The sequence below is a fragment of the Carex rostrata genome, chromosome 27 (assembly GCF_964058835.1).
Source record: "Carex rostrata chromosome 27, lpCarRost1.2, whole genome shotgun sequence".
In the NCBI taxonomy this organism is placed as follows: Eukaryota; Viridiplantae; Streptophyta; class Magnoliopsida; order Poales; family Cyperaceae; genus Carex; species Carex rostrata.
In genome coordinates this window covers 2,541,853-2,607,459 of record NC_135944.1, presented here as the reverse complement: position 1 = coordinate 2,607,459, position 65,607 = coordinate 2,541,853, and the positions used below count along the sequence as shown (strand labels likewise).

Genomic DNA, 65,607 nt, shown 5'->3' with positions numbered 1-65,607 from the left:
GTTTCTCAATTTTCATACATTTTTATATAAAATTTCTCTTTACATTTTTCCTATTTGTTAGAAATTCAAAGTTTATTCAACATAATCAGATTTGACCTCTTCTTATGTTGCATGAAACTATTAATAACTTACTGTGATCCTCAATTTAAAAAGGATGGCCCAAAATTGCGTAGAAACATCAAATTTTTTTAGTATAATTAGTGGTATATAAGTAATCCATAGCATCACACAAAATTTATTAGACATGTATGGCCCTGTGGACTATGAATTTCATTTTAAATTTAAATATAACGGTGAATAGGCAAGAGACCTCCAATATTAAAATCACTTGAAAAACAGTGAAGTAATATTTTTATGAATAAATGATAAATAATAATTACTTTTTAATTTACCAAAAGATGCAAAGTGGATTTAGGGGGGGGGGGGGGGGGGGGGGGGGGGGTGCGCAAGGATGGCTAAGCACAATTATAGTTTAAGAAGTTTTAAATTTGATGTAAATATTTTATTTTTTAGTAAAATTATATAATTTGCTAACCTAATGATGAAATATTTGTTTAATGAAAACTTCATATATATATATATATAGAGTGGGGTTAAAATGCACCCTTCTTTTTGTGCTCCTAACGTGCACCCTCCCCTCGTTTCTTCATTTTAAAGTTCAAATAGTTGATTTGAATCTACCAACGTGTTCTACATATTAAAATGTGCTTGGAGACCAAATTTTACATTTTTTGGAAATTTTTTACTATTTTTTCAGAATTTTTTATTAAACTAAACAATAATAAAAAATTCAGCACAGTGATGATTTTAAAAATGTAAAATTTGGTCTCCAAGCACATTTTAATATGTAGAACACGTTGGTAGATTCAAATCAACTATTTGAACTTTAAAAATGAAGAAACGAGGGGAGGGTGCACGTTAGGAGCACAAAAAAGAGGGTGCATTTTAACCCCACTCATATATATATATATATATGTATCACTCTAAAATATATATTGTTGAATATTTTTTTGTTAAATTCAGTACTCGAATATCTGATATATTTCCCTTTGAAGAAACATATCTCCAAGAATATGGGATAGCAGATTATTATTCATGAACTCATGATGTGGCATTTGGAATACTATACTTCCACCAACATGCCTTTGCTTTTATATATACCCCCAAATTAAAGGCCAAATGGCAAATGGAATTATGGTCCTTGATTAGATTCATCTTTTTTGGAGACGTCAGTTGGCAGTATGGCACAAGCATCACACTCCACTAGTTGACCTACTAGGTCTAACTAAATATATATATATATATATATATGGGGTCTTCATATCCTCTCAGTTCCTGCCAGAATGGAGATGTCCTTTTAAAAAAAATACTTTACCTTCAACTTGTGTTGAATTAATCTAGATTTCAAAGCAACAAGAATATGATACAGCTAGCTAGCTACTCACTGTCAAATAACATTATTATTTTTAAGACATGCTTTAGAACGGCTTCATGATAGGGAGGTGATAAGGAGAGGGAAGGAGAGCGAGGATGTGACCGGAGCTGACCGAAGAAAGTTACTTGTTTCAAAACTGAAAAGTTCGAGGGGGGAAGAGGGGAAGGAAGAGAGAGGAGGTCACATTGTATATAAATTTAACAATTTTTGTTACCACAAAAAATCGGTGGTGCAGAGGAGGTGATCTTTTATGGTGTCTCCTCCCTTTTCATTACAAGGTTTTGAAGCACAATCTACTCATAAAACTGCAACAAAGTATTACAGTTAATTCAAATTACATCTAAATATATATTTTTTTAATCTTATCTCACTCAATATATAAGAAGAACCAATACTATTATATTATATGATAACTGATTTAACCAGACTTTAGTTTTCCTCTACAAGTTGGCCTATACCCAATTACCCATTTAACAATTTACCATTTTCCACCTAAAATAAAATAAAAAATATATATATATATATTTTTTTAGCTTTATAGATAACATCAAGAAAATGGAAAAAATCCATTTAGGGAACATATATAACTGGAGAAGAGATTAAGCCTAGAAAGGTGCTTTGTGAAAATTATTACAAGTTTTGGATAAATGGGGCTAGTGGTCTCATGGAAATCTATTCATTGCGTATTAATTAATAGATCTTATATCTTAGTATTATTCACTTTTTAGGTTGAGGAGGATAGCAGTAATAAAATGGGTCACTTCTCAGTGCTTAATTTGAAATTAGATAACTTTTGATTGAAAGAAATATATCGAAGATTTAATTGTTGACATCATTTAAAACAACATGACAAGGATTAATGATTCGTATAGGCTGAGACCATTCATATTTTAGTGGGGTACGTATCATCCGACAAGATGACTATATTATTAATAATTATTTGTTGTTATTATTATTATAGGAAAATATATATTTTTTTACAAGAAAATAATATTACAAAATATTGATATTGTCGTGGTCACAGTTGCCATCTTATAATTACCATTATAATAATAATAATAATAATAGTAATTATTGTTGTTGTTGTTGTAATATTATATTTCAGGAGAAGGGTTCAGATGCTTGATGAAGACACAAAAAATAAAGGTATTTGAACTCTCCTCATATTTCAGTCTAAAATTATTTTAGTGGGAATCTTCAATTAAATGTTTTAACTTTTTATTACCTCTATGATGCTCCATTTTTTCGACTTAAACATCTCAAACCTAAGATGAATTTTTTTCCCATATACCATGAAACTCAAATATGAATGTAAAACTTAAGATGTGATTTATGCAATTTTCCCATGTACTCATTAAATATTATAAAATATTATGATATTTTGACTTCATTTTAATTGATTTGGGAGCTTATAAAATTATCATTAATAGAAAACAAGTTCTCAACATTGATCTATAATCACCCTAACTTAACTTTTCTTTAAAAAAAAATAATATAGATCACATCTAATAATTTTTCTTGTTTTAATGAAAATTATTTTTTTATTAGGAATATACAAAATGGAGAGGTATAAAAAATGAAAGCATATATTTTAACCCTCCATTCTCTAAAGTTATTGTGTTTGAAGAAATTAAAGATATTGTATAGTTGTTGTAACAATTAATTCTTTTCTCTACTTCTAATTAATATTACAATTCGAACTTTAATTTTCTTTCAGTTAGCTATAACTTTTTTCTTTATATTCCATTACCCATTGTCAATAATAAGTTTTTATCATATAAAAAGAGTTAATATTTTCACATTAGAAATTATTATTTTTTGCTATAATTACTATACGATTAATATATCCAAGTACAATTTGCAAGAGGAAAACTATTTGAAGCAATCAGTGTAGGAAATGAATTTCATAATTGTCATTTTCATCATATAATTACAAATTGATAACTGATTGCTTACTTAGATTCAGTTTGAAAATGACAGCTGTTTGTTGCAACAGCATGTGAGTCTCTAATAGTCAGCACTCATATACAAAAATCAATGATTTATTATCTTAAAATATATGAAATGCTTTAAGAAGACATTTTCTTTGGAAGAAAAAATTCAATGAAGTCTCCAATAGTCAGCATTCAGGATATATATAGGATATACTCGTATACAAACATCAATGATTTATTATCTGAACAAAATATTTAATGCTTTAAGAAGACCTTTTCTTTCCATGGCAAAATTCAATGATTTAGTATTACCTACTTACACGACATCTTCCCAAGTTGGGCCTTAGGAAAGTTGCGATAATGTAACTGGGCCTTATAAAAGTTGAATGCAACACAATTGGGCCTTAGAAAAATTGCGAGGTATATAACTGGGCCTTATAAGAGTTGAAAGCAGTACAATTGGGCTTTAGAAAAGTTGCGAGCAACATAACTGGGCCTTATAGAACTTGAAAGCAACACAATTGGGCCTTAGAAAAGTTGAGAGCAATTCAATTGGGCCTTTAAATATCCCAAGTTTGTTACAGATATTGACGAGTGCTGATCGTGCTTCATACAAGGATTTGGATGCCTAGCTTAGACACTTTATTGCAGCAATAATTGCTTGATGAAGGTCGGCTTTTATTAACTGATATAATCTGGCAAGTTTAATTTGAATCAAGATGCATGTTAGGTCATATTTATACTTAATATATAGATTAATATAAGGGCATTATGGGTCACCATAGTATGTACTAATTTATTTTGGTTTTATTATCATGCAGCTAGCCATTAAACTCTGCTGTTAAACGAGCTACGTGGTTTATGTCGAAATTCAACCTGCGAGTGGAATTGTTGCCACTTGATTTTACAGAAGCAATGCTTCAGATCACATCTAACCTGACCAGCAGAGACATTATGTAATTCTGGGTTTGGAGATTATTTTTGGGTCTTGATTCAAATAATGGGTTTGGATCAGTGGAATCGCATATTGGAACCGCACAATAAATTTTTATGCAGATTTCAACCGCGACCGCATTTTACTACACTGTGTAATTCTGTAAGACCTTTTTTGATCAATAGATTACACCTACAGGTTTTCAAAAAAAGAAAAAGATTGCTGCATGTGTTATATAGTACTAACTGACAACAGAGAAAATTGGTGCAGTGCTATTCAAACAAGAGGCATCTTGTCAGAAAAAGAAGGGGGCCCAAACGTTGAAAGAATATAGCTACAAAAGAAGGATTAAAATCTACTATTATTCTTGTGCATGAACAGTGTTCCTGCTATTCCTGTTTTTTGAAATCCAGTCATTGAATTGTTTCGAGATGTGTGTACAAGAGAAAAAGGATAATAACAAAAGAAGAGCTAAGACTAAGAGGATGGAATAAAGGAAAGCAACACCAGTCGCCAGTGACCGATGCAGCTTGGATGGAAATAATAAGTATATTTATTTTAAAATAACACAACTTCGCCTTACTAAAATTTAGTCTCCAAATACATATTAATATAAAGAACAAGATGAACGGTTTGAATCAATTATTTAAACTTTGAATCCGATAATTTATAGTCTAATGTACAAAAATATCTATACATTACAATATATGATAGTCTTAATTACTCTCTCTCTCTATATATATATATACATTGTGATTGCTAATCTACTGACACAATATTCCCATTACATTGTTTATTTTGTGCTCACAAGCTACGACCAGAAGGAGGAGGTTGGAACATAATGTCAATCTCTTAATTCGATTTAAAACTCATGAATCAAATAACATTAGATTTCTTGGAGAGAATGTAGTCATTGCTGATGTCGTTTGCTATGAGGAGAGCATCCTTTGAGATACCAGTGAGGGCTCTAAGGCGGAAACCCACGCAGTAAAGGTTGTTGTGCCCCTTCCAGGCGTCGGGGTAGTTGCTTTTTGGCATGCCATCATCTCCAACCAATCCCGGATCGTCAGTCTTACATACAAAAACCACAATTGATCATTCAATTAAATAAAAGCTCTTTAGTTTTTCATGTTTTTTTATCAAAAATTTAAGAAACTTTCAAAATATGTGTGTTGATTTGAGTACCTCAAGCCATTGCCACATTGTGCTTCGATAACCTGTAGCGAAGATAATCGCATCGAAGTGAGGTGTCTTTCCATTAGAAAATGTCACTATGTTTCCTTCTATGCTTGTTAGAGACGGTAAAACCTGTACACAAGTGAATCTTAATCTGTATTAACAGTTTCTCTCATAAAGCAAGTATTTATATTTGAAATCTAATATTACTTGAATTTTTTTTTAATTATCTTAAATTTAAGAAAACTGATAACAGTACCCGCACTGTACCTATAGTGGGGACCACCGAAAATTAAATGTGAAAAAGTAACTTTTTGTAGGGATTGCAAAAAATCTACAATTTGATTTTTTTTTATTGAAGTATTAATACCTATGCATGGAAGTATTTATACATAAGTACGGAAGTATTTAAAGCTATGAGATGAACAATTATTTATTGTGCGGGTACTATATCACGAAGATAATAGTACCCGCAATACTGTATCCGCACTGTGCCCATGGGGGGACCACCGAAAATTAAATGCAGAAATGTAACTTCCTGTAGGAACTGCAAAATCTCTACAATTTTAATTTTTTTCTAAATTATTAATTAATACCTACACAATTTTTTTCTTTCAAATGAGATTCATGATGACATACCTTTAGACTCGTCATCGCGCAAGTATTTATAGCTCGCCGTACAAGTATTTATACCTATATTTGCAAGTATTTTTTACATATAACACTCAAAGTATTAATACCTATGTATTGAAAGTATTTATACGTATATACTGAATACATATAAGGTCAACTATTTATGTTAGAGAAAGACTGACGCGGAGATGATTGGAGAACTCGAAAAGTGATAATCATAACAAGTTATGCATCAAAGTATTAATATTTTTTTTTTAAGTGTTAATATCTTATCTTCTAAATATTTATAACTACGAAGGTATAAATATCTAAGTATTTTTTATATATGATACTGAAAGTATTAATATCTAAGTATTGAAAGTATTTATCAGTGTTGTAAAAAATGTCCGTGACGGCCGATTAATTGGTGACGGTGGCCAAACCGTCACGCATACCCTTAACGGAGGCATGTTTGTGGTTTTTTCCGATTAATCGGCCGTTTTACCGATTAATCAGTCGTTTTACTAATTAATCGGCCGATTATTCCCGTTTATTCCTATTTATTCCCGTTTATTCTAATTTCAGTAATTTTTTTTTCAACAAAACTTTTTTTTTGAATTCTATAAACCAGTGTTGTAAATTTTTTTTATATATGTTTTTTCATCTTACTTATTTTAAAATTGATTAATTCTTCTTCTATTTATTTATCATATATTTTTCTTACTAATTACTGATGTAATTTTTTCAATTAGTACGACATATTCATTTATGAAACTAAATTGTTATTATAAACTAAATTTAGTGATTTTATGTTGGAATGTTTCATTTCTTTCACATAATATGTTATTAGTATTTGAAAAAAGTTTAACTCTTGAATTTAATTTTTCATTAAATAAATGTGTTACTTAGTACTGACACATGTAAAGTGCTTTTGTTTAAAAAAAAATAAGTATAGTGCCATGTTATAATAATGAAATTAAGTTAAATTAAGTTTATTTGATAAGTTTAATGAGTTAAATAAATTATTTTTAATAAATTATGATATATATACATAAATTTAATAAAAACGTTAAATTGTCCGCATAATTCTGATTAATCGGCCGCATACCCATTAATCACTTGGTGGTACCCCGTCCGTCCGACGACCGCATACCGTTATTTACATCACTGGTATTTATATCTATACACTGAAGTATTTATTCTTATGAAGACAACTATTTTTGTTAGAGAAAAGTTGATGCAGGAGCGAGTGCGGGTATTGTAAAAGGAAAACTATATAATTAGTGGGGACCATAAAAAAATTGTGCTGCTGAAATTTTAGAATAATAATTAGTGAGAGCCATAATATATTATTCCTCTAAATGCGGATACTGTAGCACGGGTACTGTAGCGCAGGTACTGTGCGGGTACTCAAATAATTATTCTAAATTTAATTCAATGCATAGAGAAATTCACCTGAATTTCTCCGGTCTTGATCCTGTCATAAGCACCGACATCTATAACTGGTTGCAAACGGTTGTAAAATAACATGTAGAAGGGACCAAAATTAGGCCTTCTTAGATTGTACTTGGCAGTGTTGCCAAACCTGAGATAACAGAGAAAGAGAATAATCTGGTCTAGTATGGACATTGGCAGATAGTTCATCAGGTGCATGGCAAGAAAGGCGATCTCTTTAGTAAGGATATGGATCTGTTACATTCAAAAAATAGAAGAACGATCATGCCAGAGCTAGCCTTAAATTTGGAAAAAAAATAATGTAAAGATCACTCATTTCTCCTGGCTTCTGATCTATTTTATAACATATTACGTGAAATAAGAGATTATTGGATTCAAAATTAAATAACCAACTATTTTTGCATACATGTTCAGCTTGAGACAACAGCTCTTACCAGACGCATTATTTCTTACAGCTACAGGTTGTTTCACATCTCAAATAATTCTATAAAGTACAATTTCTGCTTGCTATTATTTTGGATATTAGTTTTGGGTAATTATTGGACTTCATTTATGTTAAACGAAGTGAACGCTAAAATATCAAATATGTTCTAGAAATTCTACAAATAGAACTAATCTGGGTGCAAATGAGCATTTTCAATTACAGTGTTACTTGGTTGGTTAATTATCATGATATTGAAGACCATGTTCTGAGTTCTGACAGTGTGGATTAGGAAAAGTAAATAATTGAATAAATAAAAAAGATTCTACCGGCTCAATCAAAGCATTGACCAGACTCCAAAAGAGAACAAGTTAGAGAAATTAAACATCAATCAGAGCAGTGAAACACAGTATTCAAAACACGTAATCTCCTTACCGGGCTGCGAACAACGACTGAAGTCTTTGCCCCTGCTTCAAACAGATCAATGGCTATCTCCATACCTGAATTACCCGATCCAACGACAAGCACATCATTCCCTTTAAATACAGACCCGTTCCGGTACTCACTCGAGTGGATCACCACCCCTTTAAAACTCTCCAGCCCGTTAATATCCGGCACCACCTTCGCATCATATTTCCCTGTCGCCACTACTAGGTAGCTCCCAACATACTCCTCCAAAATATCACCATTAATCCTGGCCTTTAAAATCCAGTGACCCGACTTGTTGTCATACTGAGCCGACTCCACCCGGCGCCCGAAACGGATCCGCAAACGGAACCGCTCTGCATAGGAGTCGAGGTAGGAGATGAAGTCGGATTTGGTCATGTAGGTCGGGGTGGTTTTGGAGTGTGGAAAGTGTGGGAGAGAGCAATATTTCTTGGCCACGTGCAAGCCGAGACGGTCGTATGACCTCTTGCGCCAGAGAGAGCCGATGCAATCGTCCCTCTCGAGGATCAGGCTAGGTATGGCTCGTTCGGCTAGGCAGGCTGCTACTGCCAGGCCTGCTGGGCCGGCCCCGACTATTAGCACTAGCTCCTCTTGTTGATGTTGGCACTCATTTCCTTTCTCTTCCATTTTTGTTTCACCTTTTTCTTTGTTTCTTAAGAAATTTATCCTTTCAAGCTCAATTAAGGTTAATTTAAAGGTTAGAGATGTGCAGGTAAAATAAATTGTGGATGATGCTACTAATAATTTTTATTTCATATTTTATTCAATAAATGAGTCGTTGGTAACCTAACAATAATATTGAATTAGTCTAAAAATACAACAAAATATAATGATGATGCAGACTCAACATAAATAGATTGATAGTGACATTTGTTCTACTATAAAAATAATACAACACCATACATAAACAAGAAAAAAAAAACGTTGCAAACATACAAAATTGTCCCAGACCTACCTTTATGAGTAGCATAAAAAAAAAAAAAAAAAAAAACCCGGATATGTTAGAAAGAAAGAAAAGAGGAAGATCAAAGATTTCAATTTTTGCCGCATCGCGAGTCTGCTTTATTCAGGCCGCATCATGATTCCCGATTCTCACTATTTTTCACTAGTGGAAAAACAGGAATCAGGATCGGCCTATCTGGATTGGCAATATAAAACAACTGATACTAATATCTATCTAGATTGGCAATATAAAACAACTGATACTAATATCTATCTGGATCAAAATCGATATGAAAAACTAATCAGATCGGGTTTTTTACTCAACCGATCCTAATTTGTGAACTATCAGGATCGGTAATTTATAAACACCGATTCTGATAATATCAGGATCCGTTCTAACACAAAACCGATCCTAATAGTTCAACTATTAGGATCCGTTGTTTAGAACAACTGATCCTGATAGTATCAGGATCAGTTTTTATAAACAACTGATCCTAATTAATGAACTATTAGGATCGGTTGTTTGTAAAAACCGATCTTGATAATATTGGATCGGTTTTTTTATGTCATAATATGTTTTAAGATTTCTTATTAAAATAATATATTAAAACAATTTATAAAATAATTTTTAAGATGTAATTTATTTTAAAATAATTTTTAAGAAAAATTAAACATCTGGATTGGTTCCTTGTTAACAACCGATCTTGATACTTATTTTAAATTTTTTTAAATGAATAAAAATACAAGATCGGTTCTTATTATAATAACCGATTCAGATAACTATCTGGATCGGTTGTTAACAAAGAACCGATCCAGATAGTTATCTGGATCGGTTATTATAATAAGAACCGATCTTGCATTTTTATTCATTTAAAAAAAATAAAAATAAGTATATGGATTGGTTGTATTTATATAACCGATCCAGATGTTTAATTTTTCTTAAAAAAATTCTTATAATTTTTTTAAAAATAAATTACATATTAAAAATTATTTTATAAATTGTTTTAATAAATTATTTTAATAAGAAATCTTAAATAAGATTACTTCTTAAAAATTATTTTGTAAATTATTTTATCTTAAAATTTATTTTAACATTATTTATAAATTATTTTAATAAATAACCTTATAAATATCTGATAAATTATTTCATAAAATTTATCTTATAAATTAGAATATAAAAAGGTAATAAATTATCTTAAAAATTATCTTATAAATTATTGTATCTTACAAATTATTTCTAAAAATAATTTTTTTTAATAAATTATCTTGTTAAACATGCATGACCATAGAACATCAATTCTTGTTGGGTGAGTTAATGAAAGAACAAAGACAAACGTCGTCCGTTGGTCGATCGAAACCGTTTAAATTAAATAGCAACGCATTTATTGTCTTGCATCCAATTTTGATCAAAATTTGTTTTTAGTAACCCATCCATCTAATTGACCGAAAATTGAAGCATCGTATGGCCATAAACACTTCGTGTTGGATCGAAGATCATACATAATAAAATTTCTAAACTTTTAGGTTGGTTACGTTCAATGTTCTCTCTTGATTATTTTAAAACAGATTTAGAATGATTTCACTGCAGATCGACTGTTAATTTCTCGTGTGAAAATGAACGGTCCGAAATATTTTCTAAATTTGAAGGGGCATATAATGATGGAATTAAGTCTATAAAAAATGACATGTAAAGTATTATTTGGCTATATAAGATGTTAAAAAAAATTGAATTTTTTTTATATGTATTGTTGTACATGCATTGTGTGATTAGTAAATACCAAACTTTCATACCGTCCGATAAGTGAAAAAACGGTTATGATTAGATAATTACCATTATGATCGGTTGTATAAAGAACCGATCCTAACGTATGCACAATTAGGATCGGTTGTTTAAAATAACCGATCCTAAAAATAATCAGAATCGATTATTTCAAAATAACCGATCCTGATAACTCCCTATATACCCTGCTTAGGGTTCTTATTTTCATTTCGCGTCTCTCATTTTCAACTTAGCATCTCTCTCTCTCCCTCTCAAATCCTTAGACCTCCGTCTCTCTCTCTGTCTCTCCCTCTCCTTCGTCTCCCTCTCTCTCTCTTTGTCTCCGTCTCTCCCTCTCAAAGCCGAGCCTTTTGCACCTCCGGCTCAATTGTGTTAGTTTTTAATTTTCTTTATTGTTTTAAAAATTAATTAATGGTGTTTGTATATTGTTTTACAGTCTTGAGGACATCTCGCTCAAGTTAAATTACATTCTAGCATAACAAATTTAAAATTATGAAATAATTCATGAGCAATTTTCATAGAAGTCAAATTTATGCCACAATTGATGCAGAAATAAATGTTCAAAGATTCTAACTAATGAGTAATTTATTGCACATTAAAAAATATTTTCAATTTTTTTCTTATTAAGATATTGAATTAATTTGCAACATATATATCTTCGTCTTTTAATATACATGTCATTATCGTTTTAAATTTTTGAAAATCAAACTGGCTTCTTGGAAGATCAACTCTTTTGGGTTATTATACATTGTAACAAAGTACGTATTATTATTATTATTATTATTTTTTTTTTTGTTATAACTAAAAAACAGAGAGAGGAGTTAGGATAAATTAATTATAATAAAGTAATAATTTATATTTCCATTACCTTTCATTAAATTCATCAAAATAAGGTGCATTCTAAATTCTTTTTTAATTTCTATACGTAATAATCGGCATTACTTGTTAATATTCTCATACGAAAATTTGCACTAAATATTGATTTTTAAAAGGCAATAATTATATATCTTGTTAAAGATTCTAGTTAAATAACTAAATAAATGAGAATTTGGTGCAAATGTTTTATTAATAAAAATGAAGATGAGAAACCATCATTGATCTATACGTCACATGTTCAAAATTCAGATGAAAGATCCTTTTTAATTATTTGAAAGTGGAAAGCTTGCCAGTTATTTTTATACTAAAGAAATAATTGAATAGTTATGTATGAAATCTTACCTCATAAAGAAAAAATGATATAAGAATTTGTTGTTATGATGACTCATCTTGACATCAACAGGGACACGTGGGGGTACATGTAGCAATTTAGTTAATTAAAATACAAAGTTCCTGTTTTCTGTTTACAATTATTTCTTAAAATTTTCCTTGATTCAATAGTTAAAAGTGTATCCATTGAGTAGCATTATTGTGACAGGTTGTTAGCCGTCCTTTGTTCCCTCCATTATTCCATGCTGTAATTTCCAACTATATAACAAAACAATACAAATAATTTGGGGCTCTATGATCAACTCAGGATGCACCAGTAAAGATGCCAACGAACTAATCCCTTTTTATTATTATTTTTTTTTGCTCTTCAACAATTCGTGACTGTTGCGCACCAATCAAATAATGTGAAGTGTGAACACTTTTTTTTTTTTTTGAAAGACTTGATAGTAGCAAGTGTGAACACTTGATGCCTGGAATCTGCCATAAATAATGCAGTACCTAGCTCTTCAGCAATTTGTGAGTCTTCTGAGTGGTTGAATAATTCATTTGTCGAATAAGAAAAAAAATAAAGCAACCTTCTTGATCAGCTCCCAAGTTTCTTCTCCTTATATCTAAATCTAATTGCGTATCAAATTTTCCCACTCTCTCATTCCTCATGTTACTCTTTTGACCTGTCAAACTCTGTTACTGATTTTGCAACGGGAGACACAAACCAAACAAACCCAGCAATGGAAGCACATATCCTCCTAGTCCCCTTCCCGGCACAAGGCCATATCCCTCCACTTCTCGACTTAGCGCACCTCCTCTCCCTCCGAAAACATTCTCTCACAATCGTTGTAACCCCATCAAATCTCCCTCTTCTCGCCCCTCTCCTCTCTAAGTCCCCTTCCATTCAAACCCTCTCCCTTCCCTTTCCTTCCAACCCTACCATTTCTCCTGGCATTGAGAACATCAAGGGACTGCCTCCTGCCAGCGTCCTTACTTTAATGCACACTGTTACCGGCCTCTATGATCCCCTTCTTGAATGGATTCAGTCCCAATCACATCATCCTGTCACAGCAATTATTTCAGATTTCTTTCATGGGTGGACGCAAACCTTAGCCGAGAAACTTGGCATCCCTCGAATCGTTTTTACTCCATCTGGTGTTCTCGGGACATCAGTTCTGCATTCTCTCTTCCGTCTAATGCCACAACGACCCGACCCGACTGATAATAAGTATGTTGTTTCGTTTCCGGGTATACCCAAAGCTCCATCGTATGAATGGAACAAGCTCTCCATGTTGTACAGGACCTATGTAGAGGGAGATGAGGTTAGTGAATCGGTGAAGCGAAATTTCTTGTTGAACTTAAAGAGCTGGGATATTATATCGAACACCTTTAAGGAACTTGAGGGGGCCTACATGGAAAATCCATTGGAGGATTTGGGGTATCAGCGGGTCTGGGCAGTGGGGCCCCTGGCACCAAGTGATGGAGTACAGGACCGTGGGGGGGCCAACACAGTCTCTTCTTTTGATGTGACGACGTGGCTTGACAAATGTCAAGAGGGATCGGTACTGTACATTTGTTTTGGCAGCCAGGCAATGGTCACATCACAGCTAGCGACCTCACTTGCTGCTGCACTGGAGAAAAGTGGGGTTCAATTTATATGGGTCGTGCTAGAAAGCACGGTTATACCTGAGGGCTTTGCGGAGAGGACGGCTCACAATCACAAAGGCATGATCATAAAGGGGTGGGCTCCCCAGGTGGCGATCCTGAGGCATGGGGCAGTGGGATGGTTCCTGACGCACTGCGGGTGGAACTCTATATCGGAATCTGTAGCAGCCGGAGTATCAATGCTGACGTGGCCAATGACTTCTGACCAGTACGTGAATGCAAAACTGCTGGTGGAGGAGGCGGGTGTGGCAATGAATGCATGGGAAGGTTTTGTGCCCCCACAAGAGGATGATGCATTGGCGACGGTCATGGCAGAAGCAATAATGGGGGAGAGAGGGAATGCCATCAGGGAGCGGTCGAGGGAGATGCAAATGACGGCAGCTGAGGCAGTGAGGGAAGGAGGAAGCTCTTCTAAGGATCTCGATGAGCTGGTGCATGAGCTATGGAAGCTGAAAGGAATGTGAGCTGAGGGGCACCAATGGTATTACGTTTTAGTGTTTGAGAAAAGGCCTGAATGAAATCTATAGAATTGAGCTGCCCTGGCGGTGTTTGATTATTTCATGTATGAGTGTTTCTGAAAATGCCTGAACGAAATTATGTTTTAGGTCAGTGACGTCGTCGACTTCCCATAGGGTCTGTTCAAAATCTTTGTGTACGCTTTTGTGTATGTATTGTACAAAATATTTGTCTACGTTTATAATTCTGTTTTAATTGAGAAACAACTCAAGCTGTCAAGCTTAATCATCTTTTTTTTTTTAAATAATTTTTTTTTTTATAATTTACTATTTTTTAGCTTGACTGCTACATTTTTTAGTGGCATAATGAATTACTTACTGACTGAGTAAGAAAGAGTGTCGTGGAAGGAGGTGGGGAGCAAGAATATTTTGGAGATTCAACGGAGTAAGAAGGATATTCTTAGATGGAGATGGAGAGCCGCAACAACAATGGAAATCTAACGGAGTAAGAAGAATAATTGTGGGTAGAGGAGAGACATAACTAGGCCTGCTAATGAGCAGTAACTCGCTCAAAACTCGACCCAGTTCATTCATTCTTTCATTAAAACCTGGCTCAGCTTGGCTCAACTTTGAAGAGTAAAGCCCGACTCGGCTCGCTTCATTAGACTCTTTAGGCTCGGCCCGTACTCAGCCCAAACTCGGCCCAAACTCAAAACTCAGCTCAAACTCAATAAATTGTAATATATTTCAAAGGCATGTACTAACATTAGCTTGTTGTACCAATTCGGTAACATAATTATTTTAAAATTTGGTCGAAAAGATATTTCGTTTAATTAACTGATGTTGATGTTCATGCTTGCTGAACCTTGTATCGAATAAATTTTTGAGCTAAATCTCTTGTAAAGTATAGGTATTAAATCATTTGGACTCTTTTCAAACATGAATTCCACAAACTTCTTTTTCATGCATAACTGCAGCAAATTTAATTGAGTTTTAAATGAAACAAAGGTAGATTTAAAGAAAAATAATTTCTATAATATTACAAATCAAAGTTTTCAGAGATGCCAAAAATCCAAAAATAACAAATAAGTTCAAATTATAACAGTAAACTAAACAACCTATAAATTTAAAAACAACAAATAACCAGAATTCAAAAACAACAAACAATCATGAATTAGAGACACAAAACCCTAAGGAATTAGAAATGAAATGTTAATTAAAATCCATGAGAATCAATGATGTTTGGTAGTCAAACTAGATAAGCTTGGTTTAAAATTTGGAGGTTACTCAATTGGCTACATTTATTTAACATACAAGATTTATGTTGTACGTCTAGTAAGGGGCAGATCAAGTTGAGAGGAATTGATCTCCATTTATATCTCATATAATTGTGCTTTAACTGTTGGGATAAACTCAGCAATACTGCATTGCTTTGTGCCAGTATGCAAAGGATTGAAGAGAGAAAAATATTTTTCTGAATAGAAACAACGCTTTATTTCCTTTCTCTCTTACTCCATTACATAGAGTTCTACAATATTTATAACAGTACAATGTTTCTAAAATAGACACCGGCCCACAACTCTCTAAATTAAGCACCCACTACACAACAGGCTAAAAATAACTAACCACTACGCTAACTAGTCCGAAAATAACTATGCTTAAAATAACCAATGCCCAAAATAACCCATGCAGCTTTTATGCCTGTAAAAACTGATTCGTACATGCTTTAATCAATTTTAATTAATTTTCAACACTCCCCCTTAATTCAAAATTGATTATATCAAGTTTGATTCTGAATTCTTCACACTTTTCTTTTGGCAATGCCTTCAGTAAAATATCAACCTTCTATTCTTCAGAACTTGCACGCTTGATCTCCATTTTGTTGCTACACAATTCTTCTTGCAATGCTTGATGCCATGTTTCATTTCCTACTGCTTCTTCAAAGATTGTGGATCTTTGCCTTCCACCTTCTGTATATGCCATGAAAAGCATGGATTGCTCTTGCCTTTCTTCTTCGCAGCTTGCTTTTTGTTCCTCCCTCTGTTTTCTGAAACAATCGGCTTGCACACAGCCATATCTGTTCTGCTGGAAGCACTGGACATCTTTTTGCCGTGCTGAAACTCAAACTCGCCAAATCTACAATGGCCACGTCCACCTCTGCCTTGAGAGGACTCCCCCTTTCTGTAGAACGTCTTTTCATCGTCTTTCTCCTTTGATCTAAACTTTGCTTCATGGGTCTGCAGTGATCCCATCAGTTCATGAAAGGAATAGGTTGAAACATCCTTTGATTCTTCAACTGTTGCCACCATGTGATCAAATTTCGGTGCTACGCTTCTCAACACCTTTTTCACCATAGTTTTCTCTAAGATGTTGTCTCCATGTGATTGTGACTCTTCACTAGAAAAAACTGCATTGATTCTTCTATTTTCATAAGCAACAAATCTCCGTGTAGGATTTGCCATTTGATAGCCACAACTCGAGAACTTTCCTGAAATGCCGTCTTCAAGGTTGTCAATGCTTCTTTAGCCATTGTTGCTGCTGCAATTCTTCAAGGTTGCACACCAATTGACTCTACCATCAATTGCAAATTGACTCTGCCTTCAATTGCTTGCCCACCGAACTTGGCTCTGATACCATTTTGTTGGGATAAACTTAGCAATACTGCACTGCTTTGTGCCAGTATGCAAAGGATTGAAGAGAGAAAAATATTTTTCTGAATAGAAACAACGCTTTATTTCCTTTCTCTCTTACTCCATTACATAGAGTTCTACAATATTTATAACAGTACAATGTTTCTAAAATAGACACCGGCCCACAACTCTCTAAATTAAGCACCCACTACACAACAGGCTAAAAATAACTAACCACTACGCTAACTAGTCCGAAAATAACTATGCTTAAAATAACCAATGCCCAAAATAACCCATGCAGCTTTTATGCCTGTAAAAACTGATTCGTACATGCTTTAATCAATTTTAATTAATTTTCAACATTTATATGGTATCTTTTCAAATGTGACAATGGAAGAGATGAATCAGGTATATATAGTGTAATAATTTTGTTGAGAAAGAGAGGGATGTGATGGAAATTAATCAATTAACACCAAATCATCACTTCTAATTATCTGAATTGGGCCCCAACGAAAATCTTCTTATTTTATTATTAGGCTTCAATGGAAACTATTCCACCCAATATAGTACATACTGTTGATTAACAACACAGCTAACTAAATGAAGAAAGGCAATCAGGTTTGCTCAGTCACCTTCCTCTCCAATTCACTTGTGAAACTGAAAGAAGACTTCAAGCCCGTTATAGCTTCATTCACAGTAACTGTTGTTGAGACCTGTTGTTAAGAGTATATGAAAAAACCTAAGTCAGAAACAAAATTTCACTTTGCTACCAATAAAACCTAAGTCGCAGAAAGTCGGGGATCATCAGCTAAAATTAGAAGTCAACAATTTAATTACCCTTTTCCTGAAGAGATCCTATCTGTTTCTCATGCTTTGCTGGTATTTCCAATAAAGATGCTCTCAATAGCTGCAATTAACAAATAAGTAATGATGTATTTGTGATGGGTATATGTCAAAATTTATCAGACCAGATTGTATATTCCTTTTGTTGATTAAAACCAATTAATCTCTCAGAAACAAAATTTCTCAGAAACCAATTATTTCTATATGATATAAGGCTAAGTGTTAGGTCCTACCTTTTCTGAAATGAACTGTTCTCGTTTTCTGTCAAGCATAATTCTCGTTTTCTGTCAAGCACAATTGAAACTAGCATTCAACTTTCTGTCAAGCACTGAAATACATCTCCAATGTTTGATAAATTTAATTAAATATCAATTTGCACCTCTTGGTGAAAACTTACTAGCTTCAACGAAAAATCACAGAAATATTCTTCAAAAAGGCAGTGTATGAACAACTGATTAATCGGGCTTCTATTGGATGCTACCTCATAACAACAGGAATTGATGCAAAATCTTTCTTCAACATAGATTAAGCATTACCTCTACTGCTCAATCATCAAAGGAAGAAAAATCCTACAATCAATACAACCGAATCAACTATTAAGCAATTAGCATAATAACACAGTTCATGTTTATATTAAAAAAAATCATTCGAGACCCTAAGAAACACGGACATGCTAAAGAATGTCTGATATAGGCTATGAACTTCATTTGGCTCAATCAAGACCCGCATCTATTGCACTCTATCAATTTCTAAGCTTCTTGCTTAATTCAATTAGTCCCCAACACTTTCAATGATAGTTTAGTTACTGTCAAGCACAATTTTCTGAAATGAACAGTTCTCGTTTTCTGTCAAACACAATTGAAACTAGCATTCAATTTTCTGTCAAGCACAATTCTCGTTTTCTAACACCCCCTGATTTGGGATGGTTCAATTGAAACTAGCAATTTCAAATTAGAAATCTAGTCTCACTTTTAATTTCTTGGTTGGGTTCAATTTGAATTAGTTTCTGCATATCATTTGAAACTTTAAGTGCTGATTGGCTTTTCTTCCAAACTAATTAACTCACATCAAAAAAGAAAAGCTCAGAGAGAGAGAGAGAGAGAGAGAGAGAGCACCTGAAGATGGAAACTGGAGAGCGACGGAGCGAGAGAGCAGGTGGAGGCTGGAGAGCGAGAGAGCGACGAAGCCAGCCACAGAGCTTCGACAGGGAGAAGTGAAGGAAGGAATGGTTTGATCCAATGGGTAGCTCGGCTCGGATCGGGATTGGATCGACTCGCTAAGGAATTAGAGATTTATTTCGAGTTTGGGCTGAGCTTGGGCTCAACTCAATTTGACTCATTCAAGAGTCTAGGTCAAATCCCATGAGCCGGCCCGGCTCATTTAGTAGGCTTAGACATAACAATTCTGGAGATCTAAGTGAGTAAGTGTTAGTGTAATAATCTAAAAGTCAATCATAGGATAATAGTATTATATATTTTTTGTTCATGAATTGAATAATTAATAAATATATCATTTTGTTCCTTGAAATTTATCATATTTATGAATCATTTCGAGTTCATGACTCGAAATTGTAGAACTTCATAATATAGATGATAAATACTCTTAATAGTCTCTAACCGTGGCAATTAGCAGGAACACTAATTGACCGTAAAAAGGTCAGTATGTGGATTAAATGATGGTTAAGTTTTACAGACCATAGACAAATGAGTTATCATTTTAATTACATAAATACATGTTACAGAACATGGTATTTGACAGACCCTAAATGAAATATTTGAGCACCATCATTTAATTTTCTGTTGTGTATGTCGATTGTGCCTTTTGGTTAGATGTTGCTTGTTCTCGTTGCTTGAATGTGTTATGATTGAATCGATTAATTGGACACGGGCCAAACCCCTCTTTGAATTGTTCAATATTCGTTTCGAGTGTTGCTGTGAATTTATATCGAAATGATTTGTAGAATTGATTGATAAATATCGGGTGTGAGTTTTTGATTTTCCCCACTCGATCGAATTGCTCGACTCCCCTTTTATATGCCCTCTGTTGTTGTGACTGGTGAATTTATATCGAAATGATTTGTAGAATTGATTGATAAATATCGGGTGTGAGTTTTTGATTTTCCCCACTCGATCGAATTGCTCGACTCCCCTTTTATATGCCCTCTGTTGTTGTGACTGGTAACTGGTACCAGATCGGTACCAGTGTGGTTTTCCTTGTCTGTTGCGATTCTGGTAAATGAAATATAAAAGGGGGTATGTGGAGAAATTGTGTAAGATTAAGGGGTGTTATTACAAAATTCTTGACTTGTGGTAATTTTCCTAAATTAGAGGACTAAATTGTAAATTGGGATTTTTGAATTATGAGTAGTTCGGTCGAAATTGAGTGAAATTATTGAATTGGGCTTAATGTATTGAATTGGGCCAAGTAAAATAAATAAGATGAGTTGGGCCTAAATTATTAAATTGGGCCAAACTGAAATTGATAAATTGATTGGGCCGAAATGGAATCTAAAAAGAAATAATGAGTGTGGGCTTTTGCAAAATTTAGGATTTAAAAATAAGGCATCGATTTTAATCGAATGCTTACGTAAACTTAAATAGCTCGGGAAATGATTAGACTTGTTTAGAATTGATGCCTCGATGATTAGCTCATAATATAATTTGAGCATATAGTAAATAATCCGATTGGACTTAAAAATAAGGCATCGATTTTAGACTTAAAAACACCCAACCCATAGTTAAATAAAAATTTGCGTTACAAAGTTTTAGTTTCGAAAACATAATTTTATACGTTGTCAATTAATAAAGACAATTAATTAACAACACAAGTATTTATTTTATACGTATTTACAAAACGACGAACAATCGGTATCATTAGGTTAATAATTAAATATCGGATTTCGTCGCTTAAGTAGAATAAAATAACACATGTAACTTAAACTTTAAAAGATACGATTTTTAAAAGTGATAATCAATTAGTTGATTTAATAAACAAACGCAATCTTAATTGGGTACGTAATAAATAGAATTTTAATTAACAACTAATCAACAACATACTTCTCGTCACATAAGTAAATAAAATAATATTTACAATTTTTAATTCAAGTTCTAAATATATGACTGTTAATTAATTAGGACAATTAGATAAACAAACGCGTTTCTACATGTATTAAAATAAAAGTCTTAATTAAGTAACGTTTTTTTATCGTATAATTACTATAATGGACCTTATTATTATTATTATTATTATTATAATAAGTAATTTAAAATCCGAGTCGGAACAGTTAGATTTTATTATGAACGTTTCAATTAATTAGTTATAACCTAAAATCAAAGTAAATTAAAGGTGCATATTAAATTACCGTGACGAATAACATGGATACTTAAAAATAACAATTTAAGTATTCCAAATTATAAAACCTAAATATATATGTTGTTAATTTATGAGAACAATTAGTTTACAACATATCTTTAATTTACAACCTATCATGAAAGCAGTAAAATATTTCCAAAAATTATAAAATTTCATCTCCAAGTAAATTTTAGTATGGATATCATGTTGAGCTGTTCGGATCGACAGTTTGGACATTGAAACGAGATATAAAATACAAGGTATGATGAGGTATGAAATGCATAAGGTATTGGAGCTCTCTTATATATATATATATATAGAGAGAGAGAGAGAGAGAGAGATGGGCTATGGTGCATTGCAATGCATGGAGGAGTTTGTGCATTGAACCATAAATCTAAAATTCAAAATACAAATGACAGATCCAAACCGTTCATCTTGTTCTCTATATTAATATGTGCTTGGAGACCAAATTTTACATTTTTCTGAATTTTTTTACTATTTATTAAGTATTTTACAAAATTGTTGATCCAACGGTGGCTTAACAAAACAGTAAAATCAGCAGCTACCGTTGGATCAACAATTTTGTAAAATACTTAATAAATAGTAAAAAAATTCAGAAAAATGTAAAATTTGGTCTCCAAGCACATATTAATATGGAGAACAAGATGAATGGTTTAGATCGGTTATTTGAATTTTGAATTTTAGATTTATGGTCCAATGCACAAACTCCTCCATGCATTGTAATGCACCATAGCCCATCTCTCTCTCTCTCTCTCTATATATATATATATATGAGGAGGGATCCAATTACACCATTTTTGGTAACACCGGATTATACTCTATAATTTTAAAGTCCAAATAGTCAATCCAAACCGTTCAACATGATGGATATATAAAAATGTACTTGCGGATCAAATTTTACATTTTTTTTCTTTTACTATTTATTAAGATGGTAAAAAAATTCAATGATTTGAACATAACAATTTTGTAAAATACTTAATAAATAATAAAAAAATTCAAAAAAAATATAAAATTTGATCTATAAACACATTTTAATAGTCTGCTAAAGTTACATAACACCCTTCTTTTTCTTTTCGTATTTTTCTCTAGTAGCATTTTTTTTTTCTGTTTTTGTTGTCGCATCTACCTTTATATTTACTCCAATTTACTTTCCAGTTTATTATGTAATTCTGTAAGACCTTTTTTGATTAATAGATTACGCCTACAGGTTTTCAAAAAAATGAAAAGATTGCTGTGTTATATAGTGCTAACTGACAACAGAGAAAATTGGTGCAGTGCTATTAAAATAAGAGGCATCTTATCAGAAAAGAAGGGGGCCCAAACGTTGAAAGAATAAAGTTACAAAAGAAGGGGGCTCAAACGTTGAAAGAAGAGAAAAAGATAATACCAAAAGAAAGCTAAGACTAAGAGGATGGAATAAAGGAAAGCAACACCAGTGGACCAGTGGCACTCAAGATTGGATGGAAATAAGTATAATTATTTAAAATAACACAACTTATCTTTACTGAAACACTACAATTACAAATGGAATAAATTATAGGGATGTGATAAAAGTCTCCCAACTCAAATCCCCCTGAAATCCCTCTACTATAACAGTCAAGACTTTGACGGTCTCAATTATGGATCAAAATCTGCTGTTATTCTCGTACATGAACAGTGTTTCTGCTATCTCTGTTTTTTCAAATTCAGTCATTGAATTGTTTCGAGATGCGTGCACAGAAAAGTTTTAAAAAAAGTTGCTTTGAGATTCGTTCCAGGACAAAATTGAACGGTTGGATTTGAAAAAACATAGATAGCAGAGTACTATTCACGGAAAGAGAATAGCTGCGGATTTCATTCCCTCAATTATAGCGCCAACCGTATTCAAATCTTAATAGTGTTGTACCAAAATGCGCTAGGTACCACTTTGGTACGTTGAGCCGTTATAACATGGCCTGGTCTAAGTTGGGGGATTTCAGGGACAGAAGGTTGGATACCTGATATTTTTTATAAATTCTATGTAAACTGATGGATTAAATTAATTATCAATTATATGCAAATTAAAAAAGATCAAATTAAGTAGTGAACCTTGTACAAAATTTGTAGAGTATTAATATATTGAGAAAATTTCTGGTGTACCCAAACAAACTTTTAAAATAGCCAATATCTCCATAAAAACACTATAATATCCAATATATATGTAGAAACATAATTTTCCTTCTTCTTCTATCCCCTTTTATTTAATTATTTTAAAATTAAAATTAACAAATATACCCTCATCTCTCCCCTCTCACTCTCTTTCTCTCCTCTTTCTCCTCTCTCCTTCACTGTATAGTCCTCTCCTCTCGCCTTTATCTCATGGTGCATCCAACTATTGAGGTGAATATCAGGGGCCCACCTTTTCCACCAACACGTACTGTATGCCATTTTTTAACGAGAAAAATAATAAAATAGATAATATGAATAATTAACATATAAATTTTTGTTCTATATTTTCTTTTATTATTTTATTTTCCTTCTTTATTTGTTTGTATTTTTTATTTTTTTCAAAATCCTCATCAGACTGGTATACGAAAGGGAACTTTTATGCATGCTTTAGTTTGATTGAATTTCGTGTCGATCAGTATTGCCCTGATCATGCTTTCTATAGTGTCTCCAATTACTTGAATGCACAAAAAAAAATTAGAAAAAAAAAAAGGTTGTTTAATATAAATCAATCACTTTTTGCTGTAAATTAGCATTTTCACACACAAATTTTACAAGACAATGGCCGAATGATTCTAGATACCAGGGTTGAGGCAAGTAATATAACAATCATCAGTACCCACCTCAATCTTTGGAAACCTCAAGCTCACATAAAATTTAATTGGCTGGGACAAACAGCCTGAACTCAATAATTGGAACAGGAAACAACCGACAACCTAAAGCAAATCAAATTCTGCATGTCAAACCCATGGGAATCTGACTCTGATTTGAACCAAGAATTTTCGAAAAGCAACCTGATATGAACCAGAAATTATGCAAACCCATTTGACCAAATCCAGTGTACTCATATAAAGCACCATGGGTTAAAAGGCAAGCCGGGAGGAGGGTATACAGTGAAGGTGAGAGGAGAGAGAGGAGGGTATATTTGTCAATTTTAGTTTTAAAATAATTAAATAAAATATTAAATAGAAAAAAGGGATAAAAGAAATAAAATTAAGTTAATTTTATGGGATATAGGATATTAAGATGTTTTTATGAGAATATTAGCTATTTTAAAAGTTTGTATGGGTACATTATTGGAAATTTTCCCTATTTGACGAATCAAAGTTGTGTAAACGCATTAATTATAAATAATAAAAAATATTTGTACTATAACATTATATAATACAAATTGTTGGATGGCTGTTAGCCACCAACCTTATATATATATATAGAGAGAGAGAGATGGGCTATGGTGCATTGCAATGCATGAACCCTCTTATGCATTGCACTATTAATCATGGATTTAAAGTCCAAACGACCAATCTGAACCGTTCATCTTGTTCTTCATATTAATATGTGCTTGGGGACCAAATTTTATATTTTTTGGAATTTTTTTACTATTTATTAAGCAATTTTGAAAGTCGCTGATCTGATGGTCCAGAAAATTTTACTGTTTTTTACTGTTCACAGCAAAACAGCAATTTTCAAAAATACTTAATAAATAGTAAAAAAATTCCAAAAAATGTAAAATTTGGTCTCCAAGCACATTTCAATATGGATTAAACATCTAACGGTTCGGATCGGTCGTTTGGACTTTAAATCCATGATTATAGTGCAATGCATAAGGGGGTTCATGCATTGCAATGCACCATAGCCCATCTCTCTCTCTCTCTCTCTCTCTCTCTCTATATATATATATATATAGAGTAAGGCTACACTACTTCGCGAATTAACCGAGCTATTTTAATTCACGCTTATATCTCTAGTTTCGAAGTCCAAATAGCCGATCCAAACCGTTAGATGTTTAATCTATATTAAAATATGCTTGGAGACCAAATTTTATATTTTTTGAAATTTTTTTACTATTTATTAAGATGGTTTGAAAATCGCTATTTTTATTAAAATTATGCACCATTAAAAAACAGCGATTTTCAAACCATCTTAATAAATAATAAAAAAATTTCAAAAAAATATAAAATTTGGTCTCCAAGCACATTTTAATATAGATTAAACATCTAACTGTTAGGATTGGCTATTTGGACTTCGAAAGTAGAGATATGAGCGCGAATTAAAATAACCCGTTTAATTCGCGAAGTAGCGTAACCTTACTCTATATATATATATATATATATATAGAGAGAGAGAGAGAGAGAGAGAGATCGGCTACGGTGAGTTGTGAAGTAAAGCAACTATTTTACTTCACGCTCATATTTTGCGATTTTAAAGTTCAAAATGTCGATCCGAACCGTTCATCTTGTTCTCCATATTGAAATGTGCTTGGAGACCAAATTTTACATTTTTTGAAATTTTTTTACTATTTATTAAGCAATTTTGAAAGTCGCTGATCTGATGATCCAAATTTTTTTACTGTTCACAGCAAATCAGCAATTTAAAAAAATGCTTAATAAATAGTAAAAAAATTCCAAAAAATGTAAAATTTGGTCTCCAAGCACATTTCATTATGGATTAAACATCTAACGGTTCGGATTGGTCGTTTGGACTTTCAAAATAAAAATACGGCGTGAAGTAGAAACATGTTTTACTTCGCAACTCACCGTAGCACATCTCTCTCTCTCTATATATATATATAGGGTCCGACTAATTTGCTGCTGGCAGCATTTTAGCCGGAGGTGCTGCCGGGTTTTTTTTTTATTTTGTGATGTCCAAAAAATAAATCCAAATCGTTAGATGTTTAATCTATATTATAATCTACTTGGAGACCAAATTTCACATTTTTTGGAATTTTTTTACTATTTATTAAGCTGGTTTGAAAACCGCTGATTTCAGTAAATTTCTGGAGCATTGAAATCAGCGGTTTTGAAACCAGCTTAATAAATAGTAAAAAAATTCCAAAAAATGTAAAATTTGGTCTCCAAGTAGATTATAGTATAGATTAAACATCTAACAGTTTGGATTTGTTGTTTGCACATCACAAAATAAAAAAAAGGCCGGCAGCACCGCCGGCAGAAATGCTGCCGGCAGTAAATTAGCCACTGCCTATATATATATATATAGAGGTGGGCTACGGTGAGTTGCGAAGTAAAACGCGTTTCTACTTCACGCCGTATTTTTATTTTAAAAGTCCAAACGATCGATCCGAACCGTTAGATGTTTAATCCATATTGAAATGTGCTTGGAGACCAAATTTTACATTTTTTGGAATTTTTTTTACTATTTATTAAGCATTTTTTAAAATTGCTGTTTTGCTGTAAACAGTAAAAGACAGTAAAATTTTCTGGACCATCAGATCAGCGACTTTCAAAATTGCTTAATAAATAGTAAAAAAATTCCAAAAAATGTAAAATTTGGTCTCCAAGCACATTTCAATATGGAGAACAAGATGAACGGTTCGGATCGACGTTTTGAACTTTAAAATCGCAAAATATGAGCGTGAAGTAAAATAGTCGCTTTACTTCGCAACTCATCGTAGCCCACCTCTCTCTCTCTATCTCTCTCTCTCTCTCTCTATATATATATATAGGATTTGGCTAATATGTTGTGGGTTGCATAGAGGCCTCCCGTGCTACGGCTCAATATTCGACTTTTCAAAATCCAAAAGGTCGATCCGAACCGTTCATCTTGTTCTCCATATTAATATGTATTTGGAGATCAAATTTTACATTTTTTGGAAATTTTTTACTATTTTTTTAGATTTATTGAATATCGCTGTTTTTTATGGTCCATATTTGTCTGAAAAACATCGATTTTCAATAAATTTAAACGACCGATCCGAACTTTTTAACATGATCTCCATATTGAAATGTGCTTGGAGACCAAATTTTGCATTTTATAGAATTTTTTTATTATTTATTAAGCAATTTTGAAAATCGCTGATCCGATGGTCCAGAAAATTTTACTGTTTTTTACTGTTCACAGCAAACCAGCAATTTTAAAAAATGCTTAATAAATAGTAAACAAATTCAAAAAAATGTAAAATTTGGTCTTCAAGCACATTTCAATATGGATTAAACATCTAACGGTTCGGATCGGTCGTTTGGATTTTCAAAATAAAAATATGGCGTAGAGTATAAACGTGTTTTACTCCATGACTCACCGTAGCTCACCCCTCTCTCTCTCTCTCTCTCTATATATATATATATTTGACATCCACAATTATTAGCAGTGTTCAACTTAAAATATTTGTCCGATAAGCTAGTAGCTATCTAATCCGAATATATATATCAAATGTTTTGTTGATGCGCATGGGTGCAGGAATCATTTTAATTATTTTTATTGTATCATGGTAATTAATGCTACATATCTCCCCAAATTAAGGACATATACAAAGAGATATATGACTCGGCAATTCTATTTTTACTTCAATTGCTTCATTCAATATATTAATTTGTTTTCCCTAACTTAATTATCTTTATTCATTATCTTTATTCACACGCAAAAGATAATTCATTTATACATTTTAACAGCAGCAAATAAATGAAAATACTAATGAGCTACAACATGTATTTAATAAAAATACAACAATATATGATAAAAGTTACATGTATCCACCTTATTGAATATGTAAATATATATATATAGAGAGAGAGATCAAGCTAGCTAGGCCAAAATTGTATATAAATTTTGTCCATAACAGTAAATAAGATTAGTTAGTCGTCACCAGTATAGAATTTTTAATATTGACCAAGCTTAATTGGGCTTGTGGTTTCTGTTTTTTGTTTGTGTTAATCTTATTTGATTACTTAAGATAGACACTTGGTAAATTAAAGTTAGAAAAATTGGTCCCAACTGGGTTTTGTGTTTGTGTTAATCTTATTTGATTTACTAGAAGTGACTTTTGAACTCGAAATTAATACTAATTCAGATATAAATAATTTTTATTTTTTCTAGTAACACACCAAGAAGTACTTTAATTTTTTTAACAACTGGAAAAAATCCAAACTGAAAAATGTTTTGGAGTCCTTCTAGTACATCTAAAGTATAAGACGTTATATCTATTTTATTTAATTTTCTTTCCAACATATTTAAATTAATAAATATTCTTTCTATTACTGAAAATTATTAAACAATTATTATTTTTCTTTGATCAAATTCTGTGGTTTGTTTTTGTTTTGTTGGGGTCCGTAGATTGGCATGTCGGCCTTCCGTTTGAGACCGCAGATTAGCTTGGCTGGGTGTTTTTAGATATCTTCCAAAATCATGATTTTTTGATTTTTTTTTGGAAATATATGGTAAATAAAAGTTTCGGCATTTTGTCACTATGTGTGTTTGTATTTGTGTATTTGATAATTGGTACAATAATTGAATTTTTATCCTTGATGAGCAGTTGAGTGCATATAATATGTAATCCACTAATTGAAAATTCCTTTTCTGAAAGGACCACGCACAGGATGGCGACACGTGGACAGTGATGTCACACACACCCCTCTCTCTCATCCTGCTCTTCCTTTCATTTCTGGCTATAAATACAAGCATAATCTAGTCTAGTTTCCCATCTTCTTGTACAATAAACCAAACAATTAACCAATTTCTTCTTAACAAATTAAAACATGTCGTGTGGAAATGGAAGCTGCAGTTGTGGAAGCAGCTGCTCCTGCGGCTCCAGCTGCAAATGCGGGTTTGTTTATTATATTATATTTTATTTTATTTTATTTTATTTTATTCACACACTCACTTTTTCCTTAATTTTTTTCTCTCCTGTGAAAATTAAGATTGCATATATGCTTCCCATATATTAATTATATCTACTATGGAAAAAAGAATTAAAGTTAGAATTTGGGGTGATATGATATACAGGAAGAGGTACCCAGACTTGGATGAGAAGATCACCAGCACACAAACTATGATCATTGGATTCGCTCCTGATAAGAGGTAATAAATATTTATTTTTTCTATTTTGTTTTAATTAATTTGAAAAAAAATAACCCATAAATTTATGTTAGTTTCTTTGCTCACTAAACTAATTTTCTTTACAAACACACATACATTAGTGTGGAAGAAATTAAGGCCTTTACTTACATGCATACATATAAATTATTTGGTTGAGGAAATGAAGTTAATTAGTTGATGGTGAAAACAAATTAAATGGATTACAGTGAATTTGGAGGATTTGAGATGGCAACAGAAGAAGCGGCGGAGAATGATTGCAAGTGCGGCTCCAACTGCAGCTGCAGCTCATGCGGATGCCACAAATGAAACATTAATTCATTATATGGATCAAATATGAAATATGATTTGACCTTGTATGTGTGATCTCTGAATTAATGTGTGTTAATTAATTACTTAATTAAGCGCCTGTCAAATTAAATAAAAAAGAAGGCTAAGATGGATCGATGTATTGAAATGGCGTGTAGTGATGGAGAAGACAATCTTAGCCGAATTGTATCGGTCTGATTGCAAAATTATTGTTACGAGCAAGCTATATATATTATAATTAAGTTTGTTTGAACATGTTAATGGCTGAATGAATCAATGGATAGTTTACTATTATAGTATAATTGAGTTCCATAGCGCCTGAGCTCTCTCTGTATCTCTCTCTATCTCTGGACCACCCCCAATTTATAAAATGGACACCTCAATATTACATCTATAATTAATTATCTTACAATTATTTTTTCACACCATTTCATCCAATCAATAAAAAAGACTCCTGAATAGGGGTGTCAATGGTATCATTTTATCCGTTAATTATTATCCGATCCGTACCGTATTCGACAAGACGGATACAGATGAGATTTTTTTTTTGTAACTTATAAAGTACAGATACATATACAGATACTGGTAAATATTTGTTTATTATATAAATAAGTAAAAATATAGGTAAAACCTATTCCGTACCAGTTACCCGTAATTATAAAAAAGACTCCTAAATAATACCTCTGCATATATATACTTCTTCAACTATTTTGGAACTCATACAAAGTTACAAACTTTAACAATTATCCAATCCGGTAATGTCTACCTTAATTGCTTGATAATTATCTCTATATCTCTCTCTATCAATGGACCACCCCCAATTTATAAAAATGACTCCTCAATATTAATTGCATCTATAATTAATTATATCTTACAATTATTTTTTCACCATTTCATCCAATCAATAAAAAAGACTCCTGAATAGGGATGTCAATGGTATCCTTTTATCCGTTTACCTGACCGTACCGTATTCGACAAGATGGGTACATATGAGATTTTTTTTTCTAAACTTATCAGGTACGGGTACAGATACTAGTAAATATTTTTTTTATTATCTAAATAGATAAAAGTACAGATAAAACATATTCCGCACCTGTTACCCAATCAGATAATTATAAAAAAGACTCCTGAATAATACCTCTACTTATACTTCAACTATTTTGCATCTCATACAAAGTTACAAACTTTAACGATTATCCAATCCGGTAATGTCGACCTTAATTGCTTCATAGTTATCTCTCCGTTAGTGGCGACACCTGAGTTAAGCATGTTATACAATGATTATTTTATCTACTAGTCTACAACTCAAATGATGTACACTATAAATTTTCTTTTGCGATAATTACTTTGAGTAGGGTTTAAATCTCTCATGTCTTTTATGTCTCAATCATGTCTTACATTTTTGTTCTCATTTTCAAAGTCCAAATAGTCGATCTAAACAACGGACATGATCTTCATATTAAAATGTGCTTGAAACAAAAATTTATTTATTTTTTTGGAAATTTTGTACAATTTTTCAGATAGGTACAAAATCAATGTTTTCGAATGGTTTAGAATCTTATGAAAAACAATTATTTTGTACCTATCTAAAAAGTAGTAAAAAAGTTTCCAAAAAAAAAATAAATGATCACCAAACATATTTTTAATATGTAGATCATGTTGAGAAGTTTGAATCTAATGTTTGGACTTTAATAACATATAAAGATGTGAGGTACAATTGAGGCGTGAAAGACATGAACCATTTTAATTAACCCTGCTCAATTACTATATGCCTATAATATATACTACTTCTGTATGCAAGGAAAATTATTTGAAGCAATCAGTGGACCCATATGACTATTTCAATGTAAACCTAATAATGAGTTAGGAACTGAAGCTCATAAGTCATTTTCAACTTGTAATTATAAATTGACGACTGATGACTTAGCTAGATTCAGTTTGACAATGATATATATATATATAGGACACACTCGTATACAAAAATCAATGATTTATTATCTCAAAAAAATATTTAATTCTGTAAGAAGACCTTTTGTTTCCATGACAAAATTCAATGATTTAGTATACCTACTTTCATGACATCTTTAGAAAAGAGAAGCGCAATACAAACAGGCCGAATTTTTTATTTATATTCAAATTTTATATTAAATTTAAAAAATTATCCGAATGGTCTGTGTTTTTCGAAAAATATCCATTCCGGAAAATTTTTTTCCGGAATTATCCTCTAAAACCAGAAATTTATTTTCCGGAAACTCGGTTCTAAATCCGGAAAAAAAATTTCTGGTTTGAGAATCCGGAAATTTTTTTTCCGGAAACAGCAATTAAAATTCCGGAAATTTTTTTTTCCGAAATCGCATTGAATTAGTTTATAAAACCGCGAAATTTGATCTGTGACTTTCACTCACTCAGCGCTCGCTCTCTCACAGTAAGTTATTTAATTTTTTAATTATTTAAATTTATAATTTATAATTTAAATATATAATTATTTAAATTTATAATTTATAATTAAAATTTTTATTTTATAATTTATAATTTAAATATATAATTATTTAATTTAAATTTAGAAGTATTTAATTTTTAATTACTTAATATATAATTATTTAATTTTATTAATTCTAAAATGATTTAGAATTGTTTTAGAAACATTTTTCCTTTTCGGATCCCTTACGGAGCTTTGATTGTCTGATCGATCGGTTCTTCCATTGAGGTAAATTTTTTTTTTTATAATATTTGTTCAGAAAATTTAGAATTTTTTACAACCTTCCAAAATGGTTTAGAATAATTAAAAAAAATCCAAAATAGTTTAGAATGTTGCCCTATTAATTTATGAAATTCCAAAATAGTGTAGAATAATTATAGAATATCCAAAATTGTGTAGAATATTTTGTAGAGGCAACACAATTTTTAATTACTTATATGCTATTATTTTTGAAATTGCCAGACCAATCGAAATTAAAAATGACAACTATTTGTGTGAAAATTTATATTGGAGAGGAAATCCAATACAATGATGACGGGGTCTATTACAGTACCCGAGCTAAATACTCATTACCGCTAACCGTGAACCACAGTTTTGATTATCTTCTGAATGAGATTTATAAATTAGTTGGGTACAATTCTAGCAATGCAAATCTGGAAATCCAGGCCAGATTTAACATGTCCACTGATGGCCAACGTGACTACCAATTAGTACCGGTAATGAACCAACAATCATTCCAAATGATTTTAGGAATTGTGTCGTCTTTTACAAAAAAAATTTTCCGGATTTGGGAGCTAATTCCGGAAAAAAAATTTCTGGACTCTCAAACCGGAAATTTTTTTTCCGGATTTAGAACCGAGTTTCCGGAAAAAAAAAATTTCGGTTTTAGAGGGTAATTCCGGAAAAAAATTTCCGGAATGGGTATTTTTCGAAAAACACAGACCATTCGGATAATTTTTTAAATTTAATATAAAATTTGGATATAAATAAAAAATTCGGCAATATACCTGACCCGAAAATATTTTCTATTTTGAAGTCAAAAATATCCAAAGATTGATCAAATGTTCTAGAACAGTTCAATTTTTTTTTAGACTTGGCAGCAATTGACCGGTGAGTCAAGCGAGAACTGTTCCAAGAATACCTTCACGCGTCGTAATATGGTAGGCTAAGAAGGTTCAAATCACACGCTTTCCATTTTTCCACGCGTTCCCCCATTTAGAAGGGGCCGCATTCTACACTCCAACCTCTATTGACTTACTTAGCCGTGAATCTACCGTTGGATTAAAGATGAACGGCCAACGTAGTCCCCAAAAATGATCGTTGGGTATTCGGCGTGCTTTGTCTGAACGCGGAATAAAGAATTAGAGAAAAAGGAGACGAGAAACAGTCCAGCTAGCCGTTGGGCCGAATTTTTTATTTATATCCAAATTTTATATTAAATTTAAAAAATTATCCGAATGGTCTGTGTTTTTTGAAAAATACCCATTCCGGAAAATTTTTTTCCGGAATTATCCTCTAAAACCGGAAAAATATTTTACGGTTTGAGAATCCAGAAATTTTTTTTCCGGAAACAGCAATTAAAATTCGGGAAATTTTTTTTCCGAAATCGCATTGAATTAGTTTATAAAACCGTGAAATTTGGTCTGTGACTTTCACTCACTCAGCGCTCGCTCTCTCACAGTAAGTTATTTAATTTTTTAATTATTTAAATTTATAATTTATAATTTAAATATATAATTATTTAAATTTATAATTTATAATTAAAATTTTAATTTTATAATTTATAATTTATAATTTAAATATATAATTATTTAATTTAAATTTAGAAGTATTTAATTTTTAATTACTTAATATATAATTATTTAATTTTATTAATTCTAAAATGATTTAGAATTGTTTTAGGAACATTTTTCCTTTTCGGATCCCTTACGGAGCTTTGATTGTCTGATCGATCGGTTCTTCCATTGAGGTTCTAAAATGATCCTGCGTCTGCGTCTGCTCCTGCTCCTGCGTCTCGTACCCCGGCGCCTTCAATTCATACATAGTTTTTCTTAGCTACAAACTAAATTTACGGTTTGTAAGTTAATTTTCGGATGGTTTAGAATCTTATGAAAAATAATTATTTTGTACCTATCTAAAAAGTAGTAAAAAACAAAAAATGATCAACAAACATATTTTTAAGAGTGAGTCTATGGTACTATGCATATTACGATTTGGCACTGTGCTACGGCTCTATATTTGAGTTTTCAAATCGTAACGGTCGATCCGAACCGTTCATCTTGTTCTCCATATTAATATGTGTTTGGAGACCAAATTTTACATTTTTTGAAATTTTTTTACTATTTTTTTAGATTTATTGAAAATCACTGTTTTTGGATGGTCCAGAATTTTCAGATCAAGTGATTTTCTAAATATCTAAAAAAATAGTAAAAAAATTTCAAAAAATGTAAAATTGGGTCTCCAAACGTACATATTAATATGAAGAACAAGATGAACGGTTCGGATCGACCGTTAGGATTTGAAAACTCAAATATAGAGCCGTAGCACGGTAACAACCCGTGACATGCATAGTACCATAGACTCACTCTATTTTTAATATGTAGATCATGTTGAGAAGTTTGAATCTAATGTTTGGACTTTAATAACATATAAAGATGTGAGGTACAATTGAGGTGTGAAAGACATGAACCATTTTAACCTGCTCAATTACTATATGCCTATAATATATACTACTTCTATATGCAAGGAAAATTATTTGAAGCAATCAGTGGACCCATATGACTATTTCAATGTAAACCTAATAATGAGTTAGGAACTGAAGCTCATAAGTCATTTTCAACTTGTAATTATAAATTGACGACTGATGACTTAGCTAGATTCAGTTTGACAATGATATATATATATATATATATATATATAGGACACACTCGTATACAAAAATCAATGATTTATTATCTCAAAAAAATATTTAATTATGTAAGAAGACCTTTTGTTTCCATGACAAAATTCAATGATTTAGTATACCTACTTACATGACATCTTTAGAAAAGTGGGCCTTAGAAAAGAGAAGCGCAATACAAATGGGCCGAATTTTTTATTTATATCCAAATTTTATATTAAATTTAAAAAATTATCCAAATGGTCTGTTTTTTTCGAAAAATATCTATTCCGGAAATTTTTTTTCCGGAATTATCCTCTAAAACCGGAAATTTTTTTTTTCCGAAAACTCGGTTCTAAATCCGGAAAAAAAATTTCCAGTTTGAGAGTCCGGAAATTTTTTTTCCGGAAACAGCAATTAATGGGATATGTACCAATGTTTCATGAGAGTTGCGAGCAAATGGGTCTTAGAAAAGTTGCGAGCAATACAATTGGGCCTTTGAATATCCCAAATTGGTACAAACAAATGGGATATGTACCAATGTTTCATGAGAGTGAAGATCTTTCTAGCCTCTAGAACCGGCATCAAACAATGTGTTGGTACCGATATAAAGAAAAAAAAAAGTGTAAACTGTTTCTTATTTTTTTCTCTCAAATAAATATCGAGCGCTGACTTTCACTTGAGCACACTATTGCATACTAATTGCATGATGAAGATTGTCTTTTGTTGCATAAGCACATTATTTGTTGATAAATAAAATTGATGCTGTAACTGATAAAATCTGGTAAGTTTAGATTGAATCAGAGAGAGAGAGGCTGCATTAAATCCTTAGCCTGATCTAAGTTCAGAATGAGCAAAAGAGAGTTTTAAGAGGAATGATGTTTCAGGCAAAGCAAATCCTTAGCTTTTGGTACAATAACAGTAAAGGTCAAATGATAAAGTATGTGCTGCTCTCTGGTGTATCAACCGTGGTTCTGAAAATTGGAATCGGTAGGTTGATCATAGAATCAAAATTGGAATAATTGATTGAAATTAACCAAATTGGATTGGAAACTTGGATTTTTTGAGAAAAATAATCATGTTTCATATTAAAAAATAGGAAAAGAATTGTGAAATAGTAATTGTAAAACAATTATATATGCTGAAACAAAATATTACACTTAAATAATCCACTAATTTAATGTAATACACATGGTTCTGAAACTCGGAATCGGATACTTGACCGTGGAATCAGAATCAAATGAATCGGTCGGAATCGGAAAAATTGGATTGGAAACTCGGATTTTTTTGACAGAAGCATATTTTGTACCAAATTTGTCAAATAATCAATTCCAACACTCAAAATAATTAAATCTGGACATATAACAATCAAATTTGCACTGTATTACTTAAAAAAATAATATTTATCTAATTTAAAAACAACAAAAAAATGAATAAATTCACAAAAGACAAATGAAATATTTTATTTTTAACTTTTATATTTCATATTTTATTTTGTATATGCGTTAATTTATTTTCATTGGAAATATTTTATTTCATAAACAATTAATATTTTAATTTTACTCATGTAAAAATAATAAATAACTAAAATAAAGTCTCTATTAAATAATTAACCGGCCCTTAATTAGACAATCTAAACATCTCTTTTTAATAAATCCAGGTTAATAACCTGTCCCAGTCCGCTCCTCCTTATTTTATAACATATGTGTATAGAGTCTAGACATGGTCCACTATGAACCATGTTAAAATTTCAAAACAGTGCTATACATAATACATAAACCAAGTCTATTCGGTATTTTATAAGGATTTAACCTTTCTTCTTCTTCGTTCTGAATCAAAATTACTCCCCTCTTTCTGATGGCGAATCCCCAAATCCTTCCGACTATCTTTCATAAAATACAAAATTGACTCAATTGAATCACCAAAATACAAAATTCTTTTCTTCTGCTGATTGTTTTCTCGACCTACGACAGCACAACCGGCTGACTCGGTCCAGGTTAGTAGAATCTGTCATTTTTGCTTTGAATTGGCTCAACTCGGAGTAAAACTCGGTTAACTCGGCTTGACTCAGCCGAGTCAAGCACTTTTCATCCGAGTTTTGCTGAGAAACTCGCATAGGCACTTGACTCTGGTAAAACTCGGCCCGGTCCCGTCCGATTCCGAGTTGACTCGGAATTAGCCGATTTTTTGAACCATAGTCTAATACAAACATTCAAAATTAAACTAGTACATTAAAAATTTCATAAATTGAAAGAATGAAAAACTAATCCCAAACTTTAAATTCAATGCCTCTAATTTCTGATAGTAAACACATATATATTTAGGAAGCTGATATGAGTACCCGCACTTGCCTACCTGCACAGTACTTGCACCTAAACTGCCATAACTGCTTGTGGGGACTGCAACCGTTTCAGATCTGTAACTTTTTTTTTAATATTAATAGACAAATCTTGAAGTATGTAGTCCAAAGAACACAAGTATTTATATCTATATAGTAAACAATGTAAACGATAAATTAATTATTTTTAAATAATCGTACCCGCACCTTTTTTTGAAATTTCTGACATCGTACTCGCACCTAAACTGTCATAATTACTTGTGAGGACTGAAAATAATCGTACCCGCACTTTTTTTTTTGAAATTTTTGACGTCGTACCCGCATTAGGAACTACTAAAATGGCATGGGAGAACCATAACTGCATGTGGGGACTGAAAGTATTAATATCTAAGTATTGAAAGTATTTATATCTATACTACGCTGTGCTTACAGCAATCTCAAAAAGTATTTATAACTATACAGTTATCATAAAATGAAAATTATTTATCTTGTATGCATAAATCATTTAAAAAATACACATTTAGATCAATATCCATTCTGATATTGAACAATAAAATGAAAATTATTTATCAGTTCAACATTTTATATATTACAGATGGAAAGTATTAATATCTGTTATAAGTAATGTAGATATATATCCAATCAAGTATTGCTAATGGAGGTGGGGGAAGAGAGAGAGAATCTATTTTAGAAAGTCGTTAGTTAGGATGGTCAAATTAGAAGGTTGACTGAGTTGGAAAATATGTGGGTACATTGCGGAGACGGAGGTGTGGGTTCTCAAATGATTATTCATATATTTATTGCTTGTATGCTCAGTTTATTTGAATGCTGCTACTGGCTAGCTTATTGAAAGTAAATTTCCTCAGGCCCATCTGAAATATCAATCAATTTTTACAGTCCAGCCATTATTATCTTCCACAAGTCCCGTTTGGATAGAAGTAAGAGCCGTGTATAGCTTCTTTGACACTGTCTCTTCTCCAGTTCTGTAACTATACCTGAAGTAGAGAAACATAATGCAAGAACAGGTTAAAACATCTTTAATTTTAAACTAACTTATACAGCTAAATAACGCAACCAAATTTTTCTCAGAAAATTTTACCTATGGCCTTGGTATGTAATACTGGAGACTGGGGAAACCACCACAGCAGTTCCTGTGCAAAAAACTTCATCTGCTTCCCTCAGATCGTCAATTGAAACAAGCCTTTCACAAACCTAGTTGTCCAAATCAAAGAAGGAACAAGAAAAGAAGAAAAGAAGAAAAGAAGAAAAGAAGAAAAGAGGGTATTCATGACAGATTGATACAGATTTATAAATAACAATTAGATTTAAATAATCAGTTTACTCTAATGTCTTTTAAGCATAACAAAGCACAACGAAATCAATTGAGAGTCCTAATTGCATCATGAAATTTCTAAGTTTCAACATAATTATCTAATAGTGTTTTACAACCTTCCACATGCAAGGCAGTGCGTTAATTATTTACTATACCAAAGGCTGGTTCTTTGGTTGTAGCATAATTTTGTTCCTTGAAAATATTCAGATTATCCTTGAACTTGAACAACCAACCCTAGAAGAACTTAGATAAAAATAGACTAAACAATTATATTGCTGCTCTACCTGTTTCTTTAGTTAAAAATTTATACTTAAAGAAGACTTGAGCTGTAAATTGTTGCATTTGCTAACCTGGTAACCAATATTATGAGCTAATTCCATGATACTTTTACGAGTGACTCCTGGAAGAATTGTTCCCTTTGTCGGTGTCGAGATTACACCATCCTACATAAGATTATTAGTTTAAATTTTAGATTATATCAATTTTATGAAAATAATATATCGTTTACTTTGAAATTATAGTCATGCTTATAAAATAAGCTTTAAGTTTCAAAATACAACTCAGGGACCTTAAGTATGCTGTCTTATATTTTGTAGAAGTTCTCGCTTTTTTTTTTCTTTTTTTTTTTGTGTGAAATGATGAAGAAAAGGATACAGGGCCAGTAAAGTTTAGCTGTAAATGACAAAATTAATAAAAAGAAAAAGAAAAAGAAAAAGAAAAAGAAAATAAAAGAAATAATTATCACTAATGTTTACAAAAATATAAAATAACCTTCACAATAAAAAGATTGCTAACTGAGGCCTCCTCTAGATATCTTTTATTGACTGAATCAATATAAAGCGCATCTGAGAAACCTTTGCTCTTTGCTCTCTTCTGTGCCATGAACACCTACCCCAAATATTCAAAAATATTTAGAGTCACATAACAAGCGTATTCAATTCTTTTAGTGAAACTTTTAGATTAGGCTATTGGGTGATATAATCAACATTACAATACTTACTGGTGCATAATTGCCAATTGCTTTTACATCTCCGATCCCACCCAGGCTGGCTCGGGGGATTTCATCCTCAATTAACAAATTGATTGGTTCCATTCCCTCCTGTAAAATACAGTGTAATTTAAAATTCTGTAAACATGTTTTATCAATTTTTGGAACATAACAAGAAGTTATTCTAAATATCTACCTACTTTGAAAAAATGTCCAACAGGTACTACACAGACCAAGAACATATATTCAGGTGCTGGGGTCAATGCCAGTGTTGCTCCACTCCCCATTAACAGTGGTCTGATATAAAGGGAACCTTTTCCATGAGGAGGTACCTGCCAAAAAAGAAAAATACAGAAACAATTTATTTTGACTCGATTGTTCTTAATATCATCTTAAGATTAATTTGCTTAAAACATTTCTATAATGAATTTAATGTTATTTATTCTTCCTTATTATAATTTGCAGTGTTTACCCAACGCTTGTTTGCTAAAACAGTCTGTTTGACAGCATCAAGAAATTGATCAACAGATGGGGCAGGCATGCACATCCTTTCAGCACCTATTTGCATTCTTTTTGCATTCTCTTCTGGTCTAAATAGATGGATGCTCCCTTTTGCACTTCTATAAGCTTTTAGACCTTCGAATATACCCTATTTTTTAAGAAAAACAAATTAAATATGTATCTATTAGAAAAAATGTAATTTATTATATTTAACTATTCTAATTACATCGAACGGGCAATACAAAAAACAGGGTTCTGATTTACTTTTCTGGCAGAAAACTGTACTTCTCTGAAGGTGTTAAATACTGAAATTTATTTGCCAGAAAGCTTTAATTGTCTAAAAAAAAGAAGATATTTCAAATATTGAAAGTAGTTACAGAAGCTAAGAGTTGAATCAGGCACTAACCTGACCATAGTTGAGGACACCTGAATGAGGGCTGAGCTCAATGTTGCCATGCCGGCTGAGCTTGCCGTCCTTAAAGTTACCATCTCTTGAGCATTTCATCACGTACATGTAGTCGGTTTTTGTGAGAGTGAATCCTAGGTTCTCCCAATCAATTTCCTCTTTTTCTTCATCATTCCTGCTCGTATTAATTCAAGCGACGAATGAACTTATCATTTTTTTTTTAATTTTTTTTTAGTCATTACTGAAAACCCAAATGTATTGGTTCAGAACTTCAAAACATTTCATTATATTATTGGCTATGCTGTCCCTCTTCACTTTGAGATTTCTATATAGATTATTACCAAGTTGAACATTCTCTACAGGCTTTGAGATTTCATTATAGAGATTATTACCAAAATTGTAGGACCGTACTCTAATTATAGAAAATTAAAAAGGACCTTCATGCCAGAGTGCTTACCTATCCGAATCCAACCTCGACGCTTCTTTCAAAGAGGGTACAGAAAACTAGTGAAATAGATAAGAGAAATAAATATAAGTTCATGAATTATACATATCTGTTATCGAGAAAGTAAAGGAGAGACGACACTTCAAGATTACAGGTGAGAAAAGGCGAGAGAGATTGCACCATACATAGAGAGAAAAATGAATGCATTAAAATAATTTATGAAACTTTAAATATTTTTTTTTACCACTTGACTTTCTATTAAATAAATTAAAAAAAAAAATTCAAAGTTTTGTATATACATGTATGTACACTCGTGAAGTAGATGAATTTCAATGATTTGAATTCGTCGTTTGAAGTCAAACTGATAGATTTTGAAATTATGTTTATCAAAAAGACTTGATGAACATAGCACACACTAGCTTTCCTCCTTAATACTCACACCAACTCTCCATACCCTGTTCTCTTTGAGTCCGTATCCCCCCCCCCCCCCCCCCCCCCCGCCCCCCGTACCTGAGGTGCAATTAACAAAAATGGACGGCCCAGATTAATTCCATTCAAACTAAACTCAATCCGGTAACTGTTGCGTGTCAAGTGAAATGAATGGTCGATCCAGATTCACCACTATTGCGTCGACGTCCCTTTTCTATAATCTCCGATCTGGAGGAACGTTACAAATTAAATTACCGCATCCTTCTTTCTTTTTTAGCAGTTGTGGACGTGATAATTTGTACCATCCTCACTTTTGACTTTATTTTTTTTTCTGTGGCTGCGGGACGTTGTAGTCTGTACAAAATAAGTAAAATATATTTTGTGAAAATGAGATTTTCTGAAATTTGTACTTTTATATAAAATATATTTTGTGATTTATTAATGAAAATTCTGTTACCTGCTTGTAATTAAGTAAAAAAAAACCCATAAATTCACCGCCACTTGTCTTATTAATATTTTTTTCTCCTTAAATATTCCTCGAGTAAAATATGTTTGATTGTTCAACTTATGCAAACCGTTATAAGAAAAAACAAGTTATATACATGATTCTGAAAATCGGAATTGGAATCGGAATCGAAATCGGGTGGTCGATTATTGACTCGGAATCGGAGGGATCAGTTAGAATCGGCCGAGTCAACCTGGAAACTCGGATTTATTCGAAAAATAAATCTTTTTTTATATTAAAAAATAAGTAAAAAAATGTAATAAAATTATAATTAGTTCAAAAATAATGTTAAGATCACTTTTTACATTAATATAATCTACCAATAAAATGAAATATAAATATTCAAAACTAATCAGATAATATGTGAATAGTCGCAGGTAGTATAAAAAATATAAGAAAAAATAAAAATAAAAATTTATTCAAATATGCTAAAATAATTCCACTTATATAATCCACTACTATAATAAATTAAAATAGAAGCGTACAGACAAAAAAAAAAAAAAAAGCAGAATGGAGAGATGTACAAGAATCCACTAGTTTATAATATTTTATATGTACTTTTTTCTGTGACCAGTAATGTAGTAATCAGAAAAAGTATATAAAATTGACCCGCTACATTAGGAGCATTTGAAAACAGCAGTTCCAAATGGACATATGTAAAGGACTAAAATTAAATGTAGTAATCAGTAATGTAGTATAATATTTTAGGAACATGGTGTAGCTTGAACCACGAAGCATATTTAAAATTGTTGGGCAATAATATAGTGAAACGAGTCTACGCGAATTATTCTTCTCCAAAATTCCTGCGACTTTTTGTCCCATATTGAAAGAGACTGAATCATCTGCCCTCAGAGTCACTGCAGAGTGGGCCCCTAGTAAACAGTAACCAGTTAACTTTAATCCTTTAACACTAACTGGGCCCACTCCGCAGTGACTCTGGGGTAGGAATTTCCTGCACCCCAGAGGGCAGGAGATCTGAACTCATATTGAAAACCTAGATAACATAATCACAAAATTCCTTCTTAACAGACTCGGTCTGACTCGGCTTGACTTGGATCAAAATTTGGATAACTCGGCCGAGTCAATCCGATTCAACCGAGTTTTGATGAAAAAATCGCATGGGCATGAAACTCGGACCAAATTCGGCTCGGACCAGACCGATACCGTTCTAACTCGGCCGAGTCAGTCCGATTCAACTGAGTTTTGATGAAAAAATCGCATGGGCATAAAACTCGGACGAAATTCGGCTCGGATCACCCGACCGATACCGTTTTGACTCGGCCGATTTTCCAATCCATGGTTATATATATGTCAAAATGGAAAACAAATATTTAACAGACTGATATATACCGCAAAATAACATGTATTGCTAATTTTAAGAAGAAGAGAATCAAATTATAATTATAAAAATAAAAGATGGTTAAAGCTGAAGCAAAGGCATGCATAGAAACTTACACTCAAAGGAACTTGGGTTGCATTCGATGAAGAAGAGGCCATGGAATAAAAATGATATTGAGGAAGATTTGTATGCCTTTTAAGTTATATATATAGTTTTGAATTTGATAATCAGTTCGTAGTGAATTTATAGATGGAAAGAGAGAGGGGGCTTTATCCCTATATATATATATATATATATATATATATATAGAGTTAGGCTGGGGTGCTATGGATAGCATAGTGGCCTCTATGCTACGGCTCAATATTCGAGTTTTCAAAATCCAAACGGTCGATCCGAACCGTTCATCTTATTCTCCATATTAATATATGCTTAGAGACCAAATTTTACATTTTTCTGAATTTTTTTACTATTTATTAAGTATTTTACAAAATTGTTGATCCAACGGTGGCTGCACAAAACAGTAAAACCGTTGGATTAGCGATTTTCAAAGTGGCTTAATAAATAGTAAAAAAATTCAGAAAATTATAAAATTTGGTCTCCAAGCAGATATTAATATGGAGAATAAGATGAACGGTTCGGATCGACCGTTTGGATTTTGAAAACTCGAATATTGAGCCGTAGCATAGAGGCCACTATGCTATCCATAGCAACCCAGCCTAACTATATATATATATATATTATGCATGACTTTCATGAAAAAATTTGAACAGTGATGCACACAATGACGCACAATGAGGTTAATTTTCGGTTGGTTGGTAGAAGGGTTGCTATAAAAATAAGTAGAGTTGGTGGTGGGGTTGGTGTCATAAATCACGTGGTAAAAATATGGTGAGATATTAATTTTTTACTTTAAAACAGGTCTTATTAGTTTATTTTAAGTTTGGTGGAGATTCCAAGTAGCAAAACAAAAAAGTTGTCTATGGTCTATTTATTATGTCGATATATTTATCATAGAGATCATATCTATAAATCTATAATGTTGGATTTCAAAATTAAAATTTGCTTTCGATAGTTGTACGTGAAGCTAATCTAATATATATATATATATGTGTGTGTGTGTTAACTGCTTGTACTTAGCAGATATATTCTATCAAATTTTAATCTTTTTTTTTCAATAGAACACTAGTTGGCACCATAACGTATTAATTAATATCTGAGTTAACTTATAGATAAGAATTCAAAGTAATTAACTTCCGACATTAATTATCTAAAATATAGATCTCATTCGTATTTATTTCGCAATATTAATTTCTCAACATTGCCTAATAATTAATTTTGAATTAGTAAGACAATAAAATTGAACTTTCTTTATTGGTGACGGCGGATTTGTTTCATCTTTTTCTTTGGATCCAATTGAACCACGACCAATTAATTTTTCCACAAATTTTCTCACAGAAAACGACATTTCATCTAAACAAAATTTCCATCTTCCTTTTAATTTGGTTGACCTTTAAACTCCAAAAAAAAATATTTGAGTACTCTGATGTGTACTCGGAATGGAAGTCATCAAAAGTGTATGAAGAAAACAAGAGAGGAGAAGAGGCATCTAAAGAGGGAGAAAAATTGGGGGACTAATATGGACATTGAACACAATCATTTTTCTAAAAAAAGCAACACATCAACATCTAATAATACTACACAGCTGTCTAAACAAAAAATGTTATAGTAAAGAAACAATAAATTCATCAATTATACTCAGTCCACTCTTGTGTCAAAGTATAGTTTCAAAATTTAGAGGTAGATAATACCTACTCCTGAATAAATGTGACTCTGTCATGGGTAGCTACTAATATGTCAAAATTATTATAGTTTACTTTTATAATTGAAACAAGTACACCAATTCAAATTACACCAGAAATACTATCATATTATATGATAAATGATTTCACTGAGTTAAAAAAAAAAGACTCTCGTTTTCCTCCACATGTTTGACCTATTCGCATTTGACAATGGTAATAAAATCATTTTTTATACTTCTCATAGATAACATCAAGCAAATGGAAATATCCATTTAAGGAACATAACTGGAGAGGAGATTAAGCCATACAAAAATCAATTATTTATTATTTCAAAAAATAAAATTCTTTAAGAAGACATTTTCTTTGCATGAGAAAATTCAATGAAGTCTCCAATAGTCAGCACTCATGATATATATAGCATTTACTCGTATACAAAAATCATTGATTTATTATCCAAAAATATTTAATGCTTTAAGAAGACCTTTTCTTTCCATGACAAAATTCATTGATTTATTATACCTACTTGCATGACATTTTCTTTGCTTCGTTTTCTCTCAGATTTAATCATCTTTCTTCACGAATAAAGCAACAAGAGTGAGTCTATGGTACTATGCATATCACGGGTTGTTACCGTGCTACGGCTCTATATTCGAGTTTTTAAATTCTAACGGTCGATCCGAACCGTTCATTTTATTCTCCATATTAATATGTGTTTGGAGACCAAATTTTACATTTTTTTGAATTTTTTTTAAAATCACTTGATCTGAAAATTCTGGACCATCCAAAAACAGTGATTTTCAATAAATCTAAAAAAATAGTAAAAAAATTTCAAAAAATATAAAATTTGGTCTCCAAACACATATTAATATAGAGAACAAGATGAACGGTTCGGATCGATCGTTAGAATTTGAAAACTCGAATATAGAACCTTAGCACGGTGCCAAATCGTAATATGCATAGTACCATAGACTCACTCAAGCAACAATACAAAAAGAAAAATAGAAAAACGCTTCCCGCCTGCGTCTCCACTCTTGAATCGAAAACAGAAGAGCAATACAATTGGGCCTTAGAAAAGTTGCGAGAAATAAAATTGGGCCTTTGAAATCAGAAATGGGCTTGCCAAATCAACAACTCTACTATGGGCCTGAACTGAGTTCAGAAAGAGTTTTAACAGAGATGATTTTTCAGGCCCAGTGAACTCTTTGTTCTTTGAATAGAGAGGGCTATACAAGGGACCGGGAGAGAGGAAGAATAATAGAAATAATTTGTTGGGCTGTAACATTTTCTTTTTACCAATCAGCACACATTGTCTTATACCAGTAAGTCTTGCCAACTAATTGTCTTATCCTTAGCTTTTGGTACTATAACAGTAAAGGTCAAGTAGTGGTATAATATGTGCCGCTCTGGGTGGGTGTATCCATGGTGGTTCTGAAAATCGGAATTGGTAGGTTGACCATGAAATCAGAATCGGATGAATCGGTTGAAATCAGAAAACAAATTGTTAAATAGTAATTTGTAAACAAATTATGTTAAAACAAAATATTACACTTCACTGACATAATGTCATCCAAACATTTAAGATTATTTAGTACATTAAAAATTGCTTAAATTGAATGATCGAAAATTAAACTAATCTCAAACTTTTAGTTGAATGCCTCTAATTTCTGATAGGAAACACAATATATTTATTGCTTGTATGCCTAGCTAAATTGAATTCTGCTACTCGCTAGCTTTAAATTTCCTAACTTCATGCCCAGTAGGAAGTTGAACATTGACAGTTTGGCCCTCTGAAATATCAATCAATTTTTACAATCCAGCCATTTTTATCTTCTACAAGTCCCATTTGGATTGAAGTAAGAGCCATGTATAGCTTCTTTGACACCGTCTCTTCTCCAGTTCTGTATCTATACCTGTAAGTAGAGAAATATACTGTAATAACTAAGAACAGGTTAAAACATCTTTATTTTTATAGTAACTTATACAGCTAATTACAACGAAACCAAAATTTTCTCAGCAAATTTTACCTATGGCCTTGGTAAGTAATGCTGGAGACTTCGGAAACCACCACAGCAGTTCCTGTGCAAAAAACTTCATCTGCTTCCCTCAGATCGTCAATTGAAACAAGCCTTTCACAAACCTGGTTTGTCCAAATTCAAGAAGAAAAAAGAAAAGAAGAAAAAAAAAGAGGGTATTTAATTATTTATGACCAATGAAATCTACTGGTTTGTCCAAACCTGGTTTGCATACATTATGACCATTGAAATCTTACAAACCTATTAGATAAATAATAAGTTTACTTTTAGACATTTCAAGCTTAACAAAGCACAATGAAATCTACTGAGCGTGCTAATTGCACGCATTATGAAAAATTTAAGTTTTAACATATTTCTTTAATGAACAATTATATTACTCCCCCCTATTCCATCCCCCCACCATCCCCCCACTCTATCTCTCTCCAAATTAGTTTTATCTCATTTCAATCTCGTTCACATTTTTCACGATCTATGAGAAATTTTGCGAATATAAAACTACGAACGTTTTCTACGTAATTTTCTCTTTCAAATGAGATCCATGATAACATACTTTCGGACAAGTTGTTACAGAAGTATTTATCCCTCATCGTGCACGTATTTATACCTATACAGACATATGAAAGTATTACTATCAATTATTATAAGTATTTATACTGATATATGAAAGTATTAATATCAAGTATTATAAGTATTTATACTGACATATGAAAGTATTAATATCATGTATTATAAGTATTTATACTGACATATGAAAGTATTAATATCAAGTATTATAAGTATTATATGCAAAAAAATACTTTCAAGTATAGATATAAATACTTGCATAATGAGGGATAAATACTTCTGTAACGACTTGCTCGGAAGTATGTCATTATGGATCTCATTTGAAAGAGAAAATTACGTAGAAAACGTTCGTGGTTTTAGATTCGCAAAATTCCTCATAGATTGTGAGAAATGTGGACGATATTGAAATGAGATAAAAAAAAACTCACCTCTAAAAACGTGCATGGTCCCCCATGTGATTTGAGATTCCCCCCTACTCTCTATGAAAAAAACTTGCATGGTCCCCTAAATACTTTCGTGCTTAGAGATAAATAATTTCGTTCTTAGAGATATATACTTCTGTACGTAAGTATTAATACCTTATGAAAACAAAATGACAGCTGAAGTTTTTTGGTATTTTGTGCGGGGTTAATTGCGGGGTGGGAGGTGCGGGGTTAATTATCAGCCTCCTTCTTTAATAGGGTTCCGAACTGACAACCTTTCAGTCTTTCACATAGAAGGCATTGCATTAGTCACTATAATAAAGACTGGTTCTTAGCTTGTAACATAATCTGTTCCTTGAAAATATTCAGATTATCCAATAACTCAAAAAACCAACCCTAGATTAACTTACATAAAATAGACTTAAGTATTAAATTGCTGCTTTCTACTTGGTACTTTAGATGTAAATTTATACTTATAGGAAGACTTCCGATCCAAATTGATGTTTTATTCATGGTTCCGGAAATCGGAATCGGATTTTTGACCGCCAAGTCAGAATCGGATGAATCGGCCGGAATCGGTAGAATCGAATCGGTAACTCGGGTATTTTTGGCAGAAGCACCTTTTGTAATGAAATTGTCAAATAACCCACTATAACACTCATAATAATTGAATTTGAATTGATAACAATTAAATTTATAATGTATTATTACTTATAAAATTAATATTTATCTAATTTAGAAATTAAATAAACTATTCCATAAAATATTAAATAAAGCTTAATAAATTCACAAAAAACAAATACAATGTTTAATTTTAACTTTTACATTTCCATATTTTATTTTATAAACAATTAATATTTTATTTTTCTTAAGTAAAATTAAAAAATAAATTAAATTAATGTTTTCAAAATAAATGACATTAAACAAAAACCAAAACAAGCAAATACAACTATTTTCAAAACAAAAAAAAACCAAACAAATAAAAAACCTAATCTGAAAAAAAAAATGAGGCTGCATCCGCTAATTGCGGTCATGAAAGAAATCGAATTTTCCAGAAACAAGGGTTTTTTTTTTTTTTTTTTTTTTGGTCAAATGGTATATTTAAAAATTTCGGGTGTCACTTAAAGCTGTTAACGTTTGACTTTTGACATTTGATAGAAGCTAGCGTGTAAAACTTATTTTTAGGTTCATCCAAAACTAAAATATTCCGGTCTTAATATTTATTTTTTGGCTGCATGTGGCACCATGTTCTCATTTGTCGATATATATCTCTGCACATCCATCTTGTATGTTTTCCAAACTCAACTAATTACTCTTGCAAAAGCGTAAATTGTGCCGATGGGGCTGGATGAAGCATGAGGTCCCAGCTATATATAATATGTTAGTTTATATTTAAAAAATTCTCCGTGATCTGTACAGAAATTTTATATTTCCATAATGGCTCTTTATATTCAACAAGTAATTCAGGACCGTGTAATAACCTGATCTGGTTTTAGATCTATGTACACCGTCAAAATTCGTAGACCTAAAAATTAAGGGGTGGGAAAAAAAAAAGTGATATGCAATGCAGACATTGCATTCTCTGAAACAAATGAAAGAGATTAGAGAACTAATGTTGAAGATAACAACACCGAAGCTCGAAGCCCAATTATTCATTTCTGGATTCTTCAAGAAATAGGAAACCGACTTAATATGGTCGGTTATGATCATGGAACATACTAGAGAGTACCACTATAATACATTGTACTTAGAGCATCTACATCCCTGAAACTATTACAGTTTCTAAGCTGATGTGGCAGTTTCTAATTCAGTTTCATAAATGTGGGAGAGTTTCTTATTTAGAAACTATGCATGAAAGTTTCTTATTAAGAAACTGTTTATAAACTCTATATTGGCCAAATGATTGGCTCAAATTGTTTTTTTTTTTTAATTTGTTGCTGACGTGACTTAATAGAAACTTTAAAATGAGTTTCAGGGATGTGAAAGTTAGAAATTTTAGAGACCATAATTTTTAAAAGATAGTTAACAGTTATTTAGAAATCCTGTTGAGTTTTAGAGATGTAGATGCTCTTAGAAGCTTCTATATATACTCTTGTATCAAGTATACTGTAGAAAAATTATAACCGACATTTGACATGTATAAATAGGTAATTAATGGATCATGTAGGTTAGTGAATCAGAGTGTATGTAAGGCGTGAGTGTGAGTAAGAAAAATAAGAAGCTTTGTACTCTTCTTGAGTAATAAAAGAAATTATATTAGATAAACTCCTCTCTTATTTCAATACCACAATCCGAGTCACAATTTCCAACAACTAACGTAGTAGAAACTAGAAATTTGGTACAAATAAAGGGCCCAATTAGATGATATTTGACTATAAGAAGAAGAATATCAGATATTGAGATCCAAACATAAATAGTTAGAAGAAGGTGATAAAAATACGAAATTATTTCATAGGTTTGAAGCTCATAGAAAATTCAAGAATAGAATAATTACTAGAATTGAAACTAATCCAAATATAACCAAAAACATGCTAGTGAGTATTATAAAAATTTACTAGAACAGCAAGGGGCTAGATTTGCTTCTGTTTACCATACTTACTGGGATGAAATGGATATCCTGGCTTATCAAAAACAGATAGGATTAGAACAACCTTTCACTAAAGTTGAATTGCATAAAGACCATAGTAGGAAATATCGGCCGATACCGATCCGTATCGGCCGTGACCGATCCGATACTAGTCCGATACTCGCGATAGTGTGTTAAGCTTCAATCTATGGTATTGGCCGATACTGGTCCGATATTGGTCCGATACGTATCGGTATCAGCCGTGACCAATCCCGATACCGATATCGATATTTCCTACTATGATAAATACATCTTTAAGTTAGACCCTAGTGGTTGATATGGTTAATACTATCACGTCTAACTAATTCGCTACAAAGATTAAATCTCATGATTTTACGAGGAACATACCACATTGCTTGTGAACAAAATCATGAATGCACTTCTCGATACAACATGTAGAAGCATTCCGTTGGTCGCTAAAATCAGACCGAGTCACAGCATGTTGTTGGAAAAACTATTCTCACCAAAGAAACAAGTTTTTTTTTATTATTTAATTAAGAACATTAATATACTATACCTTGATTTTCCTTATTAAGGGTAACCTACTTTTTTTTTATCCGCTTTATAAAATAGTTTCTGTTAAGGCACACCTACAATTTTTTGTCATCCTCTTGAATTGAGAGTAACCTACCTTTTTTTTTCTATCACAAATGCGAAACCTTGTTCTTTCCAAAACAGCCGATCTAATTACTTGAGGGCACCAGTCCACAGAGAGAAATGGAAACAGGAAGAAAGGACTTCAGGCCCGGCCCAAAACATGGTTTCGGCCCAGTTCTTATAGCTTTGTTACCTTCTCCAAACATATAGACATACAATATATAACAATACATATGAAGATATACAACCACAAAGAAACCAGGCACAAAGGCCCGGGGACCAATAAGGTCCGTTATATATATCACCAGAACATATATTTACAGCACATAGAACTCAAGTATAACATTTATTTCCTAACTGAAAGCCCACAAACATGATAGGTACGTCTCAGCCACACCACAAATGCTTCGACTAATGATGAAAATAACATGAAAATAACATGAAAAGACACAAAACATGAAAGGCCCATAAAAAGGATAGAATGTCTCATCTCCATAATTGCTTTGATCATCGACAGCCACTCAATATTCTATGACGAAATTAACATGAAAGAATATTCATCCTAATGAATTTGTATTCCCGTAAATTTTTAGATTTTTTTTTTAAATAAACCAAAACCCATCACTATTTTTTTTGTTAAATAAACAAAAACCCTAAATGGCTCAGATTTTGGAAAGGATCCGTGCCTTATGTTGGAACCCATAGAAACAGAACATTTAACTTATTCTTTGTAGCATTGTTTTTATTAGTATTATTTTTTTGACAAATTATTTTTTTATAACTTTTTTTATATTTTTAGTACAAAACAAACTTTTACCAAAAAATCCTAGTTTATGGTCCGATTTGGCCGATTCCAACCGATTCATCCGTTTCCAATTGCATGGTCAAGTGACCGATTCCGATTTTGATTCCGATTTTTCGAAACATGATTTAGGGTTACCCGCACTAGCAATGTCCAGTGAAAGAAAGTGTCGGCCAGAAACTGATTATTAAATATGAACTGATTATTCAGTTTGAAATTTTAAGTTACTGTTTGTGAATTATAATGTAATAAACAATAATTAAACTAAAGTAACTCGATCATTTGTTTCCAGCTGCCCTATTGATCGATTGCACAAACTGTAGGAAGCTCTCCTTGGAAGAGCCTCCTTCCTCATCCCATGCCTTGTTCATCACATTTCCATATTCCTTGGCTCGTCTTCTAATTTCAATGCCCTTCTCATTGGGGCCCATCATCAAATCCACCACCTCCTCCACCTTCGCCTTTGTTTGCCCCGAGCTTTCCGTCATGCCTCTTGCGAGTTCAATACCCAAACCAACCTCGATCAACATCATTGAATTAAATATTTGTTCAGCGGCGAGTGGCCAACTGATGATCGGTACTCCATTGCTAATGCTCTCAAGTATTGAGTTCCATCCGCAGTGGCTAAGGAATGCTCCGGTCGATATGTGGCTGAGAATTTTTAATTGTGGGGCCCACCCATGAACGAGTAGTCCTATGTTTTTTTGCTTGATCCTGTCCTTGAAGCCATGAGGTAGCCATTCATCTCTGAACCCACCCCTCGGATCATATCCAATTGGAGGTCTGATGACCCAAATAAAAGAGCAACTGCTGCCCTCGAGTCCCTGTGCTAGATGCATCAGTTGTTCATGTTGTATACTGTTTTGTGACCCAAAAGAGATGTAAAGCACCGATGCTGGCGGTTGCGAGTCTAAAAATGTCATGATTGTAGTTTCATCCTCAAATTTGGAAGAAGATGGTCGATTGGCCAGAGCTAGCAGTGGACCGATAGGCCAGATTGGAAATTTGAAGGTTTTTCTAAGCATACCTAGACCAAGCGATTCAAACTCTTCAACAGTATTTATCACCATTGCATCGGTCTTGTGCAAAAATCTGATCTGCCTATTTTCAAATTGAGACAATTCATCCGTACCATCTGCTTCTAGGATAAACTTTGGCAGTTGCGATCGGTCCATTATAATCTCTGTATATTCTGGCAGGGAGAATCTATTGCTTTCTGTTAGTGTATGAGGAAGGTTCGACCACAGAGACAAAAACACTGCCCCTCCAAATGCACCCATGGTAAAAAAGTAGTATGAAAGACTTTGTACTTGTGCGCTATATCAACCGTCCAACTACAGAAATAGTCGGTCACGATGCACAAGGGAGCATGATTTGACTCATTCGATACAAGACTAGAAATGAAATCATCAAAAGCAGAGTAGAGTGTTTCGGTAGCTTTAAAGAAGGTGATGAATTGGGTAATAGGGATGTCAGCAAAAGATTCAGCACTGGCTGGAAGGCCATGATCAGCAGGGTAAAAAGGGAGGGAATGAAACCGGAGATGCGAATCGGGAGGAAGGAAAGATCGGATCGAACTTATGTGATGAGAGGTTGAGACGAGTGTTATGGTCAAACTTGGCTGGTAATGGTGGAGTCGAGCTGCGAGGGAGAGGAAAGGGTAGGTGTGGCCTTGGGCTGGAAAAATGAATAGAACTACATGAGCTTGAGGTTTTTCCATGGAGAAGGAGAAGACGCACAAGGTGTAACACCATGAAAGAATTAATTAATAAACTTGAAATGAGCCAATTTAAAATTTGTTAAGAATGTAACTATATAGTGTTTCTGAAATTTATCTTAGATAGGAGTACATCTTGAAAGTGATGAAATAGTGGCCAAGCATTAGAGATATGTATTTAGTGAACAAAAACTCTATTATTAATTCTTTTTTTACTTTTCTTAGATACTTAGATTATTGTGATTATAGAAGGAAAAATCAGAATTGGAATCGGAATCGGTCTTTTGATTATGGAATCAGAATCAGGTCCCATTTGGATTGAAGTAAGAGCCGTGTATAGCTTCTTTGACACCGTCTCTTCTCCAGTTCTGTATCTATACCTGTAAGTAGAGAAATATACTGTAATAACTAAGAACAGGTTAAAACATCTTTATTTTTATAGTAACTTATACAGCTAATTACAACGAAACCAAAATTTTCTCAGAAAATTTTACCTATGGCCTTGGTAAGTAATGCTGGAGACTTCCGAAACCACCACAGCAGTTCCTGTGCAAAAAACTTCATCTGCTTCCCTCAGATCGTCAATTGAAACAAGCCTTTCACAAACCTGGTTTGTCCAAATTCAAGAAGAAAAAAGAAAAGAAGAAAAAAAAGAGGGTATTTAATTATTTATGGCCAATGAAATCTACTGAGCGTGCTAATTGCATGCATTATGAAAAATTTAAGTTTTAACATATTCCTTTAATAGGGTTCCGAACTGACAACCTTTCACATAGAAGGCATTGCGTTAGTCACTATAATAAAGACTGGTTCTTAGCTTGTAACATAATTCTGTTCCTTGAAAATATTCAGATTATCCATTAACTCGAAAAACCAACCCTAGATTAACTTACATAAAATAGACTAAAGTATTAAATTGCTGCTTTCTACTTGGTACTTTAGATGTAAATTTATACTTATAGGAAGACTTCCGATCCAAATTGATGTTTTATTCATGGTTCCGGAAATCGGAATCGGATTTTTGACCGCTAAGTCAGAATCGGATGAATCGGCCGGAATCGGTAGAATCGAATCGGTAACTCGGGTATTTTTGGCAGAAGCACCTTTTGTAATGAAATTGTCAAATAACCCACTATAACACTCATAATAATTGAATTTGAACTGATAACAATTAAATTTATAATGTATTATTACTTATAAAATTAATATTTATCTAATTTAGAAATTAAATAAACTATTCCATAAAATATTAAATAAAGCTTAATAAATTCACAAAAAACAAATACAATGTTTAATTTTAACTTTTACATTTCCATATTTTATTTTATAAGCAATTAATATTTTATTTTGCTTAAGTAAAATTAAAAAATAAATTAAATTAATGTTTTCAAAATAAATGACATTAAAAAAAAACCAAAACAAATACAACTATTTTCAAAACAAAAAAACCCAAACAAATAAAAAACCTAATCTGAAAAAAAAAATGAGGCCGCATCCGCTAGTTGCGGTCATGAAAGATATCGAATTTTCCAGAAACAAGGGTTTTTTGATTTTTTTTTTTTTTTGGTCAAATGGTATATTTAAAAATTTCGGGTGTCACTTAAAGCTGTTAACGTTTGACTTTTGACATTTGATAGAAGCTAGCGTGTAAAACTTATTTTTAGGTTCATCCAAAACTAAAATATTCCTGTCTTAATATTTATTTTTTGGCTGCATGTGGCACCATGTTCTCATTTGTCGATATCTCTGCACATCCATCTTGTATGTTTTCCAAAGTCAACTAATTACTCTTGCAAATGCGTAAATTGTGCCGATGGGGCTGGATGAAGCATGAGGTCCCAGCTATATATGATATGTTAGTTTATATTTAAAAAATTCTCCGTGATCTGTACAGAAATTTTATATTTCCATAATGGCTCTTTATATTCAACAAGTAATTCAGGACGGTGTAATAACCTGATCTATGTACACCGTCAAAATTCGTAGACCTAAAAATTAAGGGGTGGAAAAAAAAAAAAAGTGATATGCAATGCAGACATTGCATTCTCTGAAACAAATGAAAGAGATTAGAGAACTAATGTTGAAGATAACAACACCGAAGCTCGAAGCCCAATTATTCATTTCTGGATTCTTCAAGAAATAGGAAACCGACTTAATATGGTCGGTTATGATCATGGAACATACTTAGAAGCTTCTATACTCTTGTATCAAGTATACTGTAGAAAAATTATAACCGACATTTGACATGTATAAATAGGTAATTAATGGATCATGTAGGTTAGTGAATCAGAGTGTATGTAAGGCGTGAGTGTGAGTAAGAAAAATAAGAAGCTTTGTACTCTTCTCGAATAATAAAAGAAATTATATTAGATAAACTCCTCTCTTATTTCAATACCACAATCCGAGTCACAATTTCCAACAACTAACGTAGTAGGAACTAGAAATTTGGTACAAATAAAGGGCCCAATTTGGTGATATTTGACTATAAGGAGAAAAATATCAGAAATTGATATCCAAACATAAATAGTTAGAAGAAGGTGATAAAAATACGAAATTATTTCATAGGTTTGCAGCTCATAGAAAATTCAAGAAAAGAATAATTACTAGAATTGAAAATGATCCAAATATAACCAAAAACATGCTAGTGAGTTTATAAAAAATTACTAGAACAGCAAGGGGCTAGATTTGCTTCTGTTTACCATACTTACTGGGATGAAATGGATATCCTGGCTTATCAAAAACATATAGGATTAGAACAACCTTTCACTAAAGTTGAATTGCATAAAGACCATAGTAGGAAATATCGGCCGATACCGATCCGTATCGGCCGTGACCGATCCGATACTGGTCCGATACTCGCGATAGTGTGTTAAGCTCCAATCTATGGTATTGGCCGATACTGGTCCGATACTGGTCCAATACGTATCGGTATCAGCCGTGACCGATACCGATACCGATACCGATATTTCCTACTATGATAAAGACATCTTTAAGTTAGACCCTAGTGGTTGATATGGTTAATACTATCACGTCTAACTAATTCGCTACAAAGATTAAATCTCATGATTTTACGAGGAACATACCACATTGCTTGTGAACAAAATCATGAATGCAGTTCTCGATACAACATGTAGAAGCATTCCGTTGGTCGCTAAAATCAGACCGAGTCACAGCATGTTGTTGGAAAAACTATTCTCACCAAAGAAATAAGTTTTTTTTTTATTATTTAATTAAGAACATTAATATACTATACCTTGATTTTCCTTATTAAGGGTAACCTACTTTTTTTTTATCCGCTTTATAAAATAGTTTCTGTTAAGGCACACCTACAATTTTTTGTCATCCTCTTGAATTGAGAGTAACCTACCTTTTTTTTTTTTTCTATCACAAATGCGAAACCTTGTTCTTTCCAAAACAGTCGATCTTACTTGAGGGCACCAGTCCACAGAGAGAAATGGAAACAGGAAGAAAGGACTTCAGGCCCGGCCCAAAACATGGATTCGGCCCAGTTCTTATAGCTTTGTTACCTTCTCCAAACATATAGACATACAATATATAACAATATATATGAAGATATACAACCACAAAGAAACCAGGCACAAAGGCCCGGGGATCAATAAGGTCCGTTATATATATCACCAGAACATATATTTACAGCACATAGAACCTAAGTATAACATTTATTTCCTAACTGAAAGCACACAAACATGATAGGTACGTCTCAGCCACACCACAAATGCTTCGACTAATGATGAAAATAACATGAAAATAACATGAAAAGACACAAAACATGAAAGGCCCATAAAAAGGATAGAATGTCTCATCTCCATAATTGCTTTGATCATCAACAGCCATTCAATATTCTATGACGAAATTAACATGAAAGAATATTTATCCTAATGAATTTGTATTCCCGTGAATTTTTAGATTTTTTTTTTAAATAAACCAAAATCCATCACTATTTTTTTTGTTAAATAAACAAAAACCCTAAATGGCTCAGATTTTGGAGAGGATCCGTGCCTTATGTTGGAACCCATAGAAACAGAACATTTAACTTATTCTTTGTAGCATTGTTTTTATTAGTATTATTTTTTTGACAAATTATTTTTTTATAACTTTTTTTATATTTTTAGTACAAAACAAACTTTTACCAAAAAATCCTAGTTTATGGTCCGATTTGGCCGATTCCAACCGATTCATCCGTTTCCAATTGCATGGTCAAGTGACCGATTCCGATTTTGATTCCGATTTTTCGAAACATGATTTAGGGTTACCCGCACTAGCAATGTCCAGTGAAAGAAAGTGTCGGCCAGAAACTGATTATTAAATATGAACTGATTATTCAGTTTGAAATTTTAAGTTACTGTTTGTGAATTATAATGTAATAAACAATAATTAAACTAAAGTAACTCGATCATTTGTTTCCAGCTGCCCTATTGATCGATTGCACAAACTGTAGGAAGCTCTCCTTGGAAGAGCCTCCTTCCTCATCCCATGCCTTGTTCATCACATTTCCATATTCCTTGGCTCGTCTTCTAATTTCAATGCCCTTCTCATTGGGGCCCATCATCAAATCCACCACCTCCTCCACCTTCGCCTTTGTTTGCCCCGAGCTTTCCGTCATGCCTCTTGCGAGTTCAATACCCAAACCAACCTCGATCAACATCATTGAATTAAATATTTGTTCAGCGGCGAGTGGCCAACTGATGATCGGTACTCCATTGCTAATGCTCTCAAGTATTGAGTTCCATCCGCAGTGGCTAAGGAATGCTCCGGTCGATATGTGGCCGAGAATTTTTAATTGCGGGGCCCACCCATGAACGAGTAGTCCTATGTTTTTTTGCTTGATCCTGTCCTTGAAGCCATGAGGTAGCCATTCATCTCTGAACCCACCCCTCGGATCATATCCAATTGGAGGTCTGATGACCCAAATAAAAGAGCAACTGCTGCCCTCGAGTCCCTGTGCTAGATGCATCAGTTGTTCATGTTGTATACTGTTTTGTGACCCAAAAGAGATGTAAAGCACCGATGCTGGCGGTTGCGAGTCTAAAAATGTCATGATTGTAGTTTCATCCTCAAATTTGGAAGAAGATGGTCGATTGGCCAGAGCTAGCAGTGGACCGATAGGCCAGATTGGAAATTTGAAGGTTTTTCTAAGCATACCTAGACCAAGCGATTCAAACTCTTCAACAGTATTTATCACCATTGCATCGGTCTTGTGCAAAAATCTGATCTGCCTATTTTCAAATTGAGACAATTCATCCGTACCATCTGCTTCTAGGATAAACTTTGGCAGTTGCGATCGGTCCATTATAATCTCTGGATATTCTGGCAGGGAGAATCTATTGCTTTCTGTCAGTGTATGAGGAAGGTTCGACCACAGAGACAAAAACACTGCCCCTCCAAATGCACCCATGGTAAAAAAGGTAGTATGAAAGACTTTGTACTTGTGCGCTATATCAACCGTCCAACTACAGAAATAGTCGGTCACGATGCACAAGGGAGCATGATTTGACTCATTCGATACGAGACTAGAAATGAAATCATCAAAAGCAGAGTAGAGTGTTTCGGTAGCTTTAAAGAAGGTGATGAATTGGGTTGTAGGGATATCAGCAAAAGATTTGGCACTGGCTGGAAGGCCATGATCAGCAGGGTAAAAAGGGAGGGAATAGAACCGGAGACGCGAATCGGGAGGAAGGAAAGATCGGATCGAACTTATGTGATGAGAGGTTGAGACGAGTGTTATGGTTAAACTTGGCTGGTAATGGTGGAGTCGAGCTGCGAGGGAGAGGAAAGGGTAGGTGTGGCCTTGGGCTGGAAAAATGAATAGAACTACATGAGCTTGAGGTTTTTCCATGGAGAAGGAGAAGACGCACAAGGTGTAACACCATGAAAGAATTAATACACTTGAAATGAGCCAATTTAAAATTTGTTAGGAATGTAACTATATAGTGTTTCTGAAATTTATCTTAGATAGGAGTACATCTTGAAAGTGATGAAATAGTGGCCAAGCATTAGAGATATGTATTTAGTGAACATAAATTGCTTTCGTGTGCAGCAATTTATATCTGCAATACTCCCAGATAAAAGTTTATAAATTATTCCTTGGGCAAACTCTATTATTAATTCTTTTTTCACTTTTCTTAGATACTTAGATTATTGTGATCATAGAAGGAAAAATCAGAATTGGAATCGGAATCGGTCTTTTGATCATGGAATCAGAATCAGGTGAATCGGTCGGAACTAGTCAAATCGGATCGAAAACTAAGGCTTTTTTGCTGGAAGCTCGTTTTTTACTAAAAAATAGGAAAAAAATGATGAAAAAATAATTTGTCAACAATTTTTGTTTAGACAAATGATTACAATCAAATAATCCACTAATGCAATATAATACAAGCATTACAACATTTTTATTTAAATGTAGTTATGTATTATAGTAACAAAAAATAGCATAGTGTGGTGGAAGTTTGCTTAGTTGATAACAAAGAGGTCCTTGGTTCGACTCAGGCTAGAATAATTTTTTTTTGGAGAATGGTATTTGCGCGTTTCGGCCGATGGTATGATTGACATCAAACTGTTTCGGTCAAAATTTCACTGAAATAGGACCATTTCGTCCAAAATTTGATTGAGATCAGACCGTTTCAGTTGAAATTGAACAAAAATTCACATACCGTGTAACTCAGCCTGAGATCGAATCAGCACAGCATGATTCCGATCTGAATCGGTCGATTTCGGTCCTGTTGAGCTGATTTTTCCTTCTATGATTGTGATGTAGTATGATTTCCTAGCACATGGACCATGTTGTCCATGCATGTGCATTCATAATTATAATTATGAATTTTGTATTTAAATTTAAATTTGAACAAGAATTTTTCTTCATGATTCACATTTAGAGATTAGAATTCAAACGCGGCATTATTAGATTGGTGTTCTGTTTGAATTTAGAGGAACAACTTTAGTTGGATAATCTATTAAAGTAACTCGGAAACTATATATATATCATTCTTCCGTTACTTATTATTCTTAATTTCTTTCATATATAGGATAACTAACAAGTGAAACAACATCTCTACTTTTGAAATCATGATAACCTACATCTAATAATATGTATAAGATTCAGAATTTTGATCAGGATTGAGTACGCACAAAATATTGATAATAGTGTAAATTTTTTTCTCCTGACGAATTAGAGTGGAGTAGTGAATAAAGATCTAAAAAAATCACGTTACAAACATCACGGCATGAATACGGTTCCATCACGGCACGTGTGCTGATTACGTGCTGTGATTATCTTTCAAAACTTTATCACAACAAGGCACATTACACAAAAGGTTTGGTCACGACACGACACATGGTCACGTGTAATTAGGACCATTAGATCTTGATTGCATGGTGAAACTTAAATTATGAAAAAAATAGTTAAACGTGATAAATGTGACTAGTCAAGTTTGAACATGTCATGTGGGGTCATAGCATGATAAATGTGCTGTGACCGTTCACGTTCCATGAATTTCTTTCAAATTTGATTACGACACGACATGTCATCCAAGTTACGGCGTGACTAGTTATGACACAATACATATTTATATAGCATACCTCTTTTTTCTCCTAACAAATCAATGATTCTTTTAATTGGAGTAGCGAATCAGTTTGGGTTGACTTTTTTTTCTGCATAATTTTCTTATATTGGACCGTGAATTAAATCCAGGGGTATGTACTATATCCATTCAGGGGTAGACACAAATATAAAATACCACTATGTCTAATTGTTTTTTCGAATCCAGAGTGCCTACCCCTGGCCCTTCTTGGGTCCGCCTATGTGTATATATATTTAACTTTTTTTCTAATAATTTTACCTTTACCCATACTTTTTTTTAAGGTTAGTGGCTTTAAAGCCAACTAACAATTTCATTGATAAAAAATATATTTACAATGGATCAAATGACCGTAATTCCTTAATTTACTCTTTTATTCTCATAAAATATAATCTAGTATTCTAATCCTCATCTCGCTCCACGACCAGACTTGCTACTTCAACCGTCGCAGTTCTCTAACGGCAACCGGATCTTTTTACCGTCATGCTCTAATCGAGTTGTTGATCACCGTAATACTTTAATCGTCATCTCACTCCATGAATGGATCCGCTTCATCAACCGTTGCTGCACTTCGACAATGGCCGGATCTACTTACTGTCGCACTCCAATTGAGATGGGGAGTCTACGCTCCAAACTCCGACGATATCACATTTTCGGCTACGATCGGCTCTGGTTACTCTACCCTCTCTCATTCTTTCTCCACTCGAGAAGGTACAACCGAGAGGGAGGATTGGTGATGTATTGGGAATGAAGACTACAAGGCATGAAAAAAAGTGAGACCTGAATGGAAGGCGAGAGGTGGCGAATGAGTGGAAGCTATCAAAATTTAACTCATTATGTTAACGAAAAAATTCTATCCTTATCCGTACTATGTAGTTAACAAATTTTTTTTTTCCCATACTCGTTTTGTTAAGGGTAACAGTATGGATCAGTTAAACGAATAAAAAGATGCAAATAATGCTCCTAATTTAAAATAACAGCTATGCAGACATTTGACATGACTAAAACCTGAATTCATATCATCACCTTAGGTAACAAAATATTTATGTTTAAATCCGGATCCTATGATCAGAATCAACACAAATATTTAAGGGGCTCTGTGGATTTTACCTTCAGATGAATTGATCCGCATTCTGTTTAAACCACTGTTATCAAAACCGGAACCGGACAGATTTACGGTTTGGTTCGCTATTTGGACCGGATATGCAATAGAACCGGATATATTTAATTAAACTGGCCGGTTTTATATAAAAAACCGGAGTAAAAGAAAAAAAAAAGGTTTTATATTGGTTTTTTGTCTATTGTTGTTATGTGACTATTTTCAATTTTGAATGGAAATGAACAACTTTTGAGGAGGAAATGGAACAACTTTTTAGGAGAAAAAGTGGAATCTAATGTGTATTATTCTGTGGCTAACTTTGTATAGTCATTTATATTTTGTAACATACTTTTGTAAACAATTATGTGTTTAAGAATAATCCAACATTTGTTGCAATATTATTTTTTTATAAACTAAATATTAATTCTAATATGGATCATTAGGGGTTCACTGGATCACAAAAACTAAAGAATTTCTATGTAGTTATTCAATTTATTTATGAAGTATAAAATATAAAATTTCTTCGATGAAAAAAATATTTCATAATATTTTATTTAATTATTTTACTAATTCTAACAATAAGTTCTACATTTGAGCTACAAATATATTATTTTCTAATAAAAAATAATTATTTCTAATATATAAATTTACTTTTATAGTACATTGTTAATATGTATATTGGAAATTTTATTACATAAAACATAATTATTTATAATAATAATTATATCTTATAAATAAATATGTAAGTATTTAAAAAATCAGTAGTCAAACCGGTTGAACCATCGGTCTGACCAGTGAACCGTTAAACCGGAGCTTTACCGGGTTAACGTCCGGTCCGGTTCTGATAACATTGGTTTAAATTAAGCAGTCTGTATCAAACAGAAATATTCTAATATCTTAAGAATATATGGACTCATAATTAAAGACTGACATAATTTCTAAATCAAGTAATTAAACAGTCTGTATCAAACATAAATATTCTAATACCCTCACATATTTCTTAACAACCGGGTCCGCAAATTTACAATCAATTGTAAATTTGCTGAAGAAACTTTCTTAATAAGCTAGTGCTGATGGCTCCTCGTGACCTAACGATTTGGACTTGATTTGGACTCCAACAAACGGAACCCAAATTTCTACAGATTTCTCTTTTTTTTTCATTATTTATTAGCACAATTTAAAAAAAAAAATTGCATTATTAATTTATACAGAATTAATCAGATTATACTCGGTCGATCATGATTTTAATTTAAACGGTAAGGTATTCTAGAGGACCTGAACTCATGATTCTAATCGGACTAATACAAACTTTGTTGTACCCATCGCCTGCCAAGGTTGGATTAGGAGGATTTTTATCTATATAAAATATTACAAAAAAGAGAAATATAAAGAGTGTTTTCATTGTTGATGCATAGAAGGATCGGTGAGATTTTTACTGATTCAAAAGTTTGAATCAATAAAATTTATCCAAATTCTCACTTTTTTTATTCATACATCACCCAAAAAATGGGGCCACCCTTTTCATCTTGCTACAAAAATGAAACAAATATGTTGGTTATTATGCATATAGTGGGCCGACTGCATATTTTAATATATATGAAAAAAAATTGAGGATTAGATCGGTAAAATTCTTTTCGATTCAAACTTTGAATTTTTTGAATTAGTAGAAATTCTATCGATCCTTCTACGGATGAAAATCCTACCGTACTGTCTCTGTTTTTCTATCTTCTTTTATAATATTTTCTATAGAAAAAAAGTTTCACTACTAGAATTTTGATTTGTTGCAAGGGTAGCACCAGTTAGTTACATGGTTAGTTAGGTCTCATGTAAAAGAATTGACATTTTTGATTTCATAAACCTTGTTGCATGCGATGTCTCATGCAAAACATCACCCTTGTAATTGTAGTGGGCTTAACCATGTCATTGTCTCCTATCTACCCATGTAAATAATATTGGGAGTGACAGCCCCCTCAGATAATATATTTTATTGAAGTCTCATGTAAATAGTTGATTTTGTGTCCATGAAAATAGTTTTAAAGTAGTCTGACATATTATTTGCAAGGGAACCTCATGTAATTGTTTTGTTGATCCCTTTTTATATTATATATGCTAGAGGCCCATGTTAATACTCGGCCACCATACCCATGTTATTAATTTGGATTGTTGGATCAGACTTTTTGCAAGGGACTTCTAATGTAATTGTTTCGTTGATCATTTTTTATATTATTTATGCTAGAGGCCCATATTAATACTCGGCCACCATAACAAGAGACTTGGTATTTGAGAAAAATACCAAAAGTAGATGTTCATCAATTTATTTTGTTTTATTTATCATGATACTTAGATATCAAAATTCATTGATTTAGGAGCTTTATGGATATTTTTATTGAAGTGGTCCTTGTGGTCCCTGTGGTTCTTTTCCCTTTACCCCATCAAATAATGTTTTTTTTCTTGAAGTGGTCCCTGTGACTGTGTGACACTACCATAGATTCCATCATAATAAATACAATTAAATAGTGAATACAAGATAATAAATAGTCCATATATACAACAATCATTTCCGACCCCAGAAAGGAAAAAGAGCACTGATTCAAATCAAATCAACTTGATATATAGTTTTTCAAAGGCTTCACCAAATCCTTAGCTTGTTCAAGATCCCAAACCATGCTGTTTTTCAAAGTATATAAACATGTCGGGTCGTCATAAATCGATGTAACAAACAATTAATCTAAGAAAAGATATGACCGCTTGCTAAATCACAAGCAGTAATGCATGCCTAATTATCTGAGTTCACAAAAGAGAGATGATGTTTGAGACCGAGCGAATTATTTCTTATTTTAATAGAGAGAACTGTACAAGGAACTGATCCATATATTTTGGAATTGTTTTATTCTGAAAATAAACTTGGAGATCGACCAAATTTTATATATTTTGGAACCTTTTATTATTTTTTTAGACAATTAGAAAAATCAGTTGATTTAATAATTAATAACACACACTACTGATTGATTTAGGAGGGTGTGCAGATGCTTGTCTCAGAAGAAAATAATTTGGAATTTTCTTCTCTTTAATTTTCTTTTTGCTCTTTTAGGTCTTAT

The 65,607-nt window shown here is 32.6% G+C and overlaps 2 protein-coding genes, 1 long non-coding RNA gene and 3 pseudogenes across 7 annotated transcripts; 2 read left to right on the top strand and 4 right to left on the bottom strand.

Moving 5' to 3' along the window:
- Nucleotides 1-4,935: 4,935 nt before the first annotated feature.
- LOC144545135 (putative indole-3-pyruvate monooxygenase YUCCA11) lies at nt 4,936-9,103 on the bottom strand. Its single transcript, XM_078293720.1, has 4 exons — nt 8,403-9,103; nt 7,547-7,780; nt 5,489-5,611; nt 4,936-5,374 (listed from the first exon to the last, which is right to left on the bottom strand). Exons 1-4 carry the CDS (start codon nt 9,039-9,041, stop codon nt 5,180-5,182), a joined length of 1,191 nt encoding a protein of 396 aa, XP_078149846.1. The 5' UTR covers nt 9,042-9,103; the 3' UTR covers nt 4,936-5,179.
- Nucleotides 9,104-12,963: 3,860 nt separating this feature from the next.
- Nucleotides 12,964-14,730, top strand: LOC144545122 (flavonol 3-O-glucosyltransferase UGT89B1 pseudogene; annotated as a pseudogene). Its single transcript, XR_013508390.1, has one exon. The product of XR_013508390.1 is annotated as a flavonol 3-O-glucosyltransferase UGT89B1 pseudogene (transcript).
- Nucleotides 14,731-28,872: 14,142 nt separating this feature from the next.
- On the top strand, nt 28,873-29,869 carry LOC144545118 (uncharacterized). Its single transcript, XR_013508388.1, has 3 exons — nt 28,873-29,036; nt 29,216-29,290; nt 29,515-29,869. It is a non-coding gene; the product is annotated as an uncharacterized LOC144545118 (long non-coding RNA).
- Nucleotides 29,870-37,182: 7,313 nt separating this feature from the next.
- LOC144545239 (branched-chain-amino-acid aminotransferase 3, chloroplastic-like) lies at nt 37,183-43,464 on the bottom strand. Of its 4 annotated transcripts, none has more exons than XM_078293826.1 (11): nt 43,372-43,464; nt 40,995-41,041; nt 40,538-40,712; nt 40,103-40,279; nt 39,831-39,962; nt 39,643-39,741; nt 39,414-39,530; nt 38,993-39,085; nt 38,409-38,521; nt 38,107-38,304; nt 37,183-37,289 (listed from the first exon to the last, which is right to left on the bottom strand). In XM_078293826.1, exons 1-10 carry the CDS (start codon nt 43,411-43,413, stop codon nt 38,190-38,192), a joined length of 1,110 nt encoding a protein of 369 aa, XP_078149952.1. In that variant the 5' UTR covers nt 43,414-43,464; the 3' UTR covers nt 37,183-37,289; nt 38,107-38,189. The 4 variants fall into 4 exon arrangements, with proteins under 4 accessions (XP_078149952.1, XP_078149953.1, XP_078149954.1 ...); XM_078293827.1 differs by having other exon boundaries at nt 37,183-37,294; nt 38,110-38,304; XM_078293828.1 differs by lacking the exon at nt 39,414-39,530.
- An 8,912-nt stretch (nt 43,465-52,376) lies between these two features.
- Nucleotides 52,377-53,378, bottom strand: LOC144544832 (UDP-glycosyltransferase 92A1 pseudogene; annotated as a pseudogene).
- A 4,851-nt stretch (nt 53,379-58,229) lies between these two features.
- Nucleotides 58,230-59,672, bottom strand: LOC144544831 (UDP-glycosyltransferase 92A1 pseudogene; annotated as a pseudogene).
- Between the last annotated feature and the right edge of the window lie 5,935 nt (nt 59,673-65,607).

Coding starts and splice junctions, on each gene's coding strand:
- LOC144545135 (XM_078293720.1), bottom strand. CDS start 9,041: ATGGAAGAGAAAGGAAATGAGTGCCAACATCAACAAGAGGAGCTAGTG. Junction 7,781..8,402: donor CAGTCGTTGTTCGCAGCCCG/GTAAGGAGATTA, acceptor TGAATGTAACAG/ATCCATATCCTTACTAAAGA. Junction 5,375..5,488: donor CAATGTGGCAATGGCTTGAG/GTACTCAAATCA, acceptor TTTGTATGTAAG/ACTGACGATCCGGGATTGGT.
- LOC144545239 (XM_078293826.1), bottom strand. CDS start 43,413: ATGGCCTCTTCTTCATCGAATGCAACCCAAGTTCCTTTGAGT. Junction 39,531..39,642: donor CAATTGGCAATTATGCACCA/GTAAGTATTGTA, acceptor TATTTGGGGTAG/GTGTTCATGGCACAGAAGAG. Junction 38,522..38,992: donor CTCATAATATTGGTTACCAG/GTTAGCAAATGC, acceptor TTGGACAACTAG/GTTTGTGAAAGGCTTGTTTC.